Genomic DNA, 72,089 nt, shown 5'->3' with positions numbered 1-72,089 from the left:
TGCCTGAGGGTATAGACGACGTCCTTCTGGGTCTCCCATGGCTTCGGACTCATGCTCCTCACATTGACTGGGAGTCTGACAGTATTATTAGTTGGGGTTTGAAATGTCAGTCCCGATGTCTTCCCTTACCACCTAAGGTCATTGTGGTTGCATCTACTGATCTCTCTCCCATACCTACACCCTATCTGGATTTCGCTGACGTGTTCTCCAAACAGGGTGCTGAGGTTCTTCCACCCCATAGGCCGTATGACTGTGCCATAGACCTTATCCCAGGTTCGGTTCCACCTAAAGGCAGGGTTTACCCCCTGTCGATACCTGAGTCGGAGGCCATGTCGACCTATATAAGAGAGAGTTTAGAGAAGGGGTTCATTCGTAAGTCTGTCTCTCCCGCGGGAGCTGGGTTTTTCTTTGTTCGGAAGAAAGAGGGTGATTTGCGTCCCTGCATAGATTACAGGGGTCTCAACGCAATCACAATAAAGAACAAATACCCATTACCTTTAATTTCGGAGCTCTTTGACAGACTGAGAGGAGCTCAAGTTTTTACGAAGTTGGATCTGCGGGGTGCGTATAACTTGGTACGAATTCGAAAGGGTGACGAATGGAAGACCGCTTTTAACACCCGAGACGGTCACTATGAATACCTCGTCATGCCTTTTGGGTTATGTAATGCACCCGCAGTATTTCAGGACTTCGTAAACGATGTGTTCAGGGATTTACTGTTATCCTCAGTAGTGGTGTATCTGGACGACATCCTGATTTTTTCTCCTGATCTGGAGACTCATCGTCAGGATGTCGTTCGTGTCCTTTCCCGTTTAAGGGAGCACTCATTGTTTGCTAAACTCGAGAAATGTGTATTCGAGCAGTCCTCATTGCCTTTTTTGGGTTACATTATCTCACAAGAGGGCCTGGCTATGGATCCTGCGAAGCTCTCTGCTGTCCTGCAATGGTCCGAACCTCAATTTACTTCCCGTTTCTGGCGAGATCTTTGTAGCCTTCTGCAAATTGAGTTGAATCTCTCTTCGGCGTACCATCCGGAGACCAATGGTTTGGTTGAGCGTACCAATCAATCTATGATTATATACCTTCGACACTTTGTTGCTGAGAACCACGATAACTGGTCCTCCCTCCTACCCTGGGCAGAATTTGCCCTTAACAATTCGCTGGCTGAGGCCACTGGGCAGACACCGTTCGTACTCAATAATGGGCAACACCCTAGGGTACCGGTACCGTTTCCCGCTGCTGCACCTCCTCCTCTTGTGGCCGACTGGGCAACTGATGCCAGAGAGGTTTGGGATCGGACTCAAGAGTCGATCCAAGCAGCTAAGGACCGTATGAAGACGGTGTCCGATCGGTTTCGTCGCCCGGCTCCTGTCTTTTCTCCAGGGGACTTTGTGTGGCTCTCTGCAAAACACGTGAGACTTAAAGTGAGCTCTGTCAAATTTGCTCCTCGCTTCCTGGGTCCTTATGAGGTTCTTCGACAGGTAAATCATGTAGTCTACCAATTGAAGTTACCCGTCCATCTTAGGATTCATGACAAATTCCATGTCTCACTGCTAAAGCCGGCTATTTTACCTCACGCTCGTGAAGTGCACTCTCCTGCCTCTGATTCCTCTCGCTCTAGCTATGAGGTACGAGCCATAGTTGGTTCTAAGATGGTTAGAGGGCGCAGGTTCTTCTTGATAGATTGGGAGGGTTACGGCCCGGAACATCGCTCTTGGGAGCCTGAGGAGGCTGTCCATGCTCCCGACTTAGTTGCAGATTACCTGCGTCGCCGGGAGGGGGGCCCTTGAGGGGGAGGTACTGTTACGGTTGCTGCGAACACTGGAGACTATGTCCAGATTTCTTGCTACTGCACATGTGCGAGCGCTGGAGACTAAGTCCAGATTTCTTGCTACTGCACATGTGCGAGCGCTGGAGACTAAGTCCAGATTTGTTGCTACTGCACATGTGCGAGCGCTGGAGACTAAGTCCAGATTTGTTGCTACTGCACATGTGCGAGCGCCAGAGACTAAGTCCTATCTTGGAGCCATTGCACATGTGCGGGTGACATCATCGCTGACACGAGGTCACATGTCTCTGACACCTTCTATGCCGATTGGTCGCTGGTCATGTGCTTGTGATGCCTTGCTCAGTGATAGGCCAGCATGACGTCACTCCTGTCGTTCTGGCAGCGGATTGGCTCTGGTGTCCTCCATCTTGGATGAGGCACAGAGTCTATATAAGACCCTGACACACGCCGCATGGCGCTCAGTCCTCTTGGTTCATGCATAAGAGTAGACGCTCTGTGCGCGTTCCTCTAGGCATTCCTCTGTCTATGCTAGGTGAGCGCTACCGGCAGGGTAGCGTTCTTATACCTTACAGCTTCGGCTGCTGTCCGTATCCTTACCTCTTAGGGGAGCGGACATAGGCAGGTGCCTGAGGCACATGGTCTGGCTGGGCCTTGTGGTTCGACTCGTAGGTGGACGTTGCCGCTAAGGTAACGTTCCTTATACTGCGTCTGGCAGTTGTTCGTATCCTCGCCCACTAGGGGAGCGAACAGAGGTAGGAGCTTTGTGCGGCTTACGCTGCTGTTCGTCTCTTTTGCACCACTAGAAGAGCGGACCTAGGCAGGTGCCATATCTAGTGGTTCGTGTCCTCGCACACTAGTGGAGCGAACGCAGGTAGGAGCTTTGTGCGGCTTACGCTGCTGTTCGTCTCTTTTGCACCACTAGAAGAGCGGACCTAGGTAGGTGCCATTTCGCACACATTGCCTTTGTCTCTGTGATTATTAACAGAGATCATTCCACACACCCTCCAAGTAAGGGAGGAATTGCTTTACTTACTTATTATATCCTTCTGTGAGTTAACAGAGGTATTGCACTCTGCCATAGTCTGCAGCAGAGTCTTTGCACGGTGGACCCTGACTGTCTGATACTCCTTTAGGTTATCAGACAGCCCCCCGTAACAGGCGCATAGTATCAGCAAAACTGTTGAGAAAGGTGCAGGAGCCCATGAAGAAATGTAGGACGAACTGGCGATGGGCATGGAAGACTCAGCAGATGAGTGAGAGCTTGCTCACATTTTGGTTGTGTGAGGTTGGGGGGAGAGGGCAGAGGAAGGAGGCATGATTCTCACCTCTCCGCCACCAACACAGCAAGGACTTAGTCCTCCTGGATGCGCAAGACACATGAGTGCCTTCTTGCTGCACTACCTACAACATGACCCTCGGATTGTCCGAATTAGAAGTAATGATGACTACTTGGTTGCCACACTCTTAGATCCCCGGTACAAGACAAAATTTGGCGAAATAAGTCCTGCCATAGAAAGGGACGCATGTATGCAGGATTATCAGCAGAAGCAGGTACGCAATCTTAGATCTGATTTTCCACTAAACACCAGTGCTGCACAGAGTGAATTTCAACAATCTGTCCTGGCTAGGAGGAAATGGTCTTTTACTTGTCCACATCTGAGGGACCGAGGGCTGGCTGCTGTGCTGAGATGGCGTTGACTAAGGTGTCCCTGCAGAGTTGCAAATTTGTAAATATACAAAATGAGTGGCAAAAGGCTATATGCTGGTGGAAAGGGGAACAGGTGTGTTGGAAAGGAGAAAAAAGGTTGTGTCCGTGGGTTTGGTGGATAAGCAACAGTAACATCTGCTAAAGAAGAAACCCCATTTGTTACGGGGGGCTGGCAGATTTGGATAAGATGGTATATATCCCAATTGCCACTCGGGGTCCACAGTGCTCACAGATGGAAAAGGAGATGCCGGCAACAGGAAGGTTAGGCGGAGGATACAGAGCTGGGTGGCTCTGAAACTAATAGTAGCCTGAACCGAGTTAGACGACACTCAGATCTGGAGACTGGGATCCCTGTTAGCGTCACAGGGTCCACACACCCACCCAGCCCAGAAACTCCCTGTTAACAACACAGGGGCCATTAGGTACGCTGTCCGTGTGCATAGGGGCCACACCTGTGGACACCAGGCGCATCAGCAGCAGCAGCCCAGTTAATGCCACTGTGCTGCACTAGCAGGACTGGTAAGACAGGAGCTGGTCTTAACCGTTCTGCGTTACCAAGTGTGGTGGCAGCCTGCCCCGACGCCCTATCCCTGCCTACCTCTGGCCTAAAGCCGCAATGGGTTCAACACATGGAGGTGTGCTCTTTCTGAGCATAATAGAAGAGTGCGCACCTCCTTGTTGGCTCCAGACCCTTTTATAACCTGGGTCCGCCACAACCCAGGGTGGACCACAATGCACCTCCTGGAGACAAAAGCAGAGTGACACGTCATGAGTGGCATAACCAGCAGCCTATTCTGAACCGCCACTTCAATGATGACCTCATGGCAGCTACGACCCAAACACCTCAACAGTCATCGTCTGACCAACAATAATGAGGTGACAAGTCATAGGGGCGGGTCTCTGCAAGCCAGTCCGGAGTGGCCTGGCCACATCGTCAGGACACCTGATGCCCTGTGGTCTATATGGGCCTGCCACATCAGGGGCAGGACCAAACAGTTCATTAGCGGACCTAGCCTCTGATGCAGTAAGTGCCTGAGCATGCGTGTGTCCTGCGTGTGCGCTGTCATCAGCAGCAGTGCAGGGAGATCATGTCTCCTCCTCACTGCCGCAGAGATTAACTATATCGGCGCGCTGTGCACGATGATATAGTTAACGGTATCGCAGCTCCGGGTAGGCCCCCTCTGAGCACGGGGCCCAGGGCGGCCGCACCCTTTGCCCCCCGCTAGCTACGCTTCTAATACAAACACATGCACCACTTCTGCTTCTTTTATTCACACCTGGTTTACAAATACTGAAGTGAAAAACTCACCAATGACTCAATGTGTGTGTGACGCCCTGGCCAGCCAAGTAGTCACAGAAAGAGTTAAACCTCCTTGGTACCACCTGATCCCACACTGGTACAGTGAGGCGGCCGCACCCTCCCCCCAGCGTAACAAAAAGAGCAGGAGGGGAGGAGTTCAGTCAGTCAGTGGAAGGGAAAGGAGAGGAGAGCAGATAAGGGCTGCAGCTCTTGTGCTGCTGGGGAAGTGTAGCAAAGAGAAAGCAGTTTTGGAGCTGAAGTGGAGAGTAGGCTCAGGGGAACCCGTAGTGGACCAGGGCAGGGTAGTGGCCCGCCGGTGGTGTGCCAGGGACCCCGGACTTGTGCAAAGAGAGGACTTCCCCCGTCCGAAACAGAGAAGGTGACTCATAGCTGGAGTGCAGGAGAGAGAGTGCCCTGCTTCTTGTACCGGGTGTGGGATCCGAACACCCCCGTACCAAAGGCCCACGGACACCGGCAAGTTCTGGTTAAGTACTGGACTCTGTGTATTCTTGACCCTCCACATGAGCACAGCCTCATCCAGCACCACAACTACCAACTGTAAGTGTTCTATTTCCTGCCTCCTAAAGACGGCTCCCTGCAACCTCTCACATTACACTGGGCCCCAGGGCAACCATCCCTACCCACGGAGGGGTTAACATCCAGCTGCCAGTACACCGCCCCCGGGTACCCCATAACAGCAGTGGTGGTGTCCCACTTCACCACACACTGTGGGTGGCGTCACAGACATTTTATCATTAACCCCGTACAAATATGTCCCCCCTTTTAATCGGAGTGACTGCGAGACCCCCGGTTTCGGAGACCCTCAAGCCACCCACAGAAGGTCCGGATCCGAGCAGCACCGGCTTCTGGCACGGGGGCGGCACACCCCGAAACTTGGCATCACGAACAGGATTGTAACCCATCCACCTACCTGGTGGAAGTGCGCCTAGAATTGGACAGTCAGCGGTGATCCCTTGACAAATTTTTCAAAATCGCCATCTTGCGCGCCATTTTGGGGGCGAAAATCAACAGCCCAGCGTCTTCTTCCCCAAGAAAGTGTTACGTCACCGCCGGAGTCTGGTCCAGCGACTTCTGCTCCGATCGCCAGGCGACGCCGTGTTCCTGCCATGGATGGTGCTGGTGATGGGAGAGGAGTCGATGCCAGCGGTACCGGTGGGCGCAGGCTCCGATTATCCATTGGGCTGGATTATCTTGGGATCTGCAGTACCGCTGGCTGACTGTGGGTGGCGTGTGTCTTCCAGCTGAAGTTGCCAGTGTTCAGCTACAGCCAATGGGAAGATACCACACCCTTCTTATTCCCTCTCCTGTCACATGACCACTGCCAGAGATAGTTCTGATTTCCTGGCTCCTGGTCCACCCTATTCTGTTTTGTGATTCCTGTGTGCTGACATCTGCGTGTTTTCTGACTACCCTTCTGCCTGCTGTTTTTGTACCTCGCTGCCCGATCCGGATCTGACCTCTGCTACGTTTTCTGATTACGTCCTTGTCTGCCGATTCTGTCCCTGTTCTGCTATTCCTGGTTTGACCCTGCCTGATGACTACTCTCATCGGACTGTAGCCTTCCACAGGTAGTGATCTCCAGAGCCCTGTGTAATTCCAAATCTCTGTATAGGGGTTAAAGGGTTTCAGGGTTTCTGGGGTCCTGGTTGGTGAGTGGCTTCCCTCTGTCGGTCCATTACATCCCCCCTGAGTCTGTTGATCCAGGCAGGCATTACAGAAAGGGCGCAAAGCTGAAGCCCCGTCCCCTGGGAACGCGGCCGGAAGGTAAACCCCGAGGTCATAAAACGAAACTACAAGCAGCAGAAGAAAGTGCCTGGAAAAGACCAAGGGGGGGCGGGTGAAGAGTCTGCAGCATGTAACAAGGACTGTAAAATGCAGGGACGCCAGAACTCTGCAAAATTCCGTTCCTGGACAGAAGAGCGGCAAGATGTCACAGCAGGCTGCAACCCTGACGACATCATCCCCAGCTCCGGCAGTCCGCCCGGCCGCAACATAGATGACGTCGGCTCCGGCAGTCCGCCCAGCCACAACAGAGATGACGTCAGCCCCGGCAGTCCGCCCGGCCGCAATTATGGCAGCACCCGTCCCGAAATCTCCCCCAGCTGCAGCGCCAGCCGCTCCCAAATACCCCGTCCTGGCTGTGGAATAGCGGGAGTGCACCTGCCGAGAGGAGGAGCAGGCCACTGAGCATTGGGGCTCTAGGCAGTTAGCAAGGATGGTTGTAGCCGGTGCCGAGGGCATCCGAGTGGGCCTGGCTTCTGAGCAGGAGTCGGAGCATGGAACCTCTGCCCCGTATTGGGAGCGGCAGCAGTTGTAAAAATGTTGTTTTATGGACTGGTGGGAAGGACAGTTTAGCAACATTGTAAACAAAAATGCCTCCTCTTAGGGGGATGAAATGTTAATGTTTTACCCGTTTTTTTCATTGCACTTTTTCCTGAAAAATAAAAAAAACGTCGGTGTCCGGACAGCCCACGGACGGTCTGTGCTTTACCAAGGGGGTATGTGACGCCCTGGCCAGCCAGGTAGTCACAGAAAGAGTTAAACCTCCTTTGTACCACCTGATCCCACACTGGTACAATGAGGCAGCCGCACCCTCCCCCAAGGGTAACAAAAAGAGCAGGAGGGGAGGAGTTGAGTCAGTCGGTGGAAGGGGAAGGAGAGGAGAGCAGATAAGGGCTGCAGCTCTTGTGCTGCTGGGGAAGTGGAGCAAAGAGAAAGCAGAGTCTTGGAGCTGAAGTGGAGAGTAGGCTCAGTGGAACCCGTAGTGGACCGGGGCAGGGTAGTGGCCCGCCGGTGGTGTGCCCGGGATCCTTGACTTGCGCAAAAAGAGGACTTCCCCTGTCTGAAACAGAGCAGGTGACTCATAGCTGGAGTGCAGGAGAGAGAGTGCCCTGCTTCTTGTACCGGGTGTGGGATCCGAACACCCCCGTACCAAAGGCCCACGGACACCGGCAAGTTCTGATTAAGTACTGGACTCTGTGTATTCTTGACCCTCCACATGAGCACATCCTCATCCAGCACCACGACTACCAACTGTAAGTGTTCTATTTCCTGCCTCCTAAAGACGGCTCCCTGCAACCTCTCACATTACACTGGGCCCCGGGGAAACCATCCCTACCCACGGAGGGGTTAACATCCAGCTGCCAGAACACCGCCCCGGGGTACCCCATAACAGCAGCGGTGGTGTAACACTTCACCACACACCGTGGGTAGCGTCACAGACATTTTATCATTAACCCTGTACAAATATGTCCCCCCTTTTATTCTGAGTGACCACAAGACCCCCGGGTCCGGAGACCCTCGAGCCACCCACAGAAGGTCCGGATCCGAGCAGCGCCGGCTGCTGGCATGGGGGCGGCACATGTGCATGTATCATTAAGTTCACAAAAATAAATAATAAAAAGTATCACAGCTGGTTTGATCTAACTCTGGTAACCTACATGTATTATAGTGATGGCCAAACCCAAACTGTAAAGTTCGAGTTCCGTACCGGATACCTAGTGTCCGTGCACGAACACGAACAAAGACTTATCAGGGAAATCCGTGTAACTGTTCTGGTCTGGCCACCCGGATGACAGAAATTTAAACAAAAAGGAAAAAGAAAGAAAATAAAGAATAAAGCAGGAGCGTTATACTTAGCAACATTCCCCGCAGCTGTAACACTAATTCTAGGTGCGCTCATTACCTCTCATAAATATTCACTGCTTCCCCCGTCCACTGTCAGTCCTGGCATCTGTGATTGGCTGTAGTCGGACGGCACACCCACCCTGAGTGACAGCATCTGTGATTGGTTGGAATCGCACGTGCAGTCTTCATCGCTATAGTGATGTAAAAATAAATACATTATATAAAATAAATACAAGGTTAAAAATTGAAGTAGGGTAATACCAAGCACAGATAAAGCATACGGCTGCCGGCTGCAGCCCCCAGCCATGTGCTTGTCTTGGCTGTGTCTGTGTATCAAGATAAGAGGGACCCTATGCAGCTTCTTTTTTTTTTTTAAATGATTTAAATAATTTAGAAAATCGATGTACTGTCCCCCTCCCAATTTTGATACCCAGCCAAGATAAAGCCTACAGCTGGGGGCTGGTATTCTCAGGCTCATCCCGATTACCCTGGTGAAGTGGCAATCAGGATAATATAAGGGGTTACTGACAGCTCACAGCTACCACTTAGCCCTAAATTAGTAATGAGAGGTGTTTATGAGGCCTCCCATTACTAATCTGTAATAAGTGAAAAGAAAAAGAAATGAACACAAACACTGAAAAATTCCTTTATTTGAAATAAAATACAAAAAACACCCTCTTTCTCCAAATAATTAAAGTGAACCTGTCATGTGCATTATGTACCCAGGACCATGAGCAGTTCTGGGTGCATATTGCTAATCCCTGCCTAACCGTCCCTGTATACACTAGCATAGATAAAGAGATCTTTAGAAAAAGTATTTCTAAAGATCTTTTGTCTTATGCTAATGAGCACGGGGACTAGTTCCAACGGCGTTATATCCCCTGACTAGCTGCCCTCTTAGCATGTTAGCATGCCCACAGGGGTGTACTGACATACTATTCAATGCAGCGTCACCTGCGGTGCAGCGCGTACCTGTGTTTACTGTGACCGTGCTTCTGAATTCCAGGCACTTTTGGTCATGCGCAGTATGAAGCCGGGTGTACATGTCCCGGCTTTAGAGAGGTCTACTGTGCATGACTGGAAGTGCACCGCTGGTGAGGCTGCAGTAAATCCCATGTTTGTACGTCCCTGTGGGCATATGGCCATGCAAAGAGGGCGGACTAGTTGGGGGATATAATATCCTTGGGACTAGTCCCCGCGCTCATTAGCATAAGATAAAAGATCTTTAGAAATATTTTTCTAAAGATCCCTTTATCTATGCTAGTGTATACAGGGACAGTCAGGCAGAGATTAGCAATATGCACCCAGAACTGCTCGTGCTTCTGGGTGCATGTTGCACCTGACAGGTTACCTTTAACCCCACAAACACCCAGGTCCGACGTAATCCACACAAGGTCCCACGATGATCAGATACATACTGAAGTCACACACGGGCACAGAACATGAGCACCCGCTGCGGCTTCAGGCAGACCCTGACTGAGCTGCAGCTGTGACATCACTGAGTTTATGTGCGGCACAGCTGGAAGTTCCCATGGTACCCCACCTATGACCACAGGTAAACTCATCTCAGGGGAACTGATTGAACTCAGTGACCTCAACTCAGGTGAACTGAGTTCAATCAGACCTGCATCTCCTGACAGAAAAAGATGGCATGCTGCAAAGACTAAAGTAGAAACCTTAGCGCACAGTGACATGGAGCCTCACATGTCAGACTGACTCAGGGTCACAGATAGTCCCACGCACTACACCTTCCCCTAAAAAGGGTCACAGCAGCCACCCTTAAAACCCTGATTCACCCCCCTCAGGTTCAGATGTCCCCACCAGGTAGAGGCAGAGCCAGGCAGTTGGCCCCGCCCACCGAGGAGTTCGGATGGCCTGAGGCGAGAAAACACGTCAGATGAGTCTAGAGAGTGAAAGGGAGAGGAAGCGGAGGAGTAGGGAGAGTGTCAGAGGAGGAGTGACAGAACTGACAAGGGTTCGGGTTGGAGCCCGGACACCCTTTTGGCCAGGAGGCAGACGGTGGTGGCCGCCTGCAGGAGCAAGGATTACGGCCGGCGGAACCGTAAGGACCGGGGTCGGGCGTTGGCCCGCCGGTACCGAACCGGGGAGTCGATTGGAAACCGGAGCACCAGGAGGGGTACTCAGACCCAGACGAAGTCCAGAAGCCACTGGACCGAGTCAAATCTACTGATTGCGGCCTGTACCTAAGGTCCTTTCCCACACAAGGCCTGACTGAAGACAACAGCCCCACGATTCGGGATAGAGAGCTACCTCCACAGCTAGAGATCCAAAGGGCCAGCGTCTGCGGCAAACGGGTTCCTCAGCACACACACCGCTGGGGAGCGAACTACCGTTGCTGAAGCGTAGGCAGTTATACACACACACACAACACAGGTGCAGGAGAAAGGCGGAAACCACCAACCCGGAGTAAGGGAAACAACGCAGCCGGCTGCGGGCACTGTCCACCATCTTGTTTGGTTTACCAGAGACTTCCATGTATTTGTCAGAGTGAGTACACCAGTGCCCTCGGGCCGAGCGCCGCACCGCACCGCACCTGCACTGCCCTGCACCAGCTCCATAGCCAACTCAGCGACCCCTCAGGCCCCGGGACCAACACCCCCTACCCACGGAGGGGTTAACACCAAAGCTGCGCAACACCGTCCCCGGGAGCCTAGTTAACGGCAGAGGTGGTGTCCATCTAATTCACCACCGCCCCGTGGGTGGTGTCACGAACTGTAAACCCAAAACACCCAAACCACCCGTTCAACAAACACCCCCCTCCCTTTTTCAGGGAGGCGACGGGATTTCCCCGGGTCTGTGTGAGGCTCGAGCCACCGCACCCCGACGAGCACGGATCCGAGCGGCTCGGCGGTCGCAGCCGAGCCCCGGAGCGGTACATCCCCAACCTTTCTTCTGGCGTCACGAACAGGATTGAACCCCTCCACTTACCTGTGGAAGTGCGCCTTGAGTGCCGTCAGCGGAGCTCCGCTGTGAAAATGTCAGAAGTCGCCATCTTGTCACTATCCCCTTGGCGCGAAGTTTCCCACCAGTCCTGTCTTCACCGCGAGAGTTGAAGCCCCACCCCCTGGGAACAGAGCGGTGCCGAGAAATGCAAACGAGGTGTTGGCGAAAAACCAAGGGTGGGCGGGCGAAGATCTGCCTCATGTGACCGAGAGGATAAAGGGCAGGGACTCCAGGACTCTGCCACCCGTCTGGTTCCTGGACATCCACCGAGCAGCATGTCCATCCCGTCCGGCAAACACGACATCCCGCGCCAGGAACAGCGGCGTGGGTAGAAGCCCGGACGGCGCAGATGTGTTCCTGTCTACAGGCCCAAGTCTGGTTCCTCATGGAAAGGTGGGTGGCCGAAATGGAGGAAGTAGCTGCAGCCATACGGAAACGCGAGATGGAGGCAGTGTATCCCTGAGGGACCGGCCGTCGCGGCTGAGGGGCCTGGTCTGCTCCCACTCACCCTGCTGCTTCTCCCGCCGCCCATATCAGTTGCCGCCGCCCCGCCAATCGGTCCGCCGCCTCCGACACCGGCCGCGGAGTTCATCCCATCCGCCCATGAGGACGAGCCTGTGGACGCCGCCCGTGGACGGCCCTACGTGCAGCCCGCACCGATCCCGTTGCCGTGGAAGATTCCCCAGGAGGTGCCCATCCACGAGGTGAAGCCGCCGGTCCCGGAAGTGACCGCGCCCAAAGAGGTCCCGGCCCCGGCAGTCCGCCCGGCCACAGAGAAGGTGGAAGCTGCCAGGAAGAAGGCCTATTCAGGTGAGGCTCGTCGCTCCCGAACCCCAGGCCTCGGCTGAGACAGCACAGGGTTGCCGCTGCAGAGCAGCAACACAGGCCACGTCACTGCAGGTCTCCCCAGCCTCAAAAGTACCGGTCGTAGCTGGTACGGGGGAACTCCGGCAGGGCCCGACCCTCGCGCAGCAAGAGCATGCGGATGCTCCGTATTGGGAGCGGCAGCCGACCCAGCTGGGCCGGGAAATCGCAGCCCCGGAACGGCAGAGAGCAGAGGTGCTGGCCCGCACCATCTGCGAGAAGGATAACTTTCGGAGTGCTACCTTCCGGGTGCGGGGCCCAACCTATGAAGGCCAAGTCCGGCGGTTTGACCCCTAGCGTGGATGGGGGTTTATCTTTGAACCGAGCCTGGAGGCCGAAATCTTTGTATCCTGTCGGGACGTCAACTCCCACCTCCCGACGGGTCACCCAGACCGTGACTTGTTGCCCGGCGATTTGGTGACGTACACACGCCACTGCGAGGAGAGGGGCTGTTTTGTCCTCAACGTGAGGAGGAGGGAGAGCCGTGATGTTCCTAGGCGGCCCCAGTCCCCTCCCCCACCGTACACCACCGAAGTTACCGTTGAGGAGGAGTACAGGGAGGATGAGTAAAGGCAGCGGTTCCCGGCTGCCCACAGTTTAAAAAGTGTTGTCCCCGCTGGGACCCTACTGAACCGGTCTCTGTTGGGACTTTATGTGTTTTGCCCTTTTACCAGACATGGCTGAGAACTTGCAGGCCACCCAAAAACTTTTGGGCTTGTAAATAATTCCGGACCGGCCTTTCCGTTTCACCGCCTCCGGAGAGGCAGATTGGAGGATGGGCCTGCGGTAAGCAGATGGCTGGAGCCCGCCACAACTACAACCGGTGGCGATCCTCCGGACTGGGGGTCTCCTGGACGTGGGGCCTCTGGAAAACTGTCAGGTGGGTAACCTGCACCCATCCCGTTAACAAACCTGGGCCCGTTCCTGAACTGGGGGAAAAGAGGTGCTGCCCGTTTCTTAGGGGCAGCATCAAGGCTAGGTTTGTTTGGGTGGGTGACCGAAGGACCCGGTCCCGTTCCGTTTAATAAAAATGTTCCGTTGTAACAGTTTAAGAATGTGCCTCCCGTATGGGAAGATTTGAAAAATGCTTGCTTAATGTACATAAATGTTTTACGAAAGTTTTATGTTTTTAAGTTTTCAAAATAAACCGGTGGTGGATAGGCAGCCCACGGACGGTCTGCATTAAACCAAGGGGGAATGTGATGCCCTGGACTAGCCAGGGGTCACAGATAGTCCCACGCACTACACCTTCCCCTAAAAAGGGTCACAGCAGCCACCCTTAAAACCCTGAGTCACCCCCCTCAGAATCAGATGTCCCCACCAGGTAGAGGCGGAGCCAGGCAGTTGGCCCCGCCCACTGAGGAGTTCGGATGGCCTGAGCCGAGAAAACACATCAGATGAGTCTAGAGAGTGAAAGGGAGAGGAAGCGGAGGAGTAGGGAGAGTGTGAGAGGAGGAGTGACAGAACTGACAGGGGTTCGGGTTGGAGCCCGGACACCCTTTTGTCCAGGAGGCAGACGGTGGTGGCCGCCTGCAGAAGCAAGGATTACGGCCGGCGGAACCGTAAGGACCGGGGTCGGGCGGTGGCCCGCCGGTACCGAACCGGGGAGTCGATTGGAAACCGGAGCACCAGGAGGGGTACTCAGACCCAGACGAAGTCCAGAAGCCACTGGACCGAGTCAAATCTACTGATTGCGGCCTGGACCTAAGGTCCTTTCCCACACAAGGCCTGACTGAAGACAACAGCCCCACGATTCGGGATAGAGAGCTACCGCCACAGCTAGAGATCCAAAGGGCCAGCGTCTGCAGGCAAATGGGTTCCTCAGCACACACACCGCTGGGGAGCGAACTACCATCGCTGAAGCGTAGGCAGTTATACACACACACAACACAGGTGCAGGAGAAAGGCGGAAACCACCAACCCGGAGTAAGGGGAACAACGCTGCCGGCTGCGGGCACCGTCCACCATCTTGTTTGGTTTACCAGAGACTTCCGTGTATTTGTCAGAGTGAGTACACCAGTGCCCTCAGGCCGAGCGCCGCACCGCACCGCACCTGCACTGCCTTGCGCCAGCTCCATAGCCAACCCAGCGACCCCTAGGGCCCCGGGACCAACACCCGCTACCCACGGAGGGGTTAACACCAAAGCTGCGCAACACCGTCCCCGGGAGCCTAGTTAACGGCAGCGGTGGTGTCCATCTAATTCACCACCGCCCCGTGGGTGGCGTCACGAACTCTAAAACCAAAACACCCAAACCACCCGTTCAACAAACACCCCCCTCCCTTTTTTAGGGAGGCGACGGGATTTCCCCGGGTCTGTACGAGGCTCGAGCCACTGCACCCCGACGAGCACGGATCCGAGCGGCTCGGCAGTCGCAGCCGAGCCCCGGGGCGGTTCACAGCGCGTACCTGTGTTTACTGTGATCGCGCTTCTGAATGCCAGGCACTTCTGGTCATGCGCAGTATGAAGCCGGGTGTACGTGTCCCGGCTTTAGAGAGGTCTACTGTGCATGACTGGAAGTGCACCGCTGGTGAGGCTGCAGTAAATCCCATGTTTGTACATCCCTGTGGGCATATGGCCATGCAAAGAGGGCGGACTAGTTGGGGGATAGAATATCCTTGGGACTAGTCCCCGCGCTCATTAGCATAAGATAAAAGATCTTTAGAAATATTTTTCTAAAGATCCCTTTATCTATGCTAGTGTATACAGGGACGGTCAGGCAGGGATTAGCAATATGCACCCAGAACTGCTCGTGCTTCTGGGTGCATATTGCACCTGACAGGTTACCTTTAACCCCACAAACACCCAGGTCCGACGTCATCCACACAAGGTCCCACGACGATCAGATACATACTGAAGTCACACAGGGGCACAGAACATGAGCACCCGCTGCGGCTTCAGGCAGACCCTGACTGAGCTGCAGCTGTGACATCACTGAGTTTATGTGCGGCACAGCTGGAGGTTCCCATAGTACCCCACCTGTGACTGCAGGTAAACTCACCTCAGGGGAACTGATTGAACTCAGTGACCTCACCTCAGCTGAGGTGAATCAGACCTGCATCACCTAACAGAAAAAGATGGGGGGTTTTGCCAGGAGATACAGATTTGTTGCAGAAATCTGGTGCAAATATGGTTGCTATTGGCAAATACTCCATTTTTCATTTGCATACTCCCCCAATCATAATTACAATACTATGGTGATGTAACACAAACAATAAGTACTTTGCAGGCTACTTTTTGATGTTTGACATGCTGCAAAGACTAAAAGCAGAGTAAGCTAAAAGGTGGATGGCACATATTTATACTTTTAGAAACCTTAGCGCACAGGGACATGGAGCCTCACATGTCAGACTGAGTCAGACGTCCTTGTCACTGTCTACAAGGTCTTCAACAAAATGGCGCCGGCTGCAGACCAGACTGCAGAATAGTGGTTGTCCCCTGCCGGCCGTAGCACTATGGGCTGCTCCGGGCTCAGGCTGATAGCGCAGCTTCCTCTTCCACTGTGCTCTGTGGCGGGTGAGGATGCAGTGCGTAGAAGAAGATGGAGACAGCGCCTGCCAGAGGGCAGGAGCGCCGGATGAGGGGGACGCGCAGTACAAGGAGTACCCTCAGGAGACAGACGGAGCCGGCGACTGTGACCCGGATTACGAGCGGATGTTTGAGCGCTACATTCCCTACAGGTATGTGCCATGCACCACACGGACTGGTTTCTTCTATAGGCTCTTCATGCTCTCTAGGCTTGTAGGACAGTCTGCAACCATGGTGGAGCCTCTACTGTCACTATATAACATGTACTTGTACCTGCTGTCTCTGTAGAGATCGGAAGGAATGGGCTGATGTCACACCGGTTCCTCAGGACGATGGACCGAACCCGGTAGTTCAGATCGTGTATAGTGAGAAGTGTGAGTATATATTAGGAACATATTCTGCCATTCTGGGGATATGGAAGGGGCATATAGGAAGCCTCTGTTTTGCCGCTGCAGGCAGAGCATTGGTCTGAAGGCAAAAGGAAATTTCATTTAAATTCTTATCTATTTGATGCTTATTTCAAATCTATTTGTATTACTAAATTCCCTACAGTTCCCTAACTATTGTTCTATTTTTTCCCCTTACATCCTGTCTGTTAACGCTTTGTTTGAGAATCCCAGTACATGCTGCTATATTCAAACAAAGTGTCATCAGCAGTGACTGCAACCTCTGTACCCTCTCTGAAACTAAGCGTCATCAGGGGGCAGAAACTGTGACAGAAACTGCAGCTATTGTCCCCTCCCTGAAATGAAGCGTGATCAGGGGGCAGAATCTGTGGCGGCAGTGACTGCAGCCTTTGTCCTCTCCCTGAAATGAATCGTTATCAGGGGGCAGAGTCTGTGGCAGTGACCACAGCTTTTGTCCTCTCCCTGAAACGAAGAGTCATCAGGGGGCAGAGACCGTAGCCTCTGTCACCCTCCCTAAAAAGAAGCGCCATCAAGGGGCAGAATCTGTGGCAACAGTGATTGCAGCCTTTGTCCTCTCCCTGAAATGAAGCATCATCAGGGGGTTGAGTCAGTGGCAGTGACCTCAGCTTCTGTCCTCTCCATAAAACAAAGCATCATCAGGGTGCAGAGTCTGTGGCAGTGACTCATCTGTTCACTTTCTGAGATGAAGCGTCATCAGGGGGCATAGTCTGTGCTGGCCGTGACTGCACCATCTGTCCCCTTCCTGGTGCGAAACGTCATCAGGGGGAAAAGTCTGTGGCAGTGAGCTCAGCCTCTGTCCCCTTCCTGAGATGAAGCGTCATCATGACGCTCGTTTCAAGTGCTCTGTCTGTCCCTCCTTGAGCAATTGCATGTTCGTTCTGTTATCGGGTCAGATCTGTAATGATCAGCCGGTAATAAAGCAGTGTTGTGCTGATTTTGTGTTAGGTTTTGTGATAAAATTCTTCAGACCTATGGACATTGATAAGTTTTAGAATGAATGAAGGCTTGCAGAATCTCTCAGGAATATGTCATTTCTATAAGTGGTTAAAGGGATGATCACTTATCTTCTGGACAGATAGGCCACGTGCACACGTTGAGTAGTGTTTTGATCGACTTTTATTTCAATGTTGTGGCAGCCAAAAAAAGCTGACCCCCGGCTCTCATGACAAACCATCTATGCCCTGCGACCACATTATGGGGCCGCTGATGGGAGCGGGGAATGATGATGGAGCGCTTTATATTAGGCAGTAGAATTTAACTAGTTTACAGTGGTGGGCACATCTCTGATCTGCCTGCCGTTGTAACGCGCCGCTCACATCAGCGGTATTTTCCTGAAAAGCCGGATCCGGCACAAATGCATTTCAGTTCCATTCATTTACAAAGCAAGTGCGTCAAGATGCGGTCACATGCCGTTGTGTGCGGCGTACACAACCGCATGTGACCGTGCTTCCATTGTAAATGAATGGAACTGAAATGCATTTGTGCCGGATCCTGATTTCTGGCTAAATACCGCTGATGTTAGTGGTGCCGTAGAGGCACCTGTTAACTGATCAAATCAGCCGACGTACAGGGAAAGGTGGGGGTTCGGCTGGTGAGACCGCACCAAAGGGGAGGACGTGACCTATGACGTACCTCTGACTCCTCTGGATGAAGCAGTAAATGAGTGTGCACCACTGCTCCATTAATCCTCTATAGGACTGAGAGAGCTGAGCTCTTTACTTGCCTGTCTACAGAAAAGCTTTTTTCCCTGGCAGCCGGTTTAAAAAAAAAAAAACTAAATAAAAATTCCTTCTCAGGTCCAGCAATGAGCCTTCACTGTTCCCCGTGTCTGTTACTGCTATCTATTCACACCATTAATATAGGCAACGCCGCTATCCGCAGTTGTTGGTTACGCAGTTGACAATAACAGACACTGGGAGCAGCAGATACTCTACATTTGATGGGGGAAGGGTGAGTAAAGCACAGTTGTTGTTTGTTTTTTTTTTTGTTTTGTTTTGTTTTGTTTTGTTTTTTATTATAATCAAATTGCAACCAGAAAAACCCTTTCGGGCTATGTACCCTTTTTTTTTATTTTACTCTGTTTAAATGCTGAGTTTTCCATGCAGATTTTCCCCATAGACTTCCATAAGTTGCAGAAAATCCACAGGTAAAAAATGTGCATGTGTTTTTAGTGTGTTTCATTATTAGAAACGCCTCAAAAATGCAAGTAATCCGCACATCATTCTATCAGTAAAGCTTCCTGTGCCTCGTTGCAGTGCAGGGCTGATAATCTGACGCTTGCCTTTCAGTCCGCGATGTTTATGACTACTTCCGGGCTGTTCTTCAGCAAGATGAGAGGAGTGAAAGAGCTTTTAAGCTGACGGGTGATGCCATCGAACTGAATGCTGCTAACTACACAGTGTGGTGAGTAACAGAGGGTTATTTGTCAGCATGATCTGCTTCCAGGCCACGTAAAAATGTATTTGCGCACCCATAGACTTGAATAGGCGCGTCTCATCTGACACACAGAAGAAAATGGTGAATGTTGATACTTATATTGTTCATGCACAGATTTGCTTTGTTTAATAAAAAATAATAATGCTCATCTGCACTGTCCTATTGAATAACATTCATCTAGGTTCTGTCTATTTTTTCACAAGTCTACGCTTCAACCAAAAATATGGTTGTGAACTTGGCCTAAGGGTGATGGATAGATTTGTTCACTGCGATGCTGAATATTTCAGTATTCATTTTATTAATTCTTGTCAGCGGTTGAGTAACTATCTATATTGTCCCAACTAATGTCACGGGTGTGACACAGTAATGTGGTTTCTGGCCATAGAAGGTCACAGCGTTTGGCTGCTCAAAACGCTCTTTGACTTTCCATTGTTCCTGCTGTTAGAATTCCTTGGTACAGGTAGCTTTCCTGCTGGGTTTTCATCCATTCCCCTTTAGGACCCAGGGAAGCTTTCCTTCCGTCCAACTGCTGATTATCAGTATTTCCCTTGTGCGTAAATATTCCCATCTTCCCTGGACTTGTGCTGGAGATATCCAGTTCATTCAAGCTCTGGTTGCAAACAGGTGGCTTGTACTCATCTGTAGTATCGTGGCTGAACTTTGTCATCTGTGGTTAAGTAGTTCATGCATTTTACCCCTGTATGTTCCTCCTTGTGTCTTCTATAGTGTTTAGTGGGGTTGACGAAGAGCTCATCCCACCCCTATTTATGATCCAGTACTAGGGATATCTAGTTTCTGGTATGCGCCTTGGCGCATAGGTACTGTACCTATTTAGGGTGGTGAGGGACCCCAGGTACCAGCGGTAGGTTTGGCCAGGGGTCACAATCACTTCCCTGTACCTGGCATGACACTAATGATAGTAAGTCCCTCTTCTGTAATCTCTACTTGTCACCTATATATCTTGGCAGCTACTGCTGGAGGAATATGATGTGACGTTGGCTCCCATGCTAATGTATCGGCTAACATGTAGTACATATTCGCGTCAGATCCACCAGGGCAGGAGCAGCTTCACACCTCCGCTTTCTGCAATGCGGCACAATCCGGCCCTTTGCAGGAAAATCGCAACGGTTTTTTTTTGCTGCCGGTTGCGTTTTTCCTGCATAGACTTTAATTAGTGCCGCATTGTGCCGCATGGCCTTGCGTTCCATCCGGTTTGTGCCGCATGCGGCAGATTTAGCCGATGCGGCGGCCGGATGGAATGTTGCCTGGCACGTTTTTTCATGCGGCAAAAAAAAAAACCGCATCGCGCCACATTCGGCCGACACGGCGCATTTTTGTCAATACATGCCTATGGCAGCCGGATGCGGCAAAAACCGCATCTGGCCGCCGCATGCGGTTTTTGCCACTGCGCATGCTCAGTAGCATGCCACAAGCGGCAAAAACCGGATGGGCCGCATGGGAAAAACTTATGCAGAGGATGCGGTGTTTTCACCGCATCTGTTGCATAGCTTGCACAGCTGGATTGAGCCGCACTGCTCAAGCCGGATGTGCAGCCTTAGACTAGTGGCTCTCTTCCTACTCTTAGTTTATATGGAAAAGGGGCTTTTGGAAACAGGCTTCTCTTTATTAATGAAACGTAAATCCAAAGCCAGCAGTTGGACCATATACACTCTGCCTCTTCATATTGTGGGAGACAGTGGGAAAGATGGAGAACAAGCCTTGCTGCTTCTGCTTTCTTTCTGTAGAAAGGACTATTTGAAAAAATAGGTTATGGGTTGGATATTCTTCTGCACATATCCCAGACATGTCATCCAGGTAGCGGTTAAGGTGTATTCATTTATCTCAGTTCTGCTACCTTTACCCCCAAATCCTGTAGTTGGTGCAGAATGCGGTATCCAGATATTTGTGGGGGAGCTTATATGATGGTGTTTGGCCCCATATAACCGTTCTAATTTTCATAAATGGCTGATGACACGTGACAACTGCACAACATGATTATGTGCGAATTTATTAATTTAACGCATCTAAGCAGGCAGTCCTATGGAAATTTGTGACAAAATAAATGAGTAATTTTTGTGGTATTCTTTTCTATTCTTCTGTAGAAATGAATGCCAATTGTTTTGTGTATGTGTGTATGTATATGTATCTATATATATATATATATATATATATATATATATATATATATATATATATATATATATATATATATATATATATATATATATATATATATATATATATATATATATATATATATATATATACCATATTGTGTATTAATAGGTGAATCTATTTGTATCTTAGGCATTATAGAAGAGTACTGTTGCAGTCTCTAAAGAAAGACTTACAAGAGGAAATGAACTATATAACAGCAATAATTGAGGACCAGCCAAAAAATTACCAAGTCTGGTAAGGGTAGTTTTTTTTTATTTATTACCGTGTTTACAGTCACTGAGTATGGCCAATCGATTAAAGGGAACCTGTCAGCAGTTTTGGGGCCTATAGGCTGCATTCTAACATGCTGTGTATAAGAGCCCAGGCCGCTGTGTAGAACGTAAAAAACACTTTATAATACTTACCTAAGGGGCAGTGCGGTGGATGTTGCTCAAATGGGCATCTTCGTCCTCCAGCGCCTACTCTTTCGGCCATCTTCGTCCTTCGTCTTCTGAAGCCGCAGTGCATGACGCATCCAACGTCATCAACACTCGCCGGCATTCAGGTCCTGAGCAGGCGCACTTTGATCTGACCTGAGCAGGGCAGATCAAAGTATTGTAGTGCGCATGCGCGGGATCGGCGAGTGTGTATGACGTAGACACGTCATGCACACAGGCTTCAGAAGGAGAACGAAGATGGCCGAAAGAGGAGGCACCGGAGAAGGGAGACGCCCATATGAGCCACATCCACCGCAGCAACCGGTTTAGGTAAGAATTATAAAGTGTTTTTTACCTTTTACTCAGCAGCCTGCCCTCTTATATATACACCATGTTAGAATGCTATATATAAGAGCCCCACTGGTGGTGGCCGCAGCTTATAGGGCAAAAACTGGTGACAGGTTCCCTTTAAATACTATCTTACACACAGTGATCTCGATTCATCAATTGTGACTGTCAATTTTTATAAAATAAGACTTCTAAACGAGAGGAATTAAAAGGTGGCACAAAACATGGAATAAGGCGCAAATACTAAAGCGCTAAAAAGGAAAAAATTACTCAAAGTGCTGATTTATTCAAATTATCTCTTCAGGGAGGAAGGAGACAGTATGAATATTTCCCAGAGGAGCATTGTAGCTATAGGACTCCTCACTGGCAGCCGGACTGGATTGTCAGGTCTCCGCAAGGAGAAACGTTTTCCCCTTAGACCTCAAAGTGCTGAATAACATTATAATGTCTATATGAATGGTTACATTGATAATCATTGGACATAGCTTGTGTTCCAAAATTACATATATATTCTGTAACCAGAAAACAAGAAATGAACACAGAAAAACATTTCTGTAAGAAAGGACGAAGGCTAATGACGAAGTTAAACAAGCATCGTGAGTATTTTAGCATAAATGTACAACATTCTTTATCATAGCCTTCCTGCAACTGCTTTTATATTGATTGACATCAAAATAGAATATATGAAAAGTATAAGTGGTGGAAAAAGAAGCCTGTGCCTGCTTGGGCATGTGTTCTCATCTCAGCGCCAAGATCCCTCTGCCTCTTATGGGTCATCACTGCTTCTCCAGACCCCAAAAGACCAGTTCCTGGTTTGCCAGGGCTGTTTACACGGCCGTCCTCCTTCCACTTTGCGAAGGGTATTGTGGGGTGTACGCAGGATAAATTACCAGGTTCTCGGCGGGAGCTCGCTATGTTGCATCCAGTCACGTTGTGCCACACCCCATTGGATTAATATTTGTAGCAAAAGGAACTCAATCACTCCCCATGAATTAAATGAGCTATGGTGTCACGCCCCAGTCCCACCTCACTTTCATGATGGCTTGCACACAGTCAAGGCACCAAGTGCCAGAGTCAACAAAACAACCCCAAAACATCTTAAACCCCCACCATATTTGACTGTGGGTACTGTGTTCTTTTCTTTGTAGGCTTTATTCCATTTTCAGTTAAGAGTAGAATGATGTGCTTTTCCAAAAAGCTCTATCTTGGTCTCATCTGTCCACAAGACTCTTTCCCAGAGGGATTTTGGCTTACTCGCATACATTTTTGCAAACTGTAGTGTAGCTTTAGGTCTGTATCAGCAGTGGGGTCCTACTGGGTCTCTTGCCATAGCATTTCATTGAAATGTCAACAGCTTGTTTGTGCTGATACTGGTGTGCCTTGAGCCTACAGGACAGTTTGAATTTCTCTGAAACTTGATTAGGGCTGCTTATCCACCATCTGAACTATGCGTTGCAATTATTCTCTGTCGTCCACATCCAGGAAGATTACCTATAGTGCCATGGGTTGTAAACTTCTTAATTACATTGCACACCGAGGACAAAGGAACATTAAGATTTCTGGAGATTGTTTGTTTGTATATTTTTCACCAATTTTGGTTCTCCAGTCCTCAGACAGTTGTAATCTTCTCTCTGTTCTCCATGCTTAGTATGGCACACGCAGACAAACAATGCAAATATTGTCAGCTTCTTCCCTTTTTATCTGGTTTCAGGTGTGATTTTCATATTGCCCACATCTTGAAACAGAGTTGTTTACCCACAATTTTAGAAAGGTGCGAACATTTTTGACTGGCCCATTGTTGTTGTTAATTTTTTGTGAAATTATGTCCAACTTGCCTTTTTTTCTGTTGTTGTTCCAATACGCACAAGAAAAACGTGTATGACAAAGCCATGTGCAATTGCAATAATTTTCTGTGAGTTCATTTTCTGGAACAATTTCAGGGTGCCAACACTTTCGGCCATGACTATGTGTATGGGGAACCTCTCAAATGCTATTTTTCTGTTTTTATTTTAAATGTCCATGCCATTTATTTTACTTGTCTGAGTAACTAATAGTGCTATACATCATCACATTCCCCATTGGGGCTCACAATCTAAATTCCCTACCAGAAACTTTGTGAGCAAACCAGAATACAAGGAGGAAACCCAGATAGAGGGAGCACATACAAACTCCTCGCAGATGGTGTGATTGGTGGGAATTCAACCCAGGACCCCAGCGCTATAAAGCAACAGTGCTAACCACTGAGCAACCATGTTGCCTTGGAATAACATTACTTTGGAGTCAGTAGTGGACATGGTGCTGCCTCATCTACAGTATGGCAGTCTATCTCGCCCAGTAAACCTATTCAGACATACTAAATATATTCCTTAGCCTGAAGGGCTCTGTGATGAACATTAAAGTGAACCTGTCAGGTGCAATATGCACCCAGAGCCACGAGCAGTTCTGGGTGCATATTGCTAATCCCTGCCAGTCCCTGTATACACTAGCATAGATAAAGAGGTCTATAGAAAAAGTATTTCTAAAGATCTTTTATCTTCTGCTAATGAGCGCAGGGACTAGTCCCCTGGTTGTTATATCCCCCGACTAGCTGCTCTTAGTACACCCCTGTGGGCGTGCTAACATGCTATTCACTGCAGCGTCACCAGCGGAGACGCGCGTACCTGTGTCCGCGGTGAACGCTGAGCTGAATGTCCCCGCACTTCTCTTCATGTGCACTAGACCTATCTGAAGCTGGGACGCGTACACCTGGCTTCATACTGCACATGACCGGAAATGCCTGGCATTCAGAATTCAGAGCGAGCACAGGTACGCGCTGCACCGCCGGTGACGCTGCATTGATTAGTATGTCAGTACACCCCTGTGGGCATGCTACCACACTAAGAGAGCAGCTAGTCGGGGGAAATAACGCCCTAGGGACTAGTCTCTGCACTCATTAGCATAAGATAAGAGCTTTAAAAATACTTTTTCTAAAGATCCCTTTATCTATACTAGTGTATACAGGGATGGTCAGGCAGGGATTAGTAATATGTACCCAGAACTGCTCATGCTCCTGGGTGCATAGTGCACCCGACAGGTTCATGTTAAAGGGGTTGTCCACTACTTTGACATTAATGGCTTATATTTTATAATAGGTCATTAATGCCTGATCAGCCCGGGTCCGACTCCCCGCACCCCGGCCGATCAGTTGTTTTTGGTCCCGGCAGCAGGGAGCCAGAAATGCTCAGTCCCAGCGCTGCTCTGTCTTCTGATAGTGTCCGCGGCTGCGAACTACACATCCGCCTCCCATTCTAATCAATAGGAGGCAGATGTGCAGTACCCGGCTTCAGCTGCTATTAGAAGACAGAGCAGCGCTAGAACTGAGCATTTCCGGTCCCCTGCTGCCGCCGCCGGGACCGAGAACAGCTGATCGGAGGTGCGGGGCGTTGAAACCCCGGCAGATCAGACAGTGATGACCTATCCTAAGGATAGGCCATCAGTGCCAAAGTAGTGGACAACCCCTTTAAGACAAGGAACTGTTGGTCATCCTAACTAATAATTTACAAAATCAAGAAAATAACCTAAAAATCCTTTTATTTGATTCATATGCAGAGTATTTTTATTTATATTTTTTTTTTTTGCAATTATTCTTTCCTTTAGGCACCACAGAAGAGTCCTGGTCGAATTGTTAAAAGATCCATCAGAAGAACTGGAATTTATTGCAGATATTTTAAACCAGGACTCCAAAAACTATCATGCATGGCAGCACAGGCAGTGGGTCATTCAGGTACTGCATTGCTGAACAATACGTTTGTTGCTCATTTGGGCCAGCGATCACTACTTGTGGCTCTACACACTTTTGTTAAGTATGTCTACTAGGCATGATTAGCAATAAATGTCTTTAAACTTTAATTTTTTTTTTATAATTTATTTTAACACTTCAAATATTTAATTTTCTAGGAGTTCAATTTATGGGATCATGAGTTACAGTACGTTGACCTGTTGTTAGCAAGAGATCTCCGGAACAATTCTGCATGGAACCAAAGATACTTTATTATTTCTAATACGTCTGGGTATAGCAATCCCCAGATCCTAGAAAGAGAGGTCCAGTAAGTGATATAGTTTATCGTTTTGTATTTATAACCGCTATCTAATACATGCTATTCTCTTATCATTAGGAGCATTTCTGCTAATAAGTAATAACAAGCACAACTACATTTTGTGGATGTTGGTACTGTAACAAATTCACAGCATAGTGGCGTTCTGCAAGAGATGCCAACATTAAAGGGGTACAATTTTTGTTTTTTTACTATGGACCAAAGAGCGACTTCCTTGTTAACTACCTGCCTGTTCTGCCCAGCAGAGAACTCAGCCAGGACAGAGCAGTCAGACCGTTCGTGCCAGTGATTCTGCGACGTCTGCTGATGTCATGTCGACAGAGCAGTAGCTTCACTTACCCTCTTGCGCTGTTGATGTGAGGTGATTGCCAATGTCATTCTGATTGAAATCCAGCTCTCCACTGCCTAACTGCGGGGAGTCAGCTGTCAATCAACACAACATCGGCCGATACGCCCTGTCAACAGAGCAGAAGAGCAGCTGCTGCTCTGTTTATGTCCTCCGTAAAATCACCAGCAGGAGTGGTCCATGACCATTCTGAGCCAGGTAGAACAAGGCAAGTACCTACCTTGTTTGGAACGGTCTGTCTGTTTTTAGGCCCACAGTGGAAAAAATGTACCGTATTTTTCGGATTGAGATGCACTTTTCTTCCCAAAGATTTGGGAGGAAAGTGAGGGGTGCGTCTTAAAATTCAAATATAGCTTTTTCTAGGGGGCCTGTCTGTGCGGCGATCGGGTGCGTTCGGGTGGCCAGGTGCCTGTGCTTGTGTGCGGGTGGCCTGCTGGCTGCCACTCTGTGCATGCGGGCAGCTGTGTGGCAGGCTTCCCAGTGTGTCCACGGTTTCAAATGATGGCGCCGGGAGCGGGCACATGCGCAGATGGAGCTTTTGGATGAGAGCTCCATTTGCGCACACGCCGCTCCGGGAGTCAGCGCGTGCCCAGATGGAGCCCTTGAATAAGGTCACCATCATTTGAACCGGGACCATGGACACTGGGACACTCACCGCACCAGCCTGCTGCACCTGCCGCTACGGACACGCCGCACCTGCCGCCATGGATGCCACAGCGCCTGCCGCCACTGACTCGCCGCGCCTGCCAGCACAACCGCTACCCCCTGTGACACTGCTTAACCACCACTGCTGCCCCCCTCCGGTAAGACAACACCAAAGTATAAGACAGACCCCATTTTATTTATTTTTTTTAAGTGTTGGTTTTTTTTTTTTGTTTTTTTTTTATCTCTAAATTTGGGATGCGTCTTATAATCCGGTGAGTCTTATAAAGCAAAAAATACAGTAATTAATCCTGGATAACCCTCTTTTTTTAAGGCTTCTAGTGGAATCCATCCATCAGCAGCTACATCCCCAAAGAGCACTGTCAGGGAAAAATACAGACTAGAGGTAGACTATACTGTTTACCACACCATCATAGCCCCTGCTGTATACCGTTAACAGTATTATGAAGGACACAAATATTATTTGTTTACTATTCTGTGGGCATTATTATAAAATATTCATTCGGACCGTTATTGAGCACCATTATTGTACTATGTTTGTCTATTTTCTTCCATTGTGCGGTTATTTGTAGAGCTTGGAGAGTTCTGATTTTCCTCTAAGGCTTAGTTCACATTTCCGTTGTTTTGCATCAGTCACATGCGTTGCTTGACGCATGTGACTGATACGTTGTACAACGGATGACAACGGTGACAAAGAAAAGAATCATTGTCGGACTCCGTTGCGTGCTGGGGGCGGAGTTGGGGGGGCGGAGTTCTGAGGACGTCAGTGCCGCGGTCTGCATGGCTGGGCACAGGTGTGTGTGTGTGTGTGTGTGTGTGTGTGTGTGTGTGTCTACATGCTTGTGTACATGCGGAGTGCGGGAGGGGGCGGAGCCGAGCGGGGCCATGGAGCTGTGGACTTCAGTGCTGCGGGGACTGCAGGGCTGAGGACAAGTGAGTGTGAGCGTGTGTGTGTGTGTACACACGTGCAGGAGGGGGCGGAGCCGAGTAGTGGAGTGTCGGCCTCCTTGCACACTGTATCCAGGGTAAATATCGGGTAACTAAAAGCAAAGCACTTTGCTTGGTTACCCGATATTTATCTTGGATACCAGCGTACACCGTTTAGCGCGGGCTCCTTGCACCCGTAACCACTGTAAATATCGGGTAACTAACCAAAGTGCATTGCTTGGTTATCCGATGTTTGTTTATCCTGGTTACGGGGGCAGGGAGCCAGAGAGCGCATGCGCAGCAAAATCCTACGGATTGCGCTGCTCAAAAAACGTTACAGGCTGCGTTGCTCCCGCCCGGCGGTCAGTTAAAAAACGACTGACCGCGACGCAGCGGATGCAACGCAGCATCATCATCAGTCACAATCCGTCACTAATAGAAGTCTATGGGGAAAAAACAGGATTCCTGCAAAATATTTTGCAGGATACTGTAATTCCTCAAGGCTACGGATTGTGACTGATGCAAAACAACGGAAGTGTGAACTTAGCCTTAAATGTAAAGAAATGTGGCCACTATGTGCCTCTTGTTTGTGCAGCCTCTATTTGTTAAAATGGCTGATAAAGGAGCATATGACCAGACCTGTCGATCAATCTACTACAATGCCATAAGAAAGCTGTTTTTCAATTGGAAGACTGATTTGTCACATGCTCCTCCATCAGCAGCCACTTTGAGAAATGGAGAGATGCTTAGTCCGTCAGGAAAGTTACATGAACAAGCAGGTTGTGCCTCATGAAGGAGGAGAACCTGCAATACCTATATTTTAATAAGCACCTATCAGACACCCCCATTAGTAACCCGGTAAGTGTACAGTTCACACACACACTTTATTTGATTAAACTGAACCTGTCAGGTCCAATATGCACCCAGAATCCTGAGCAGTTCCCGTCCCTGTATACACTAGCATAGATAGAGATCTTAAGAAAAAGTATTTCTAAAGATCTTTTACCGTATGCAAATGAGCAAGGGGACTAGTTCCTCGGCCAGTCACCCCTCATTAGCATGTTAGTACGCCCCTGTGGGTGTGCTATCATGCTAATGAATGTGCAGCGTCACAGAATGATATCACTCACCTCTCCAGCTGCCATCGTGTCCGACCGGGGATTTTGGCTCAGTGCGCATGATCCCGGAGTTTGGGTCATGCACACTGAGGCTGGGTGTACGCGTCCTGGCTTCAAACTGAAGTAGTGCGCATGATTCAAAATCCTGGGTCATGCGCACTGAGCCGAAATCCAGCGATGGCGGCGGAGAGGTGAGTGAGATCATCCTCTGATGCTGCATATTCATTAGCATGATAGCACACCCACGGGGCGTACTAACATGCTAATGAGGGGCAATTGGCCGGAGAACTAACGCCCAGCGGACTACTGCCCTCGCTCATTAGCATACAATAAAAGATCTTTAGAAATACTTTTTCGCAGGGATTAGCGATATGCACCCAGAAATGTTCGTGGTTCTGGGTGCATATTGCACCTGACAGGTTCCCTTTAAAGACCTGCCCCCCCCACACACACTCCAGTCTTTCACTAGTTTAATTCTCAGAACAAGGCTTCATAGGATTTGCTGGATGTTGTGGGACATTACACCATTGGATTAAGTCAGAACTTCGAATATTTTTTAATTAAATTTGTGAATGAAGGAGTATGGCGGAGTCTATTTGAATAATCTGTACAGTTGCCGGGTTAGTAATAAGAATGTCTAATAGACGCCTCTCCATTACTAAACTCTGGGCTTTATGCCAGCTGTCAATTCACAGCTGACATCAACCCCAAAAATATTACCGCACTAGGGCAATTGGGAAGAGCTGGGTAAAGCGCCAGAATTGGTGCATCTAATGAATGCACTACTTCTGGTGCGGCTGTGTGCTGTTATTTTTAGGCTGAAAACTGCCAAATAACCTTCCCAGCTTTATAACCAGCCAAAGTAAAGCAGACAGCTTGGGGTTCCCTATCCACATTTGATTGCAGAGCAATTGATTGTCCTGCTTTTAGCCTCTTTTGCAGCCCTTTAGCCCTTGCTACAACCATTTTACAGCACCAAAGTTCAGGTCCCCATTGACTGACTTATGAGGTCCGTGTGCCAAACCAGACTTTAACTAAAGTTCTGGCGAACACGAACATCCGCGGATCCTCTCATCCCTAATAAATAAAATATAATCTCAGATATGGTTTTTATTAGTTTTAACGATGTTTATTATATAATATATATTAGTTTTATTATACAAAGTCTATCTGAAGATTACCTCCTTTTATCCCACAGATATGCTCTAGAGATGATCAAGGTTGCTCCTCATAATGAGAGTGCTTGGAACTATTTGCGAGGGTAAGATATTGGATTAGTTCTCTAAGTAGTGTAATTGCAGTTGTTGGCACTAAGCAATTCGTATGTGTGTATTAGAATTGCAGCTATCTTGCCTCTCCTCTTTCAAGAGCTTCAGCAGTTCTGTATAATAATAATAATTTTATTCATTTATATAGCGCTATTAATTCCACAGCGCTTTACATACACTGGTAACACTGTCCCCATTGGGGCTCACAATCTAGAGTCCATATCTGTATGTCTTTGGAGTGTGGGAGGAAACCGGAGTACCCGGAGGAAACCCACGCAAACACGGGGAGAACATACAAACTCCTTGCAGATATTGTCCTTGGTGGCATTTGAGCCCAGGACCTCAGCGCTGCAAGACTGCAGTGCTAACCACTGAGCCACCACAAGACTGCAGTGCTAACAACTGAGCCACCGTGCCGCCCGTATATAGTGAAAATTAATGCAAATAGTTTTTTCTGCTAGTTAGTGTTGGTAATTCTATAATGCATTTAGCAGTGTATAAGATTTCTAAAGGCAATTATCAATCTAAATATTGATTCATTTTTTTTTTCTTTTTCATTACTTTTTCCCTCCTTTTTTTTGTGTTTTTTTATTTATATATTTTAGTCCTGTCCAACAGGTTCAAGGTTTTTTTTCAGGTATAATAGTATGTAAAACAGTCGATAAAGTGCATGGAAAAGATGAGGAATAATCACAGTTCTGGGGTCTCAGGTAACCTGGGCAAAGGATAGGGGAATGAAAAGTATTCTTACTATAAAAGGGTATTCTCATACTTGTCATGTAAAAGCATGGAACCCGCAGTGATGCCTATACACTGTAGACTTCAAGATCCTAAAGATAAGAGGTTTGTTGGGCAGGAGTTTAGCTGATATGTAAAAGCAATTTATATATAAACCCTTAAAACATCATTTTATTGGTAAGCTTAAAACATCCAAAAAAATACACACAATATAGAACCTAAAGTGCACAGGTGGAGAAGGGAGGAGGGTAAAGAATAAAAACCCTAAATGTAAGCCTCCCTCCTATCCACTACCTCACGCGGGGGTTGGCACCCTAAAAAACGATATGGCGCCCCCACTCACCGATGGCTATCCTTGACCTGCCCTAAAATCACCCTAACGGCAGGTATGAAAAGGTGCTCAAAACTGATAAAGTGCAAGAGTGCGGATAGCCAGTGAGGTATAAAAAGAGGATCATGTATGTCCAATTGCCTTGTGCCCGAATTTCCTCACATTGATAGAAGTCCTTATCTTGACATCTGTCTATCACGCTGATTATCAGGCCTCCTGATGACCCTGGAGGGAGAAACGCGTTGAGGCAACCAGAGGCGACAATCGGATCGTGTATTAGTGATGAGTACACCCTATTTTTAGTACCCTGCACTCTGATTAAGCACAGGCACTTTCTGATCTGGATGCTGCTATAAACTATTACTGCATTTCAGTATAAGTGCCCTCTGTTCTTATTGCTATATATGTACCACTATGCACTTTAGGTTCACAGCACAGGCACTATATATATATATATATATATATTATATATATATATATATATATATATATATATATATATATATATATATATATATATATATATATATATATATATATATATATATATATATATATATATTATTGTATGTATATATAGATATATATATATATATTATATTATTGTATGTATATGTATATATATATATATATAATATATATATATATATATATATAATATATATATATATTATTGTGTATGTATGTATTATCTGACAGGGTGCAATAGGGACTCACTTAGCGGTAGCCATCGTGGTGTGGGGGTGCCATACTGTATCGCTTTGTTTAGGGTGCCGACCCCCGCTTGAGGTAGGGAGCAATCAGGTGACAGGTACTAGGGTCCCCCCCTTTTTTTGACCTTCTCCCGCCTAACCTCTGTCAAGAGCCATACCCACCTCACCGATCTATCAATGTGAGGAAATTCGGGCACAAGGCAATTGGACATACACGATCCTCTTTTTATACCTCACTGGCTATCCGCACTCTTGCACTTTATCAGTTTTGAGCACCTTTTCATACCTGCCGTTAGGGTTATTTTAGGGCAGGTCAAGGATAGCCGTCGGTGAGTGGGGGCGCCATATCGTTTTTTAGGGTGCCAACCCCCGCGTGAGGTAGTGGATAGGAGAGAGGCTTACATTTAGGGTTTTTATTCTTTACCCTCTCCTTCTCCACCTGTGCACTTTAGATTCTAGATTGTGTGTATTTTTTGGATGTTTTAAGCTTACCAATAAAATGATGTTTTAAGGGTTTATATATAAATTGTTTCTTCAAACCTTCCCTTCACTTTAATATACTGATATGTAAAAGGTCATTTCCCATGTTTTTGGAAGTTAAGGAGTAGTGGCATTAGTTTGATAGGTATCAAAGAAAAATGAGGTCGCCTTGGTGCTGGCTGTTGGGTTCACGTAAAATCTGGCCAATTTTGTGTGCTGTCTCACTTTTCATGTTTTTCATAGCAGTAATGCATGTCTATAGTCCCACATTCATTGTTCCATCGCAGTGACATGTCAATTGTTTTTGCCATTTGGCTTTTGCACTGCAAAGCTGAGTTTTTGACCAAAGTTCTGCAACAAAAAGGCTGCAGTTTGAACTGCATAGTGCGGACAAGAAACCCAAATTCCCATAGACTTTGCTTGAAAAGCAGAACACAACCATTTTGGCATTAAACGCTGCAGTTGAAAAAGCAGCAAAAAAGCAGGTAAAAAGCAACGTGCGGACATAGCCTAAGGATCCTTGTAGAGGTCTGCGTGATATGGATAGGATGTACAGAAGTAATTTTAGCTGTTGTTTGAGGCTTTTTTTTTTTTTTTTTTTTTTTTTTTTAATTACAAAAGGCTTACTTGCAACCAATGTTTGTTTTTTTTAGAATCTTACAAGATCGAGGCATGTCAGATTATCCAAGACTGTTGGAGCAGATTCAGACTTTGCAGCAAACGCACAGCTCTCCATTACTCTTGGCCTTTCTAATAGATTTATATGATGACATGTTAGAGAAAAAATGTGACAACACAGAAGAAATTTTGAAACAAGCGCTAGAGGTTTGTACTATTTTGTATTTGTTTAATTTTGGGAAAATGTTAAACCCTAACACTAGCTTGACTTTAGTTTATGGTATTATATACAGAGGTACCTCGCTTAACGAGTAACCCACTTAACGAGAATTTCGCTATACAAGCAAAGCTTTCTGTAAATTTGTAACCCGCTTTACGAGAAAGCTTTGCTGTGCGAGCGAAATCCTCACCGCACACACTTCCGGTTCCATACATCCACCGCGCTCTGACCCGCACTTGCAGTTCACACAAACACACACATGTACGCACAAACACGCACGCACGCACATACAGTATTATGCTCACCTTACCTTCCGTTCTACCACCGGGCTCATGGTTCTTGTCGTTCCCGGGTACATCACGGCGAACTAAAAGTACCATGAGGCCGGCGGTGGAACAGAAGGTAAGGTGAGCATATAATATGTGTACCTTCCGTTTCATCGCCGGTCTCCTGGGTCCTGTAGTGCAGTGCGCCGCTCCACTCCAGGCATCGGCATCCATAGCGACGAAGGAGGAACTTCCTGGTTCCTGTCACCGCTACTCAAAGGCAGCGCGCTGGCCAATCAGAGGCAAGAGGCTCTGCCTTTGACGTCAGCGCTCTGGCAGGAAGCTCCGCCCTCGTCGTTATGGTTACCCGATACACGGCCTGCACCGGAGAACAGCAAGTCCCAGGAGACCGGCGATGGAATGGAAGGTAAGGTGAGCATATAATATGTGCGTGTGCATGCGTGCTTGTGTGTTTGTGTGTGTTTGTGTGTGTTTGTACATGTTTGTGTGCCTCTGTGCATGTGTGGAATGATAGAATAGGGGACCAGGATGGGACATTTAACACCTTGTGGAACGAATTGTCAGCATTGCAATTATTTCCTATGGGAAATCTTGCTCTGCTGAACGAGTAACTTGATTAACAACCACACTCCCAGAACGGATTGTTCTCGTTAAGCAAGGTTCCACTGTAGTTGTATTGAAGGAAGTAGGAAACATGGACATTGATAGATCCCAGGCATGGTGATTTATCTACTTTATGCTCACAGTTTTCAATAGACAGATACAGTCCAGTTTGCAGGCTTGTTCAGTTAGACCTGGGGTGTGCAGCATATTGGATCTGAAGGCTACACTGTCAGGTTGAACTAACCCCATGGGATACATTACTAAAGTACTAACTTCTGAGACATTTACTGCATATTGATAGTATAAGCCATACATATCTAATAGGTACTGGCTCCATTTATAGGGCTCTCATATGTCAGTAAGGTAGCAGTACCCTTCTCTTAGGTTTGCAGTCCCGCAAGGTAGATACAATGCATTCAGTGCTCTATGTTGTATTGTACACCAGACGCTGAAATTCTCCACAGTTCCCCTTCTCCCATACACTAAAATGAATATAACTGCACTTAAGCATGGCCATTTCTTCACTTCATCTACTCCTTTCTCTGCTATAGGTTTGAGGACTTACATTCTGCCTAAATATGGCTGATCCAGAAAATGACCATGTTAGATGGGCGGCGGGGTGCGGTGGTAGTCGTGACAGATGCTGCCGGTTTGCTGCAGCACAGCCCTGGGACATTTCTCTGCACCGCGTCTCCCCTCTAGTACAGGGCAAGGGTTGCTGGGACTTGTGGTGCGGGACACTTTCGGGCCGAAGGCCAGGACCAGTTTTCGTTTCTTCTGGGCCACTTCCCAGCTGCCGACTGCAGCAGGCCCCAGTGTCCCCAAACACCACACATGGACACTGTTTCTCCAACATCAACTTCTCTATACTGAACAGTTTATCACGCCATGGGCGGGCACGCTTCTTAAATGTTACAGGGGACATCAATCTTAAATACTGTACTTTTGACATATGCTCCTTCTTTACTCTTCGATCGTGACCTTAGCAACCGGAGCTGCTCTTAATTTGTACATTTTTCCGATCCGCCGTTTCCCTAGTACTCGAGCTCCCGTTGGTGTTCCTAAGCTTCTCCTCCTCTCCTTCAGCTTCACTATCCACGGCAGAATCAAAGGTCTTTCCGGTTAGTCAGGACCTGCTTCTCTCTCAAGGGCCCACTGACCTTTCGCTGATTGAGGGGATTTGTTAGGTCTCCGCCAGGCAATGGCCACCACCCGGGCCACACTGCGTGTCCGGCACCCAGATTCGACCCACAAGGTCATGTCAAATTAGAGTTTTTCGGATGTTCCTCCACCACCCCTCTTACAAACGCAGCCTCTCCCTCAGGGACTCTCCTCACACCAACTGACTTATTAACCGCTCTTTTTCAAACTAAGCCCCTCCCATTCACTAACTCCCTCCAGGCGGGGAGCACCAGGAAAGCCGCTTACACACTGTGGCCACCTAGTGGCCGTTTACTAATACACACACTATACAGGAACAACATCCAGTATATTGCCGGTTTGCAGGTCTGGTGTGGGCTGAGCTCTGCACCCCCCTTACAACAACACCATTCATAATTAGGGTATGTGCGCACGTTGCTTTTTACCTGCTTTTTACCTGCTTTTTTGCTGCTTTTTCTTCTGCGCTGTTTAATGCCAAAATGGATGTGTTCTTCTATTCAAGCAAAGTCTATGGGAATTTGGGTTTCTTGTTCACACTATGTTGTTCAAAATGCTGCCTTTTTGTGGCAGAACTTTGGTCAAAAACTCAGCTTTTCAAAGAAGCAACATGTCAATTGTTTTTGCCATTTGGGTTTTGCACTGCAAAGCTGAGTTTCTTTTTCGCTCTATTGGGAGACCCAGACAATTGGTGCATAGGCTATGCCTCCGGAGGCCGCACAAAGTACTACACTTAAAAGTGTTAGGCCCCTCCCCTTCTGCCTATACACCCCCCGTGCTCCCACGGGCTGCTCAGTTTTTTGCTTTGTGCGAAGGAGGTCAGACACGCACAGCACAGCTCCACAGATTGGTCAGCAGCAGCTGCTGACTATGTCGGATGGAAGAAAAGTGGGCCCATATAGGGCCCCCAGCATGCTCCCTTCTCACCCCACTCTTGTCGGCGGTGTTGTTAAGGTTGAGGTATCCATTGCGGGTACGGAGGCTGGAGCCCACATGCTGCTTTCCTTCCCCATCCCCCTCTGGGCTCTGGGTGAAGTGGGATCTTACCGGTCTCCAGGCACTGAGACCGCGCTTCATCCACAACTCCTGTGGAGCCTGATGGATAGGAGCCGAGTATCGTTCAGGGACATGGCCCTGCATCTTGGAGGTACTCTGTATCCCTGTGGGGACCGCGCACGGCATCACCTCAGCTTTGCTGGGTGTGCTAGTGCACCGGGGACCGCGGCGCTGACCGGGTCTATATGTGCCATTACACACTCAGCGTCGCTGAGTGTGTTTATATGTAAGGGCTACCGCACTAACCGCCGCTGCCATGGGACACTGCGGCGCGGCTGGGACTTGTAGTTCGCCGGGGACTTTCACACCGGCCGCGCTTTTACGGCGGCCGCGTTTATTACTAGAGTCCCCGGCTTCCTTGCGGCCTAGTTTACTTTTCTCCCGCCCTCAGCCCTGACAGGCAGGGGGAAGGGCGGGACGCTGCACGGAGCGAGCAGCTCTGAGGGCTGGAGTATGATTTACATACTCCACCCCCCTCACTGTGCACGGTGTGAGCACCAGTTCGCGCTCTCTCGGCCACGCCCACAGCTCCCTCATCTCGTCAGGACGCCGCAGCCATTCCTGTCAGCTCCACCGACGCTGCAGAAGAGGGACAAGTCCTGGGAGACCCAGACACGGTCTCTGGTGGCCTCACAACCGCTTTAGGCGGCTGGTAAGCAGCACCTGTTGGTGCTAGCCCCATGGTGCTGTAGTGTATTGGTACATTATTTGTGTATCATATATACTTTACACTGTATGAGCACAGTGCATTCTGGCTATATACCCTTTTGTGTAACTCAAGGAAAACTATAGCATGGCGCCCACAAAAGGCAGGGGTGCCAAAACACAGGCTTATTATGCTGCCTGCGCCGCTTGTAAGACCCCACTACCGGCAGGTTCCACTGACCCTCATTGTGTGCAGTGTTCGACCCCTGTGCCACTTCTTCAGCCGGAGCCTATGCTAAGAGGGGCCCAGGGGGAGACACCTGTTGACACTGTCCAGGTGACGGGGACTGAGTTTGCTAAACTCTCTGAGACTATGGCTAAGATACTAGAAGCCTTGCAGTCCAGGCCGGTATCTCAGCAACGGGACCCTGTTGAATCGTTGTTCCCGGGCCCCCCTCAGTTGGACCAACAATGTCCTCCCGGGGTATCTCCTACATCCCAGTCTGAGGGTTCTGACTTAGACCCCAGCCCCAGATTGACTACGCGGGCTCGCTTAGAATTTCCCTCGACATCATATTGTTTAGGGTCTCAGCGGGGGGAATCTTTGGTTGATGATGCGGAGACAGCTGATCAGGATTCTGATCCTGAGAGCGCTCTCAATCTTAATACTCCAGACGGGGACGCCATAGTAAACGATCTTATTGCGTCCATCCATCAGTTGCTGGATATTTCTCCCTCAGCCCCTCCGGCGGAGGAGTCAGCTTCTCAGCAGGAGAAATTTCGTTTCAGGTTTCCCAAGCGGACACAGAGTATGTTTCTAGACCACTCTGATTTCAGAGAGGCAATCCAGAATCACCATGCTTGTCCAGATAAGCGTTTTTTCTAAGCGCCTTAAGGATACACGTTATCCTTTCCCCCCGGACGTGGTTAAAGGTTGGACTCAATGTCCCAAAGTGGATCCTCCAATCTCCAGACTGGCGGCTAGATCCATACTTGCAGTGGAAGATGGGGCCTCGCTCAAAGATGCCACTGACAGGCAGATGGAGCTCTGGTGGAAATCCATCTATGAAGCTATCGGAGCTTCTTTTGCCCCAGCATTCGCAGCCGTATGGGCGCTGCAAGCTATCTCAGCAGGTCAAGCGCAAATTGAAGTAGCCACTTGCACGGCCGCGCCACAAGTGGCATCCATTACCACCCAGACCTCGGCAATTGCGTCTTACGCTATTAATGCTGTCCTGGACTTTGTGAGCCGTACGGCGGTGGCGACCGCCAATTCGGTGGTACTCCGCAGGGCCTTGTGGCTACGGGAATGGAAGGCAGATTCTGCTTCCAAAAAGCGCTTAACCAGTTTGCCAATTTCTGGCGACAGGCTGTTTGGCGAGCGTCTGGATGAAATCATCAAACAATCCAAGGGAAAGGATACATCCTTACCCCAGCCCAAACAGAACATTCCCCAACAGAGGAGAGGGCAGGCGAGGTTTCGGTCCTTTCGGGGCGCGGGCAGGTCCCAATTCTCCTCGTCCAAAAGGTCTCAGAAAGAACAAAGGAACTCTGATGCATGGCGGTCTAAGTCACGTCCTAAAAAGAACATTGGAGGCACCGCTAACAAGGCGGCTTCCTCATGACTTTCGACCTCCTCTAGTAGCATCCTCGGTCGGTGGCAGGCTCTCCCGCTTTTGCGACGCCTGGCTGCCACAAATAAAAGACCGCTGGGTGAGAGACATTCTGTCTCACGGTTACAAGATTGAGTTCACCTCTCGTCCCACGACTCGATTCTTCAGGTCTTCTCCGCCTCCCGAGAGAGCCGAGGCTCTTCTGCAGGCGCTGGGCACTCTGAAGGCAGAAGGAGTGGTGGTCCCTGTTCCTCTTCATCAACAGGGCCACGGTTTTTACTCCAACTTGTTTGTGGTCCCAAAGAAGGACGGGTCTTTCCGTCCTGTCCTAGACCTGAAACTTCTCAACAAACACGTAAAGACCAGACGGTTCCGGATGGAATCCCTTCGCTCCGTCATCGCCTCAATGTCCCAAGGAGATTTCCTTGCATCGATCGATATCAAAGATGCTTATCTCCACGTACCGATTGCTCCAGAGCACCAGCGCTTCTTGCGCTTCGCCATAGGAAACGAACACCTGCAGTTCGTGGCACTGCCATTCGGCCTGGCAACAGCCCCACGGGTTTTCACCAAGGTTATGGCTACTGTAGTAGCGGTCCTCCATTCTCAGGGTCACTCGGTGATCCCGTACTTGGACGATCTGTTGATCAAGGCACCCTCTCAAGAGGCATGCCAACACAGCCTCGACGCTACCCTGGAGACTCTCCAGAGTTTCGGGTGGATCATCAATTTTCCAAAGTCAAATCTGACACCGGCCCAATCGCTCACATACCTTGGCATGGAGTTTCATACCCTCTCAGCGATAGTGAAGCTTCCGCTGATCAAGCAGCGGTCACTACAGACAGGGGTACAATCTCTCCTTCAAGGCCAGTCACACCCCTTGAGGCGCCTCATGCACTTCCTGGGGAAGATGGTGGCAGCAATGGAAGCAGTCCCTTTCGCGCAGTTTCACCTGCGTCCTCTTCAATGGGACATCCTACGCAAATGGGACAGGAAGCCGACGTCCCTCGACAGGACCGTCTCCCTCTCTCAGGCGACCAAAGCTTCCCTTCGGTGGTGGCTTCTTCCCACTTCATTATCGAAGGGGAAATCCTTCCTACCCCCATCCTGGGAAGTAGTCACGACGGACGCAAGTCTGTCAGGGTGGGGAGCGGTTTTTCTCCACCACAGGACTCAGGGTACGTGGTCCCGGCAAGAGTCCTCGCTTCAGATCAATGTTCTGGAAATTCGGGCAGTGTATCTTGCCCTGAAAGCGTTCCAGCAGTGGCTGGAAGGCAAGCAGATCCGAATTCAGTCGGACAATTCCACAGCGGTGGCATACATCAACCACCAAGGCGGCACACGCAGTCGACAAGCCTTCCAGGAAGTCCGGCGGATTTTGATGTGGGTGGAAGCCACGGCCTCCACCATATCCGCAGTTCACATCCCAGGCGTGGAAAACTGGGAAGCAGATTATCTCAGTCGCCAGGGCATGGACGCAGGGGAATGGTCCCTTCACCCGGACGTGTTTCAGGAGATCTGTTGCCGCTGGGGGGTGCCGGACGTCGACCTCATGGCGTCCCGGCACAACAACAAGGTACCAACGTTCATGGCACGGTCTCAAGATCCCAGAGCTCTGGCGGCAGACGCCTTAGTTCAGGATTGGTCGCAGTTTCAGCTCCCTTATGTGTTTCCTCCGCTGGCACTGTTGCCCAGAGTGTTACGCAAGATCAGGGCCGACTGCCGCCGCGCCATCCTCGTCGCTCCAGACTGGCCGAGGAGGTCGTGGTACCCGGATCTGTGGCATCTCACGGTCGGCCAACCGTGGGCACTACCAGACCGACCAGACTTGCTGTCTCAAGGGCCGTTTTTCCATCTGAATTCTGCGGCCCTCAACCTGACTGTGTGGCCATTGAGTCCTGGATCCTAGCGTCTTCAGGGTTATCTCAAGAAGTCATTGCCACTATGAGACAGGCTAGGAAACCAACGTCCGCCAAGATCTACCACAGGACGTGGAAAATTTTCCTGTCGTGGTGCTCTGCTCAGGGTTTTTCTCCCTGGCCATTTGCATTACCTACTTTTCTGTCCTTCCTTCAATCTGGACTGGAAAAGGGTTTGTCGCTCGGTTCCCTTAAGGGACAAGTTTCAGCGCTCTCTGTGTTTTTCCAGAAGCGCCTAGCTAGACTTCCACAGGTACGCACGTTCCTGCAGGGAGTTTGTCACATCGTTCCACCTTACAAGCGGCCGTTAGAACCCTGGGATCTAAACAGGGTGCTGATGGTTCTTCAGAAACCACCATTCGAGCCAATGAGAGATATCTCCCTCTCACGACTTTCGCAGAAAGTGGTTTTTCTAGTAGCAGTCACTTCTCTTCGGAGAGTGTCTGAGCTAGCAGCGTTGTCGTGCAAAGCCCCTTTTCTGGTTTTTCACCAGGACAAGGTGGTTCTACGTCCGGTTCCGGAATTTCTCCCTAAGGTGGTATCCCCCTTTCATCTCAATCAGGATATTTCCTTACCCTCTTTTTATCCTCATCCAGTTCACCAATGTGAAAAGGATTTGCACTTGTTAGATCTGGTGAGAGCACTCAGACTCTACATTTCTCGTACGGCGCCCCTGCGCCGCTCGGATGCACTCTTTGTCCTTGTCGCTGGCCAGCGTAAAGGGTCACAGGCTTCCAAATCAACCCTGGCTCGGTGGATCAAGGAGCCAATTATCGAAGCTTACCGTTCGGCTGGGCTTCCGGTTCCCTCAGGGCTGAAGGCCCATTCTACCAGAGCCGTGGGAGCATCCTGGGCTTTGAGGCACCAGGCTGCGGCTCAACAGGTGTGTCAGGCGGCTACCTGGTCGAGCCTGCACACTTTCACGAAGCACTATCAGGTGCATACCTATGCTGCGGCGGATGCCAGCCTAGGTAGACGAGTCCTTCAGGCGGCGGTTGCCCACCTGTAGGAAAGGGCCGTTTTACGGCTCTCTTACGAGGTATTATTTTACCCACCCAGGGACTGCTTTTGGACGTCCCAATTGTCTGGGTCTCCCAATAGAGCGAAAAAGAAGGGAATTTTGTTTACTTACCGTAAATTCCTTTTCTTCTAGCTCTAATTGAGAGACCCAGCACCCGCCCCTGTTTTTTTGTGTACACATGTTGTTCATGTTGAATGGTTTCAGTTCTCCGAGTTTCCTTCGGATTGAAGTTACTTTAAACCAGTTTATAATTATTTTTCCTCCTTCTTGCTTTTGCACCAAAACTGAGCAGCCCGTGGGAGCACGGGGGGTGTATAGGCAGAAGGGGAGGGGCCTAACACTTTTAAGTGTAGTACTTTGTGCGGCCTCCGGAGGCATAGCCTATACACAAATTGTCTGGGTCTCCCAATTAGAGCTAGAAGAAAAGGAATTTACGGTAAGTAAACAAAATTCCCTTCTTTTGACCAAAGTTCTGCCACAAAAAGGCAGCATTTTGAACAACATAGTGTGAACAAGAAACCCAAATTCCCATAGACTTTGCTTGAATAGAAGAACACATCCATTTTGGCATTAAACAGCGCAGAAGAAAAAGCAGCAAAAAAGCAGGTAAAGAGCAGGTAAAAAGCAACGTGCGCACATACCCTTAGTCATCATCACGATGTTACACCACACAATGCAGATGGTTGAGGGTCACACAGAAGGGTATTGCTGGCCACAGGTTGTGCACCCCTGAGTTACATTTCTTTTGTAATGCCATTTAGAACAGTGAAAGCACATCAATAAAGTCAGATAATAAAAATAAGAAAACTATCATTAATATCTAATAGGAATATAGCTATAACTTTATTGAGAGTGAGCGAGAATGCTAAAATTTTAATGTATTATATTACAATTTGACTCTTTAAATCTGTGATCACTTGATCTCTGGTACAATACACTCCAATACTGGTAGAACGTGGTAGGAGTACAAACATGGCAAACTTCATTAAGCCGCCAGCTGCCATGACAATCAATCAGCATCCCATAATGCCATCTCTTGGGGTTCGCTCACATGATTGTATAACATATGAGGGATATCCAATATTTTATCTGATAGCCCTTGGACTATTTTACTATGGGGCAGTGCTGATCAGCGTTTCATTGTTTGTTTTTTTTTTTTGTTTTTTTTTCTTGTGCCGATTCAGCCTGATCATGCTGTGTCGGTGCATCTTGGACTTTGGGCACCCATTCAAGACAGATGCGTAGAAGTCATTGGACTGTACACAGATGACCTCCGAGGGCAGTACAATTTCTGTAGACTCGTAGAATTTAGAAGATTGGAGAACTTTTCATCTCCTCCTCCGAGCACTGTGCTCTTAATCTGCACCACATGGCAGAAAAACGCAGTGAAAACCCCCATAAAGAATGCACCAAAAAACGAAGAGTGCGGGCAAGGCGTTACTTTGATTTTCCGGTGTAAACAAGTATTTATACGACCGCCAATCAGTAAAAGTTTACAGATCAGCGGATGTATCTTGTGGCTGGCCGATCCATCTAACTGACCTTAAGTGCATCGTCAATATGGCCAAGTACTGACATTTAAATAAACAAATTCTAAATTTTAGTATACAAAACATACTTTTTTTTTCTTTTTACATAAGTGAATACATGACTTTCCTAAACTATACATTTACGTCACTTGACTATTTATTTCGTAACTCAGCTAGTTTAACCTTTTATAAACAATTCTTTACATTGCACAACTAATTTATAGCAAAATGAAGTCAATACATCCATGTTAATACAATATGCCATTTTCTTTTTAGCTCTGTGAGATCCTGGCCAAAGAGAAGGACACCATTAGAACAGAATACTGGCGATACATCGGGCGGTCTCTTCAGGCAAAATATGACACAAACCCATCACAGAAAGAAGAATTTAATTTGGTGGAAAATGAAGTGCAATGAAAGGAAATAGACAATTTAACATATTTTCATATTTTTACAAGTACATCTAACTAAATGTGTCACTGATTAATCTTACTAATTCTCTTACAGGAAGGCTAACAAGTTCTGTATCACTGCTCCGGCAGCACACGCTGCTGCTTGTGAGAATTGCATAGCTTTGCAGTGCACGGTGGCTTCAAGCTTCTCTAGAAGTGAACGTTTGTCATTAGAAAATCTGCCACTTTAAAGCCTGTACTGGTATCTAGTCGTATTAATGGTTAAACTAGTGCATGCAAATAACAGGTTTGCAATATTAAAGGAGAACTTCGAAAATGGAGCATATGAAGGTCTTTGGGGTGTGCCATAGACATGCAATAGAATTATTAAAAGTATATATGTTTTATAGAGTAAACTTTCAGTAATTTTTTTGTTTTAGGAGCTTTATATCTGGGCAGATCTGTGGGAGGTCTGGGTCCTAGGGCCCCATTCACGCCTCAGTTTTTTTTGCCGTCAGTCACAATCCGTTTTCTCGACGGATCCGTCGCAGATTGTGGCAAAACTGATGCGACGGATCCGTTTTTCGACTGATCAGACTAGCTGGGGGCTAAATAATAAATGGAGCATACTCAGTTCAAAAAAACTGATCCTGTGCCCCATAGGCTTCCATTCTACCAAACAATGGAGGGCTACTGATCCGTCACTGTCCATTTTTTCGACAGACAAAAAATGTTACTTTCTCCGGTGTCTCCATCCAACGGACAAACAATTTTTGACGGATCCGTCAAGCGACTGATGAAACGTGAGGCCATCCTTCGATAATACAAGTCGACGAGAAAAAAACTGATCCAGCGACATTAGTCGCTGGATCCGTTTTTTTTTGGTTTTTTTTTTTAAATTCGACAGATTGTGACTGACAGCAAAAAAACGATGTGTGTAAGGGGCCTAAGACTGCCCTCCGATCACTCAAAAGATGTCCGAGATGTGTGCGCTCCTGTCTCCTGCCCTGCAAAGATGCCTGAGTTCCCTGCATCCAAACCCCTAATGATCTGCTTAGAATTAGACAGTATTAAATTAGAAAAAATATCCAAAACATAACGTAATCACCTCTGGATCCTGAATAGTAATAAGTGCTGTGGTTATAGGGGAACATTCTGTGACTCACTGTCCATAACTTGCCTATTAATGCACAGTGATATAGATTTACATGGATCTTGAGCTACACAATGACAGCACTCTTACAAAGACCACAGTGCCCTCGGAAACTGATATTTGGCCCACCATTACATATCACATCTACAATAAAAAAAAAATTGTGGATCACTGTCCATAAAAATTTTTTATTTGCAAATGGATTTTAAAAATATCTACAGTAATAATGTTATCCCATGTACTGTGGTGCCAACTAGTGATGAATGTGTATATAGCAACGTGAAGGTCCATCTTCTGTACTGAATGCTGCATACTGATTGCTCAGCCAATAGAAATAAGTTTGTGTCCGACAAGCTGTTCCTATTGGCTGCTCTGCAGTGATCAGAGAATACGTATATGGAGAGTGTGTATATCAGCAATAGGGATGATCGCATACCTCAAATATTCGGCTTCGTGAATATTTGCCGAATAACTCGCTGCTATTCGCAAATATTTGATGCGCAATGTAAGTCTATGGGAAACCCGAATAACAACTATTCGAGCTTGCTATAGACTTACATTGCGCATCGAATATTCGCATAGCGGCGACCTATTCATCGGATATTCGCAAAGCCGAATATTTGAGGTATTCAATCATCCCTAATCAGCAACTCTAGCTGGACCCGCACATTTCTGTATACTATGAACACCAGGTCATAAATTATTCACTGAAGACGTATGAACGTTTCTTTACAAATGATTCATTTATTATGAGCTATACACTGGATGTAATGGTGAACCAACCCTTTATGGCTAGGGCTACCCTACAACTTGGCTTGTTGAAGTGGATTGTTTTTTTACCCACACAGTTACTTATAACGGCACTGACATACGCACGGTCATAATGATCAGAAAATCACAAAGTGCTGAATTCACCTGACAGCCAGAAGAATCACACCTAATGAAGTCCCACATGCTCTTCTTTTGTAGAAGTTTTACTTTTAACCAGGACTTTCCTTTGGAAAAACAAGACTTAAAAGTGGATCTGTAACCAGATTTTACAGTACACTATGAATTCTATAAATCTAGATCTGATGAGGCTGGTGTAATTATTTTGAAAATGCATGTCAGAAAGGATTATATAACCATTTTATGATTTTATTTTTCCTCAACCTTAAATAAAGTTAATATGCATCTTCTATTGTAAAATTTGGTGGCAGATCCGCTTCCTTGTTTCTAACCTTTTTTTCTTGGAATAAATTAAGAGAAATGTGTAATGTGCGTGTGCTTTATATACATATCCTTTCATTGTTATGGCACCTTGATTTGATAGCAAGTCAGAGCAGATGACGAGAAGAGAGCCAAATATATTTAATAAATATACATAGATATTTACCGTACATACTATATCAATTTGTGTTGCTAAGTTCTGTATAGAGCATTGTAGAGTGATGGTTTACAGTGACATTTTGATAATTATCAAACACATTAATGGGAAGATCTCATCAGAAAATGACCTATCATTTACATTTAGGTAAATTTTATTTTCTTTATCGTTCCTTTGGGAGACCCAAACCATGGGTGTTTAGCTTCTGCCTCCTAGGACACACAAAGTACTACACTTAAAAGTGCAGCTCCTCCCTCTGAGCTTATACACCCCCTGGTAGCCAGTCCTAGCCAGTTTATTGCTTTGTGTCAGGAGGCATACATCCACACATGCATTCTCATCTGATTTGTTTGACTTTTGGAAAGAGTTTGAGGAAAAGCGGGTCCATGTCTGGACCCCCGGCATGTCCCTTCTCACCCCACTGTGTCGGCGGTGTTGTTAAGGTTGATTTACAAGGCTGCAGCCTTACATGCCGCGCTCCTTCACCATCCCTTCTGGGCTCTGGCTTGAAGTGGGAGCCAGCACGGTCTCCATGCCTGGCAGGAGTCCGGTCTCCATCCACAGCCCCTTGAGGATTCTGTTGGACCGGAGCACTCATCCCCAGGGACATGGCCCTGCGTCTCAGCAGCTAAGTACCTGAGACGTTTATGTTGGGGGTCCCGGTTCTTTATTGTAAGGGGAGAGTATGCTGGATGTGATTGTTTTAACTTTTCCGGCGGATTCTCTAGCTTTTGCCTGAGAACCGTGCCGATGGTGCCTGCTTGTCGGCCTCGCCGCTTAAATTTAGGCCCCGGCTTCGCCGGAGGCCTAGTTTCATTTTCCTGCCCTCGCATGTCACTCATGCAGAGGGACAGGTTCGGCTCCTCCCGGCGGCCGTTCTACACAGGGGAGGGACACTCCCCACTGCTGGGGTGTCCCTCCTTCCCTGCAGGACTCTCTAGCCCTCCAGTTTCCGCTCTTTTATAGGAACGCCCCCTAGTCATTTCTCAGGCAGAGTTCACTCTGCTCTGGGACATCCTGCATTCTGCATCTCTGCTGAGGTGCTGCGACTGGGGGACCGGGCTTCGGGATCTGGAGGGCACACAACACCGCGCTCAGCGGTCTAGTAAGCCACAGCTGGTCTCCGGTTGTGGACCTCTGTATATTCTCCCTGGGGTTCATTCTTTGCAAAGCCCCCACTCCAGCAGCATGTCTCACACAAGGAGCAAGGCTCCAAAGCTTTATTCTGCATGTAAGCTCCTGCTGCCTGAGCCGAGCATTTATCCACACTGTGATGGTTGCTCTAACTTAGCGGTGCCACAGCCTGGAGTCTCACCCCCAGTGGTCTCTCAGGCTGCTGCTGCACCTGTGACTGAACCCCCGGCCTGGGTAGAGTCCTTTTCTAGGTCCATATCCCAGTCATTTGCTGAGTCCATGGGACTTTTGACCAGGACTTTGATGAATATGCATCAGCCTCCCTCACAGGGTGCCTCTAATACTCTTGACAGAGGACTCCTATCCTCTGACCTCCGTCCATCGGAGCTCACGGAGGATTCATCATCTGATCCCAGACCCCGTCCTTCTAAGAGAAGGCGCAGGGTTTCCTCCCCCTCCCCATCCCACGGCTCTGTCTCAAGAGCTGACTCTCAAGATGAGGAGGATGCCCTCACTGGGGGCTCGGAGGCTATGTATCCCATCGATTTCTCTGAGGGTGACTCAGATCTTAGTGATTTGATTGCTTCTATAATTCTGTGCTGGATCTCAATCCGCCAGTATCAGAGGAGCAACTCTCTTTGGCAGAAAAACATCAGTTTACCTCGCCTAAGAGAGTGAAGAGTGTGTTCTTTAACCACTCCAGTTTTCAGACCGCTGTGACCAAACCCAGGGCCTGCCCTGATAAACGCTTTCCAAAGCGTGGTTCTGATGACCGGTTTCCATTTCCACCTGAGGTGGTCAAGGAGTGGTCTCACTCCCCAAAGGTAGACCCTCCGGTGTCTAGGCTATCAGCCCGGACCGTTGTGTCGGTGGCTGACGGCACCTCACTTAAGGATTCCACTGACCGTCAGATTGACCTTCTGGCCAAATCTGTGGATGAAGCTGCGAGGGCCGCGTTTTCCCCGACTTTTGCAGCAGTGTGGGCTCTCAAAGCCATCTCTGCTTCTCTAGAGGAGATGCATTCCCTCACCAAGGAATCTATGCCTGAGATGGTTACCTTAACTGCTCAGGCTTCAGCTTTCTCATCTTATGCCATGTCTGCCATGCTAGAGGCTGCTCACCGCACTGCGGTGGCTTCAGCTAATTCTCTTGTTATCCGCAGGATTTTGTGGCTTCGAGAGTGGAAGGCAGATGCTTCTTCCAAGAAGTTTCTTGCTGGGCTCCCTTTTGCTGGTTCACGGCTGTTTGGTGAACAGCTGGATGAAATCATTAAAGAAGCTACTGGCGGGAAGAGTACTTCCATGCCACAAACCAAGACCAGGAAACCCGCCCAGGGTAGGAATCAATCGAGGTTTCGTTCCTTTCGTTCCTCCAACTGGTCATCCTCTAAGCCTTCCGCCTCGTCCGCTAACTCAGCCAAGGATCAGAAATCCAACTGGCGCCCAAAAGCGCGTCCGCAGAAGACCGCAGGAGGTTCTGCCACTAAGGCAGCTTCCTCATGACTCTCGGCCCGCTCCAGCCACGTCCTTAGTCGGTGGCAGGCTCTCCCACTTTGGCGACGCTTGGTTAAAGCAAGTCTCCGATCAGTGGGTGAGAGACATCATATCTCACGGCTACAGGATAGAATTCTCTTCCAGCCCTCCAAACAGATTTTTTCTCTCAACTTCCCCCTGCTCCAAGGCCGCCGCCTTCTCGCAGGCCGTGGCGTCCTTGCAGGCAAACGGAGTGATTGTCCCAGTTCCCGCTCAGGAACGGTTCAGAGGTTTTTACTCAAATCTCTTCCTAGTTCCAAAAAAGGACGGTACCTTCCGGCCCATCCTGGATCTCAAGCTTCTCAACAAGCATGTCCGGGTGCGGCGTTTTCGCATGGAGTCTCTGCGATCAGTCATTGCCTCTATGACCCAAGGGGAGTTCCTGGCGTCCATCGACATCAGAGATGCCTATCTACATGTGCCAATCGCAGTGTCACATCAGCGTTGGTTACGTTTTGCGATAGGAGAGGATCATTTCCAATTCGTGGCTCTCCCCTTCGGGTTAGCCACGGCCCCTCGGGTATTCACCAAGGTCATGGCGGCAGTGATTGCGGTCCTGCACCTCCAGGGGTTAGCAGTGCTTCCTTATCTGGACGACCTTCTGGTCAAGGGTCCATCCAGCGCAGACTGTCAGCGGAGTGTTTCGCTCACTCTCGCCACCCTAGCCCAATTCGGGTGGATTGTCAATCTTCCCAAATCCACTCTGACTCCGACCCAGAGTCTCACGTACCTAGGGATGCAGTTCGATACTTTGCCGGCACTTGTGAAGTTGCCCTTAATCAAACAGCAGTCTCTCTGGCTAGCGGTGCGCTCTCTCCTGCGGCCCCGCCGTTATTCCCTCAGGCGCCTGATGTAGGTTCTGGGTCAAATGGTGGCCTCCATGGAGGCGGTTCCCTTTGCCCAGTTCCATCTGCGTCCTCTGCAGCTGGACATTCTCCGCTGTTGGGACAAGCGGCCTTCCTCCTTACAGAGGTTAATGGCTCTGTCGCCACGGACCAGGAGCTCTCTTCAGTGGTGGCTTCGACCCCTCTCCCTGTCCCAAGGGCGCTCCTTCCTGACTCCGTCCTGGGTGATTCTCAACACGGATGCCAGCCTTTCCGGCTGGGGAGCGGTACATCTCCACCACAGAGCACAGGGCACTTGGACTCCGTCCGAGTCAGCCCTTTCAATCAATGTGCTGGAAACCAGAGCTGTGCTTCTAGCTCTCCTAGCCTTTCACCACCTGTTGGCGGGCAGGCACATTCGAGTCCAGTCAGACAACGCGACAGCGGTTGCCTACATCAATCACCAAGGCGGGACACGCAGCCGCCTGGCAATGTTGGAGGTCCAACGCATTCTTCAATGGGCGGAGGACTCCAAGTCCACCATATCCGCAGTCCACATCCCTGGCGTAGAAAACTGGGAGGCAGATTATCTCAGCCGTCAATCCGTGGACGGTGGCGAGTGGTCCCTGCACCCGGCAGTGTTTCAGTCAATCTGCCGCAAGTGGGGCACTCCGGACGTGGACCTAATGGCATCCCATCACAACAACAAGGTTCCGGTTTATGTGGCTCGCTCCCACGATCCTCAGGCCTTTGCCGCGGACGCTCTGGTTCAAGACTGGTCCCAGTTTCGTCTGTCCTACGTGTTTCCCCCTCTAACTCTCTTGCCCAGAGTCCTTTGCAAGATCAGAATGGAGGGCCGTCGAGTCATCCTCATTGCACCGGACTGGCCCAGGCGAGCTTGGTATCCGGACCTGCTCCAACTGTCCGTGGAGATGCCGTGGCATCTTCCGGACCGTCCAGACCTGCTCTCGCAAGGTCCGTTTTTCCGCGCGAATTCTGTGGCACTCAAATTGACGGCGTGGCTTTGAGTCCTGGATTTTGACGGCTTCTGGTATTCCTCCTGATGTCATCTCCACTATGACTCAGGCCCGTAAGTCTTCCTCCGTCAAGATCTATCACAGGACTTGGAAAATTTTCCTGTCCTGGTGTCGCTCTTCCGGCCATTCTCCTTGGCCATTCTCGTTGCCGACCCTTCTGTCTTTTTTACAGTCCGGTGTGCAGCTAGGACTGTCCCTCAACTCTCTCAAGGGACAAGTCTCAGCTCTATCAGTGCTGTTCCAGCGGCGTCTCGCCCGGCTGGCTCAGGTCCGCACGTTCATGCAAGGTGCGTCTCATCATTCCGCCTTATCGGCGGCCCTTGGATCCCTGGGACCTTAACTTGGTCCTCACGGTATTGCAGAAACCCCCTTTCGAGCCCCTTAGGGGGGTTTCTTTGTATCGTCTTTCTCAAAAGGTGGCCTTTCTAGTAGCCATAACGTCTCTCAGGAGAGTCTCTGATTTGGCTGCGCTCTCCTCGGAGTCACCTTTTTTGTTTTTTCACCAAGACAAGGTAGTTCTCCGTCCGACCCCGGACTTTCTTCCTAAGGTGATCTCTCCCTTCCACCTTCCACCTTAACCAGGATATTTCCTTGCCTTCCTTCTGTCCGGCCCCTGTTCATCGCTTTGAGAAAGCGCTGCATACTCTAGATCTGGTGCGTGCTCTCCGGATTTATGTGTCTCGCACCGCTGCGCTTAGGCGGTGCACCTCTCTTTTTGTGCTAACCACAGGGCGGCGCATGGGTCTCTCTGCTTCTAAGCCGACCTTGGCCCGTTGGATTAGATCGACCATTTCGGACGCCTACCAGAGTACTCAGGTGCCTCCCCCGCCGGGGATCAAAGCACACTCGACCAGAGCTGTCGGTGCCTCTTGGGCTTTTAGGCACCAGGCTACGGCTCAACAAGTCTGTCAGGCTGCCACTTGGACTAGCCTGCATACCTCTTCGAAGCACTACCAAGTGCATGCTCATGCTTCGTCAGATGCGAGCTTGGGCAGATGCATCCTTCAGGCGGCTGTTGCCCACTTGTGAAGTTAGGCTCCGCCTACTTCTTAGTTTTTTCTGTTTATTCCCACCCAGGGACAGCTTTGGAACGTCCCATGGTCTGGGTCTCCCAAAGGAACGATAAAGAAGAAGAGAATTTTGTTACTTACCGGAAATTCTTTTTCTTATAGTTCTGTATTGGGAGACCCAGCACCCTCCCTGTTGCCTGTTGGCAATTTTCTTGTTCCGTGTGTTATCACCGGCTGTTGTCGTGGACAGAGTCTCCGGTTGTTCCGGTTCTTACTCGGTTCTACTTGTGGGTGGCTATTCTCCTTCAGCTTTTGCACTAAACTGGCTAGGACTGGCTACCAGGGGGTGTATAAGCTCAGAGGGAGGAGCTACACTTTTAAGTGTAGTACTTTGTGTCTCCTCCGGAGGCAGAAGCTAAACACCCATGGTCTGGGTCTCCCAATACGGAACTATAAGAAAAAGAATTTACGGTAAGTAACAAAATTCTCTTTTTTACTATTTTTGACTTAATATCACAATCTGTATGAACAATAACAAATCTTGCAATTTTCCCGCTGGCCACTGGGGTTTCTTTAGACTTTCTCTTAAAATCAAAAAATCAAATCTTTATATTTATATAGCGCTATTAATTCTGCGCCATTGGGGCTCACAATCTAAAGTCCCTATCTGTATGTCTTTCAAGTGTGGGAGAAAACCGGAGGAAACCCACGCAAACATGGGGAGAACATACAAACTTGCAGAGGGTGTCCTTGGTGGGATTTGAACCCAGGACCCCAGCACTGCAAGACTGCAGTGCTAACCACTGAGCCACCGTGCTGACCTCATACATAGCGTTTGAAGTACATGGAGACCAAAAATAAATCCTCACCGCATCTTTTGCATTGAAGCATTTAATGGGGGGGGGGGGGTGCTCAGTTAATTGTGAAGGAAGGGGGATCATAGTGAGGACAGAAATTACCTATTGTGATTTGTGGATTTTTTATTAGCTGTGTACAGATCTGTTATCTGTCATTATAATCCTTCCTGTGATGAGGAGCATTGCTGAAAACTCTTCCAGAAAGGACAGGGAGTCTGAAAAGTTCCAGAGGCAAGTGTGAAAATTGCAAGACTATTTGTATTGATCAACAGTGGTATCGAGATATATATAGATATATAGATAGATAGATATAGATATATCTCTATATATATCTATCTATCTATATCTTGGTTTAACAAAAAAATAAAAAAACACATGTAACAAAACCCGGATTTAAACAATAGGTCATTTTCATATGATGTCTTCCCTTCTCAGAACCTCATTTATTAAAAGAAGGTTTATAGATTTCCTTAATATTTCCCAGGTGAAGAGAACTGTTGGCATTTTCTGATGATTTAATAATTCAATCACCTATGCAGTACTAAAGGAACCCCAAAATTGTGATCTGTTGGGGGGGCCATGAAACCTGAAGTTAGTAAAATACTGTCATAGCAATCCTTCACCCGTCAGTGATTCTGGTATGTATGTTGCAGTTTTAATACTTACCAGAATCATGGACATACACAGACCCATTATAATCAGTGGTTCTGTGCATACATCTGACATGTTTCCTTGCGGCGCACATGCATGTCTGTGTGTTCCGCATTGAGACAAGTCCGTTTTTTTTCTGGTATCACTGATGTCCCAAAGACCACACTATGGTGTGATCCGTGAAACACTTCCAAGAAAAATCACGTACATTTAAAATAATACGTTTTTTAAACTCACCCGTCTCCAGAAATGCTGTCTTCATCCACGTTGGCTAATTATGCTCACAAATATGCACTGCACCATGACCCTGAAGTAGCTGCAGCAGGGAGACAGCAGCGACAGCCGGACATAGCATCGCGGGAGACTTCAGCAGCGGCATGGACAGGTGAGTGTAAGTGCCTGATCTCCATGTATTAATCAGGATGGCACATGGAGATCACATGTGTGCCAAAACCATGGCACACAGAGGGACATACGCAACTTTATCATGTCGGTGAAAAATTTGTGTGTTTTCACTGACGTGTGAAAGGGGCCATAGAGAAATACAGTGCTAATCAGGTGTAGTGAGAGACAGAATTATCACTTAAAAGGGCTGTCTGCTGCTTGTTGCATCATGCCCACAACACTCTTAAGGTCCAGTCACACACAACGACTTACCAGCGATCCCGACAACGATACATCCTGATAAGGATCGCTGGTAAGTCGCTGGGAGGTCGCTGGTGAGATGTCACACAGTCAGGCCTTACCAACGACACAGTAACGATACAGGTCACAGTAGCGACCTGTATAACTATCTCGGCGGTACTTGGGACTCTGTCACACAGCGTCAAACACAGCGATGCGTCCTGCCCAGCAGGACATCGCCTTTGAAGACAATGTTCTGGACCATCCTGCAACGACTAGAGATCTCACAGCAGGGGCCTGATCGCTGGTAGGTGTCACACATAACAAGATCGCTGGTGAGATCGTTGCTGCGTCACAGAAACTGTGACTCAGCAATGATCTCGTTAGCGATCTCGTTGTGTGTGACGGGGCCTTTAAAAGATAGAAGTGACTTGCAGTAGATTTCTTCAACATTAGTTCAGCCTCTTTCGGAGTAAGAGTTGCCTTTGTAGATTTTACAATGTGACAACTTCTTTTCTCTTCCAGCTCATTCCCTATTCTTTGGTAGCACATTAGCAAGCAAATGCTTTTCATTCTACAGTAATGCTAAAATATCATATGCATTGCTCGATAAGCGACACTATCCACACTGAAGCGGTCTGCCGGCTGTGCCCATTGACATTGCATTCCATGGTTTCTTTAACCTTTTCACCCCTGGGCTATTTTCTGTTTTTCATTTTCGTTTGTTCCTCCCCTTCCTAGAGCCATAACTTTTTTTTGTCCGACAATATAGCCATGTGAGGGCTTATTTTTTACTAGACAAGTTGTACTTTTGAATGTCATTATTGATTTTACAATATAGTGTACTGGAAAACAGGAACAAAAATCCAAATGTGTAAAGTGAAATTCCACAATTTTTTTTTTCTTTATTCACCATGTTCACTATATGATAAAACTGATGTCAGTATGATTCCACATGTCATTCTGAGTTCGTAGATACCCATCATGCATATAGTTAATTTAATCTAAATGGTGAAAAAAAAAAATTCAGAAGTTTGTCCAAAAAAAATTGTGCTTTTGTTGCCATTTTCCGAGACCCGTTGTGTTCTCAATTTTCGGGATCTGGAGCTCAGTGATGGCTTATTTTTTTGCATCTTGAGCTTGAGTTTTTAATTTATTTTTGTATAGATGCAATGTGTTTGCCTGCCATTGCATTTTAATGCAATGTTGTGGCGACCAAAAAAAAACGTAATTTTGGCATTTGGTACACTGCGTAGCGAGAAAATTACAATCAGATGTAATTGATTTTATATTTTGAGTGGTCATTTCTGGATGCGGCAATACCAAATGTATGTTTTATAATTTTTATTTTCAACGAGGCAAAAGGGGATTGATTTGAACTTTTCAGTCTTTATTTTTTCAATTTTTTTTTTGTTTTTACATTTTTTTTTTTTTTCTTAACTATTCCCCCCAGGGGACTTTGTGACTGCACACTGCAATCACTTCTTCTAATCACAGGAATGCTGCAACATCGCTCTGATAAGGAGAAATGCAGTACCTATCCATTTAGCTACATACGTAGACTAGGTAAGTGTCTGTGTTTCACGCACAACATGCCTTTTTAATCATGACAATTTGTAAAGACATAAACTGAAGGTATATATACACCCAACAAAGAAAGGAGGGTGGTGCAGAAACAACCACACAGCAACCTCAGATAACGTCACATGTGAGAGAAGAAAAACACAGAACAAAAATGTACTGTATACATTAGCAAATATCAATACAAAAATAGACAAACAATAATGATAAATATTGAATAATAAATACGTCAGACGAAAACAAAGAGAAGGAAAAGAGATGGATTTATTTGCACAATGAATATAAATGGAGATGCATCCGCAAAATACCAGGAAAAGGATTTATTACAAATATATGGAATCAAAGTATAATAATCTGAAACACCAGAAATATAATTACATATATGAACATGAAAAAAATTATTATATAAACAGACGTGTATATGTAACGACACATAAACGAAAAAAATTTTCAAGCTTTCCCCACATTTCAAGCTTCAAACATAAAGATAAAAATTTTAATGTTAGGGTATGTGCACACGTTGCTTTTTTTTCCGCGCGGAAAAAAACGCACCCTCTGGCAGAGGGGAGAATTGTAAACAATGCTTTTTGAGAAACAACGCATCGAAAACGCATGCGTTTTTCATGCGTTTTTCATGCGTTTTTCATGCGTTTTTCATGCGTTTTTCATGCGTTTTTTTAGGTGCGTTTTTTAGACTAGTCAGTGTTAATAAAGTTGGTTGAACACAGACCTTTGGGAAAAAAAACCTGTGATGTCATTTCCTTCTTCTCCACATTCTCTACATTCTCCATTGTGGAAACAGAGTGATCTTGGCTGTTATAAAAAATGCCACAAACCACAGGACAGATACGTCTACGCAGGGCCCAACGAAGTCGGCTGCTTATTCTACTGTTATTACTTTGTCGTCGTAGACGCCAGGTAATTTTTTGCCCAAAATTGTATAACGTTTCTGTTTTCTTTATTGTTCTCTATTAACCAATACGATATGTTGCAGGCAATGACCAAAAGGATGTGGGTGCATCCTCTCGTTATGGCACGTGAGGAGAAAGGCCATTTCACCTTACTTTACAGCGATTTAAGGCGGTGAGCAAAACCTAGTCTTTTTATTTTGCTACATATGTATATCTTTATGTAATACCATATTTCTATATGGGTCTCTATAGGTTATTTTCCTTTTTTTGTTGACATATACTATCTGGATCTAAGGGCCTGTGCGCACTTAACGGTTTTTGCCGCGGATTTCCTGCGGTTTTGCTGCATGTTTCGCTGCGTGTTATGTTCATAACATCTCTGCAGTGAATCACCAGCAAAACCTATGTGAAAAAAAAAATGCTGTGCGCCCTATGCAGAATTTGATAGCTGCATGTTTTGCAACGGGATTCCCGCTACTAAAACAATTGCATGTCACTTCTTTTACGCATGTCGCTGTGTGATTTCACTCCATTGACTGCAATGTAATCGTGAAATCCCGCAGGGAATAATGCAGGCAGCAAATTCTGTTCAGTTCATTGCATTTTCATGCGTAATTCACTACGGTATTTCGCGGTTTACCTGCGGTAATGTACATTGCTGCCCTACGATTTGCAGGGAAGTGATGTTATTATGACAGGAAGAGGAAGCGGAGCAGGGAGTAAACACACAGATCACAGACCCAGGCATAGAACACACACACACCATTCACAAACAGACATATAGAATACACATACAAATCAAACGGACAAATTTAATAAAAAAAAAAAAACGTGTGCTCCGCCTTTTTTTACCGTACAGCCAGGTAAACACACAGCGGTGGCCCGGTATTCTCAGGCTGTGGAGGGCGGGGGGCAAGGTTAATGCCCCCCCTCCTCCTGCAGCCAAGAATATCAGCCGCAGCTGCCCCGGGACTGTCGCATCCATTATGCAGCAGTACCGGAGTGTCCCCGGCTCTTCCTGTTGCCGTGATGCAGTGGCAATCAGGGTAATATAAGTAGTTAATGGCTGCGCATCGCCGCAACCAAGTCCAGGCTTGAACATGGCAGCGTCTATGTGACAGCTGACATGATCAACCCGAAAGTAAAGTGAATAAACACACACACCGAAAAATACTTTATTTTAAATAACACACAAAAAAGTGTTTGTTTGAGCTCTGTAATCTCTGCTTCTGGTTGTTACTGCCCAGGTTTTTTTTCTAATTATTATTATTTTATTTTTTTTAAAAAAGCTATCCAGACAAATTCATTTCTTTTTGTCGGCTACCCATCCACGCTTTTGATCGGCTACTATCAATGGTCAAAACTGAGCTAACATATAAGGACAGTGTGATGCGACAATCTATCTCTGCTGAGGAAAGGCTGCTCATCACCTTGCGGTAAGTTGTAATGTACTATATACAAAACACTGTTTTTTGTTGATTGTGTGTCTGCTACAGGAATCTGCACCCTTGCATGTTTATTCTCGACATTTTGGCCACACTCATGTGACACAGGGAATGACGTAGACTATGCTTTGATTGTAAAAATGTTAACGTCGCACTTAAATTAATTTCACAAAAAACCTGGCTCCATTAAAGTCAATATAGCTGTTACACAATGCAGCCTGCACTTGAGGAGAATGCGCAGCCACCACCTTTTGTATGTAATGTTTTCTTGTCACAACACAGCCAACAATAAAAGACACAAAGAAATACACACAGAGATAGAAAGAGAGAGGGAGACATCGAAATAGTGGGAGTGAAAACAAAAGAAATGTCACGTTCAACACAGTGTAGTGAACCTACTTGACATGTCTAAACAAAATGGGTGAATTCAATTGCAAAGTATGTAATTTTTGAAAAATGTGAAAAACTGGTTTTAATTTCATTTTCTTTTCTTTTCCAGATTTCTGGCCACTGGAGAGAGTTTTGCATCCCTGCATCTTCAATTTCGGGTTGGTAAATCTACCATTTCCAAAATTGTGAGGTGCACATGCAACGTGATCTGGCAGAAGTTGCAGCCCATAGTGATGCCTTCCCCAACCGAGGAAACTTGGCTACAGGTTGCGGCAGGCTTTCAGACTGTGGCCAACTTCCCCAACTGCATAGGTGCAGTTGATGGCAAACATGTTAGGGTTCAGAAGCCACCGCGATCAGGATCACATTTTTTTAATTACAAAAAATATTTTTCTGTGGTCCTCATGGCGGTGGCTGATGCCCATTACAACTTTGTGGCCATTGATGTTGGTGCTTATGGCAGTACGGGAGATTCTCGGGTGTTGAGAACATCACAGATTGGACTGCAAATTCTTCGAGATTGCGGAACACTCCCAGCCCCTCAACCTTTGCCGGGCTCCACAGATCCAGTCCCCTTTGTGATGGTATCGGATGAGGCCTTCCCTTTACTAACAAACCTGCTGCGCCCATACCCACGGAGAGGACTGGATGACCGGCGGAGGATTTTTAACTATCGGCTGAGTCGTGCACGTAGATATGTGGAGTGCACCTTTGGAATCATGAGTAGTCAGTGGAGGATCTTTCACACAGCCATCCAGTTACAACCAAGCACGGTTGATGCTGTCATAAAAGCGTGCTGTGTGCTCCACAATTTTGGTCGTCAGTACACCAGTGATGTATTTGAAGAAGCACAGGCACGAAGCTTTATGCCAGTATTAACCGTTTCTGGTCGGCCAAGTAACTCTGGTGTCTCTGTGCGAGATACCTTCACTGACTACTTTATGAGTCCGGAAGGTGCCGTGCACTGGCAATACTCCAGTGTCGGTGTTGTGCAGCCTGATCAGCAGAGAAGACAGGAACCCGCTTGAAAGACAAGATGTTACAAATTTTTTTCACCAGTCATTAGCATGCTACACTGTGGTCTGACATGTTTGTGTTTTTTGAATTAAAAATGTGTTTTTAAAGAATGTTGTTTTTATATTTAAAACCTTGAATGTTTTCAAAACCTTGCATTTAAATAACACACAGACAGCAAATAGTGTATAACAATATATTTATTAAACTTTTTATTACTAAACAAATAAGTTTGTTATTTAATGAAATAATTAATTTAAAGATTAAAAAAATCTCGAGAGAAATACCCGCCCATGGCTTCCGAGCCTTGGGATGGCCCTGAAATCGGGTGGTCAGTAGGGTCAACTGTTGATTGGCTGACATGTTGCAAATATGTGTTGCTAGGTCTCACATGTGAAGCAGGATACTGTTGGAAGGGTGTGGTACAGGTAGCATGTGTGACAGCTGATCGTTGCGGGATAGTGACATTTTGTGGTGGCTGTCGTTTCAAGGTAAACATTTTTTCGACACCACACACTAATTCACCCGCAGTGGGGAACGGCCCTTCTTCCTCAAACCCAGCAAGCAAGCCACAAAAGGCCGTCATACAGGCCGATTGTTTGGCTTTGTTGTTCAGTTGCCTCAAACGCTTGGCCATGCTTGAAGCAAAAGTATCAAACTCATCCTCCGTGGATGTGTTTTTAAGGAATTCCAATGTTTGGGTGGTCAGGGGGTCATTTGGTTTGGTACTAGCCAGTGTTGTGGGGTTTTTTCTTTTTTTGGCTCTCTGGATCTCATGACCACCAGTGCCAGAAATGGGCGCAACTGTAGAAGACCCACTTGTGGTGGGACAGAGAGGGTCTACAATTATTGGCGGCGGCACCACCAATTCTTCTGAGGCATGGCTTGACTGGTCTTCATTGTTGATGGTGCTCTCAAGCGCAGGCTCCTCTGGCTCACCAATATTTCCTTCTGTCCTGTGAATACATAACAAAATGGATGTAATCATGAATTTACCAACTTTTTTTTTTTTTTTTTTTTTTAAACTTACTGGCGTAACACTCTTCCGCTGCACAAGAACTGCAACTCCTCCTGGTATGCAATATGTGTTTTGGAAGGCGAAGCACCACTTTTGTTGCATTCGGAGAGACACTTGAAGAAGCGGTCCTTCACCGATCTCCATCTTTTGCGGATGTCACTTTCTTTAAAAAAAAAATAAAATAAAAATATATATATAAATACATACAACACATTTGTTACAAATATAGTTTCCCATGGTAGGAAGCATCATTGCACATTACCAATGTTATTCTGAAGATTGGCATCGGCCTCATGCCAACGTGGGTACAGCTCCCGGCAGACCGTAATCCAGCTATTTTCCCTCAGCTGCTTCTTGCTGTAGTCTGGTGAAGCCATATCCCATAAGCATGGCATAGACTCCACCTAATAAACAGAAAATAGTGACTGACATGAAATCATAACATCCATGTGCTTGAAAATAAAAAAAAAAGAAGGGGATACTATTATAAAAAGGATGGATAAATAGAAAAGCATAGAAGGATGGATGGATAAACAGAAAGAAAAGCATAGAAGGATGGATGGATAAACAGAAAGAAAAGCATAGAAGGATGGATGGATAAACTGAAAGAAAAGAACAGCCTAGAAGGATTGATAAATAGAGAGATGGAAATAAAAGATAGATAAGAACTGAGAGGCAACAACAAAATGTGGACCCCACAGGTTGTTTTCCAATTTCTTGTGAGCGCAGGGATACCCCACATGTGGCCAAAAAACTGTTTGGATAAATGGGAGGGCTTGGAATGGAAGGAGCACCATTTTAATTTTGGAAAAGTTGAAATAAACTTTGCGCACCATGTCACATTAGCAGGGCCTCTTGGGTACCTATACGTCAGAAAACCCCCACAAGTGACCCCATTTTGGAATCAGCACCCCTCAAGGATTTTATTCAGTATATTAAGCATTTTGAATCCACAGCTACTTCACCCAAAATGTAGCTGTAGCAACAATATTCTCACTGTTGGGCTATGTGGCCATGATCCAGCGACACGGCGTCTAGTACCTAGTGTCAGCCTTCATGCAGAGATGTGAGTGTTGCAAACGGGAGAACGCAGCTGGCCATGCCCACGATTTGGGTTCAGGCTGCTGTGGACTTTAGCTCTATTCTACCTGCAGAGAACACTCATCTACGCAGCATAAATTGACATGCTGAGGGCTCAGGAAGCTGCGCCACCGGTCAGTTTATGCTGCGGAGAAAAGAAGCACAGTGGGCATGAGAGTTCTAAAACTCCTTCCACTGTGCTTCTACTGCACAACGCAGCGTCATGGACGCAGGGAAAACACTCTGCGCCCAAAACGCTGCAAACCCCGATTGTGGGCATCCAGCCTAAAAAGCGTCAATGGAGGTCAAATATATATACAACGTCCCACCCCCCCCCCCCCCTGCATATTCTACGCTGGCACCTTTAGTACCTTTCATGTGGCACTAAAGGGTGCCTAACCTAGTTTTTATCACATAAACAAAAAAAAAATGGCGTGGGGTCCCCCCTATTTTTGATAGCCAGTCAGGGTAAAGCAGACAGCTGTAGCCTGCAAACCACAGCTGGCAGCTTCATCTTGTCTGGTGATCAATTTGGAGGGCTCCCCAGGTTTTTTTTTTTATTTATAAATAAAAATAATAAAAAAAAAAAATAACGTGGGGTCCCCCCAAATTAGATCACCAGCCAAGGTGAAGCTGACAGCTGAGGTCTGGTATTCTCAGGGTGGGAAGAGCCATGGTTATTGGACTCTTCCCAGCCTAAAAATAGCAGGCCACAGCTGCCCCAGAAGTGGCGCATCCATTAGATGCGCCAATCCTGGCGCTTCGCCCCAACTCATCCCGCGCCCTGGTGCGTTGGCTAACGGGGTAATAAATGGGGTTGATACCAGATGTGTAATGTCACCTGGCATCAAGCCCAGCAATTAGTGATGTCACGGCGTCTATCAGATACCAGACATAACTAATTGACAGTAAACAAAAGCAAAAAAAGACAACAAAAAATTTTTTATTAGAAAAAACACTCCCCAAATCATTCCCTTGTTCTCCAATTTAATCAAAAAAATGGGTCCGCAGAAATCCATATGGATGTCCCACGTCGCCTCTGGACCTTCTAGAATATGGGGGCACGTTCAGGAAACGTATCCCCCATTTTCTAGGAGGGCAGACCCTCCATTTGAGGAGAGTGGGTGCAAAAATCTGCACCCACTCTCCCCGGGTCACAGCTGCAGACTGCCGAGCAGCAGCACAGCTCACACTGAACACAGTGCTGGCTGTCACCTGCTCTGCTCATGTGACCGGCCAGCGTGCACTGAAGGAGGAGGGGGCCGCGGGGGATCAGCGCTGCGACCGGACAGGTATGTATGACACCGGGGGGAATTGGGGTGACCGGGCAGGGCCTGGGTGCATTTTTCTGTCGCATGTCTCTCAAGGCACATGCGACAGAAAACATAGGAGTATGGCGGCCGGTGCGCTACTGTGCGCGCGGCCATGTTGGACTTTCGGGAGGGGGTTGGGGGTCGTAGGTGAGGGGGTTGCGGGACACCGGGGGACCGGAGGAAACCGGGGAGGAGATTTATCTCCCATCTGGCATGTTTGATAATGCCAGATGGGAGATAAATCATTTTTTTTACCGGCGCTGTCATTGATCATCCGTATACGGTGTATACTGGAGATCTGGTGAGCGGGGACCGGGAATCATAATCTCCAGGGTCTCAGCTACCCCCGGTAGCTGAAATCCCGGTGATTTTCTAAATCTTGGGGGCGCTCTACCATTTTTCCCGACCGCCGTAAAAAAGCGGCGGATCGGAAAAAGTACCTTACCGCCGTTCAAAGGCAGATCGGCGGTAGTTAAGGGGTTAAAAGAAAACAAAAAACACTATATACTCACCAGACTAATGAGCTTAGGGACATCCATCTTCTTTCTGTTGTACCACGCCATGGCCCACAGATTACTCAGGAATGGCGATTCCTCGGGAGTCGGGACAACAGCTAACCGGCTTTCCAGGACTTTTGCCAGGAAGTGAGGTCAACAGGAAGCCTCTTGACCTCACTTCCAGGTAAATGCCTGCGTTCTGGCGTGCCGACAAAGGCCGCGGACCGCAACAAAAAAGCAGGTCCATGCGTTGTGGCTGCGTTCTGACCCGCATCATTGATTTCAATGGGGGAGAGAACGCAGCCACAACGCACAAAAGAAGTGACATGCTGCTTTTCTTTCCGCACCGATTTTTGGCATCCAAAACGCTGCGGAAAGAAACGCAGCGTGTGCACTGATTTTTCAGCTTTCCCATACACTTTGCTGGGAAAGCTGAACGCATGCAATTTGCCACTGAAACGCTGCGGTTCAAAACGCAGCGTTTCCGCGGTAAAAAACGCAACGTGTGCACACAGCCTTATGGTGAAGAATCAACAACAAGTGGGATACAATTGTGAAGTTGAACGAAATGTATTTCTTATTTTACTTTTTATTTAAAAAATAAAAAACTGAAAAGTGGGGCGTGCAATATTATTCATTCCCTTTACTTTCAGTGGAGCAAACTCACTCCAGAAGTTCATTGAGGATCTCTGAATGATCCAATGTTGTCCTAAATGACTGATGATGATAAATATAAGCCCCTGTGTGTAATCAAGTCTCTGTATAAATGCACCTGCTCTGTGATAGTCTCAGTGTTCTGTTTAAAGCTCAGATAGCATCATGAAGACCAAGGAACACAAAAAGCAGGTTGCAAAAAGATTTCCAAAACTTAACACTAGAACTACTGGACTCGTGCAACCAATATAGAAATACATGGTGCAAAGTAGTCAAAAAGACTACCTCAGTAGTTCTAGTGTTAAAACATCCCAAGGAGCACTGTGCAAGCGATCATATTGACATGGAAGGAGTATCATACCACTGCAAATCTACAAAGACCCGACCGTCCATCCAAACTGTCATCTCAAACAAGGAGAAGACTGATCAGAGATGAAGCCAAGAGGCCCATGATCACTCTGGATGAACTGCAGAGATCTACAGCTGAGGTGGGAGAGTCTGTCAAAGATATCCATAAAAAGTGTTATTTAACATTTGGCACAAGCCACCTGGGAGACACACCAAACATGTGGAAGAAGGTGCTCTGGTCAGATGAAACCAAAAATCGAACTTTTTGGGCTCAATGCCAAACGATGTTTGGCGTAAAAGCAACACAGTTCATCACCCTGAACATACCATCCCCAATGTCAAACATGGTGGTGGCAGCATCATGGTTTGGGCCTGCTTTTCTTCAGCAGAGATAGGGAAGATGGTTAAAATTGAAGGGAAGATGGATGGAGCCAAATACAAGACCATTCTTGAAGAAAATCTGTTGGAGTCTTCAAAAGACCTGATACTGGGACGGAGATTTGTCTTCCAACAAGACAATGATCCCAAACATAAAGCAAAATCTACAATGGAATGGTTCACAAATAAACGTATCCAGGTGTTAGAATGGCCAAGTCAAAGCCCAGACCTGAATCCAATCGAGAATCTGTGGAAAGAGCTGAAAACTGTTGTTCACAAACGCTCTCCATCCAACCTCACTCAGCTCCAGCTATTTACAAAGGAAGAATGGGCAAGAATTTCAGTCTCTCGATGTGCAAAACTGATAGACATATACCCCAAGCGACTGCAGCTGTAATCGCAGCAAAAGGTGGCGCTACAAAGTATTAACTTAAAGGGGACGAATAATATTGTACGCCCCAATTTTCATTCATTTATTTTTAAGCAATAAATTTTGTTCACCTTCACAATTGTGTCCCACTTGTTGTTGATTCTTCACCATGACATTACATTTTTTATCTTTATATTTGAAGCCTGAAATGTGGAAAAGATTGAGAAATTCAAGGGGGCTGAATACTTTCGCAAGGCACTGTATGTTCAGTTTGTGTCTTTTCAAATTGTCATGATTAAAGGCATATTGTGCCTGAAACACGTAGACGCAGAGACTGACCTGGTCTACTTTTGTAGCTAAATGGATATTTTTTCCATGGTTTTTAATTCTTAATAAAGTGATGTTTTAAATTTTACTGAGCAGTGCTGGAATTTCCAAATTCCATACTTCATTATATGCACCTGGATACCGGTCCAGGATTTCTTGGCACTGCTACCATCTATTCATGGTCTGGTGAGCTGTTTATCATTTGTCACTTTAAAATGACCTTACATATAATATATATCTCTAGGTACTCAGACCCAATGTTCATATATACTCGCGTGTAAAATTAATCATTACTCCCTAGGTGCTGTTCAGGTTCTATTCTATTTAGTAGCATGCATATCGGCCACAGGCAATGCAGACACCGCTTGCGTATCGGCCACAGGAAGGACACACTAGGGCTTGTGTGACATTATGACACATGAGCCTTGCACCCAATCGGCAACCACTTAATTTGTGCTTCTGTTGTACGAAGGTGACATCCAGAGGAATTCAGAGTGGTAGCAGTTATCACTTCTTCTGGATGTTAGTTTTGTCCAAAGGAAGTGAGAGTGAAGTGGCCGTTTATTGGCTGCATGGTTCACATTGTCATGTGAGTACCAGGAGATCTGGCCCTGATATCGTTGGAATGGCGCGAGCATCAGGAGTGAATGAATATAGGCTGTTTTGATTTTACATTGGTCATTGTCTTCTCAATTGCTATATTCTCCAAACAGTGGACAACCCCTTTAAGGCTTTTTTTTTTACACTATGTGATAATCAGGAATTTTTGACTGCTTGCTTTCTATGGCCAGCCTAAATAGGTTGTCCTGTGTAAGCAGTTGATGTCCTGCCAATAATATGATAGCCTATGTACACAGAGCAATCAGTTCTTTGCTCATGGATCAGCAGTTGACTTTTTTAAATGGGCCAATAAATGAAAACCCATTATCTTACACATAGCTAATTAGTGGTCATATAACAGCCTTGCTTGATAAAGTAAATGGCCTCTTGTCCCCCAGTGTAAGGGGTACATCTCACATAGCGAGATCGCTGCTGAGTCACAGGTTTTGTGACGCACCAGTGACCTCATCAGCGATTTCGCGGTGTATGACACTAAGCAGCGATCTGGCCCCTGCTGTGAGATCGCTGATTGTTACACACAGTGCTGGTTCATTTTTTGCTCGTTGCTCTCCCGCTGTGAAGCACACATCGCTGTGTTTGACAGCGAGAGAGCAACGATCTGAATGTGCAGGGAGCCGGCGTCGGGAAGCTGCAGACACTGGTAACCAAGATACACATCGGGTAACCAAGCGAAGTGCTTTGCTTGGTTACCTGATATTTACCTTGGTTACTAGCGTACGCCGCTCTCAGGCTGCCAGTGCTGGCTCTCTGCACACGTAGCCAGAGTACACATCGGGTAATGAAGCAAAGCGGTTTGCTTAGTAACCCGATGTGTACCCTGGCTACGAGTGCAGGGAGCCAGTTCTAAGCGGTGTGCGCTGGTAACCATGGTAAATATCGGGTAACAAAGCAAAGCATTTTGCTTAGTTACCCGATATTTACCTTGGTTACCAAGCGCAGCATCGTTTCCACGAGTCGCTGGTGGCTGGTCACTGGTGAGATCTGCCTGATTGACAGCGCACCAGCGATCATGTAGCGACGCACCATCGATCCTGACCAGGTCATATCGTGGTCGGAATCGCTGTTACGTCGTTTAGTGAGACGGTACTAACACCTGCTATCTTTTGCAGTTGGTACATGCATGTTCAGAGGATCCCCAAGTCCCACCCCTGGTGCATCTTAAGCTGAGAGGAAGGAACAACTGTCATTGTATCCAATATGATAAACCGGACCGTATACAAGTAGCTGAGGAACATCCCTTCTCTACAGCAGCTGAACGTTCCTTCCCTGCAGGATCTCCTCGCTGACAGTGCAGGTATATGACTGTGATAGGTGCCTCTCAGTAACCAATCGGCACTTTGTGTTACTACCAGGGAGAGTGCTCATTGGTTAAAGCACCACTCCAGTGGGTTTGTTTTTTTTTCTTCCACTGCTGGAGTTGTACTTTAAACCTAAGTCCTCTTCCCCCAGACTTATACTCACCCTCCGGTATTGTCATCTTATTTCAGCATTACTACAGTCCTAATTTGTGCCTGTATCTTCGGAGTAGCCGGAGGTCAGAGGTTACAGTAGATCACAAGCTCTCAGTGCCAGTCTATGAGACCCAGGACACGGCTCTCACAGACTTAGATTCAGTTGTTACCTTCAGCATGTTCCACTGGAGCTGCTGGCATTTTACAAACTGACACTGATGGGAGGGTTGGTAAAAACAGATAAAGATGCTGGAAAGTGAGTATAATTGAGAAGGCTGGGCACTTGGATTTACAGCACCACTACAGCAGTGAGAAACAAAACACTGGAATAGTGCTGTAATGCAGGCTCCTGTCACACAGTCTCTACTACTGATAGGATGCTGTAATAACCAATGAGCGCTGTCTGCAGTGAAGGAAGGCACTGGTTACTGAGCAGCACTGTAGCTGCACGGATTTGCAATCAGCTCTTTTTGCTCTGCACTGTGCAGGATGCAACCAGGAGCAAGGTGGACTGCATGTGGCCCGCAGGTTGTACATCTGTGGCGCCCCTGAGGCTTCAGTCGCCACAGAGTATTGCACCCAAATTTGGGTCTAATGCAAAACCCGGATCCTGAGGAGGTCAGTCCCGGTTTCACCACTCACACACTCAAATACACACCAAGTTGCCCCTGTTCCCACTGGGGACTGGGCTAGGGTAGGGTAATAAAGGGGTCGCCTACAGAGTGGCATTTACAGGATGCCCTCAACAGGGACCACAGTCCCACTAGCTTAGGACCTGGGAGGGAGGAGGAGCAGTCAGCGGGGGTTGTCGGGAGCCAACACAACAGTTAGGAGTTCTCCAGCAGGAGAGCAACGGAGCAACACAGCGCCGGGCAAAATCTCGCGCCTGTGCAGAGAATTGGTGGGTTCGCGCACCTATGTTTTCGGCTCTGCGCACAATAGGTTCAGAGGAAAGTGCACCTGCGCGAGCCGGGAATATGTCTGCGCAGGCGCGATATTTTGCCTGCCTACGTGGATGGCGTCCGAGGCATCCTCGTCAATCAGCACAAGAGGACGGCGAAAGGAGGGACCGGAGGCGCAGATTAAGACGCCAATCGGACCAGACTGGACAATTTACATACATGACGGGAGATTTTTATAAATATATTTGTGGGCTCTACGGGGTGGGGGTCAAGGGGGTAACGTACACCTTTATATAATGCAACACAGGCGCTGCTTAAGGTGCTAATTTTAGTTTAAAACGACAAAATCTGGTGACAGCTTCCCTTTAATCTTCTCCAATAGTTTTTCTTCTGTCTCTCTGTTCTAAAGTTATGTCACTGAGTAATAAAGAAGCAACATTTCCCTTCATCCATTTGGGTATGTACCACTGAGCTCTATGGGCATTTGCTTTTTTTCCTCTGTTTGTGGCCAATCAAAACTTAACCATGTTCACAGACCACTCCTGTAGTATACGCCTGGTTTGCATCTTTATTAACAGGGGACATAACTTTAGAACAGAAGGGCACAAAAGAAAAACTGTTCCAGAATCAGTGGAGCATCGGAGGAGGAACTATGATTAAAGTGAAATTTCTTATTTTTTAATTTGCTGCATCTTTAGACCGTCTTGCCTATGTTTCCACCAGTGCCTGGAGATGATCAAGAATATTTGCCATACTAAGTTCCAACCTCTGGTTCGGTTCTTTGTTGCAGCCGGCCTTCACTTCTGCAGCCGCCATGCTAGACCTAGCATCTCCTGCGCATCTAGGGTCCAAGACATTGCATGAATCACTAGACCTCATGTGAAATCTACTGTAGATGTTACAATGCCAAGTAAGTGACAGATGCTCAGGAGATGCAACAGAGGGCGGGACCAATCAGGACTGGGTGCTGCAAATCTTTTTGCTCATCTCGCTGTGCCGGTTCTCCGCATGTCAGCACTTCTGAGAACTGAGACAGTTTTTTGTGCTACTTTCGTTCTCCTCACTCCCACTATACATAAGCAGCAACACTTAAATGTATATTTACATTGGCAAACCCCACCTCCCGCCTGCCAACCTCCGAGGACCAGATAAATCCCACAGAGGGTCACTAACGCTAAAGGCGTCCTTTCTTTCGACAGTGCCCCCGGCATGGATAGTATCCCCTCCCCTGCTGTGTTGTACACTATGTGCTGTGGGGGCTCAGTGAAAAGCCAAAATGCACATCACAACTTAAAGGCGTCCCATTGAGGCATTCTATCACTTGATTACTTACTGATTGGTGGATGTCAGCTGCTCGTACCCAAACACATAATCAAAAAGAATGGAGTCATATTCCAAATAGTAGATTTAAAAGTACAGCTTTATTAGATACAATATATAATAAAAACCACACACAGTGTAAAAAAAAAGGAGAGATAAAGTGCAAATAAGTAGGGCAGCAAAATTGCCGTGGATAGAGTGACTTGGGAGCACAAATAGTGTAGTGGCACACAATGCAGCGTGTACCAGAATTGCAGCTGACAAGCACACAGTGCACCTCAAGTAAATGGTAAAGATCTTTGGTACTACCAATGCCAAAGGCTGGAAACATATCTATGCAAGTAAAATCGGTCCGACTGGGCTGAAAAAAACTCGGCTGATTTTAGTTCACGTTAGGGCCGAGTGCAACGCAAGTGCAATGCTTTTTCTGAATAAATTAATGATTTTACTAGTGTGTGTAATGCGTGTGTAATGCGTATTTTTTACTATGTCATCTGCCCTTCAGCTCTGCTACATGGCCGTTGACAGCAGACACAGACAGCCATGTAGCAGAGCTGAATGGCAGATGACAGCAGACACAGACAGAGCCGCACGGTCAGAATGAACTCGGGTGAACTTCACCCGACTTCATGGTCATGCTGCGGCTCTGTCTGTGCCGCGTCCTGATTAGCGGTCACCCGTGAAGGATTCACCGATGACCGCTAATCCCGAGTGACTGAAGTTAGCAGCCCTCTCTCATACTCACCGATCCCCGGCGCGGTGCTGCACGGCATTCACACTGCTCCGGCGGCTTTTACTATTTTGAAAAAGTTGGCCGCTCATTAAGCAATCTCGTATTCCCTGCTTTCCCCGCCCACAGGCGCCTATGATTGGTTGCAGTGAGACACGCCACCACACTGAGTGACAGGTGTCTCACTACAACCAATCACAGAAGCCGGTGGGCATGTCTATACTGTGCAGTGAAATAATTAATTAAATAATTAAAAAAAACGGCGTGCGGTCCCCCCCAATTTTAAAACCAGCCAGATAAAGCCATACGGCTGAAGGCTGGTATTCTCAGGATGGGGAGCTCCACGTTATGGGGAGCCCCCCAGCCTAACAATGTCAGTCAGCAGCCGCCCAGAATTGCCGCATACATTAGATGCGACAGTTCTGGGACTGTACCCGGCTCTTCCCGATTTGCCCTGGTGTGTTGGCAAATCGGGGTAATAAGGAGTTAATGGCAGCCCATAGCTGCCACTAAATCCTAGATTAATCATGTCAGGCGTCTCCACGAGATACCTTCCATGATTAATCTGTAAGTTACAGTAAATAAACACACCTGAAAAAATCATTTATTAGAAATAAAAACACTAACAAATTCCCTGGTTCAACAATTTAATAAGCCCCAAAAAGCCCTCTATGTCCGGCGTAATCCACGGACTTCCAGCGTCGCTTCCAGCTCTGCTGCATGGAGGTGACCGGAGCTGCAGAAGACACCGCCGCTCCTGACAGCTCCACTCAGCAACTGAGGTGAGTAGCGCGATCAGCTGAGCTGTCACTGAGGTTACCCGCGGCCACCGTGACCGACACAGAGAGAGAATAGAGATCGAGAGGGAGAGACCGACTGACAGAGAATAGTGATTGACAGACATTGTGAGACATCACTCGTTTCCAGTGTTTTAGGAAACATGCGAGAAATGTATTTAGAAAATCGCATGTCACTAGGATGGTGTGAGTGCCGTCCCGTGACGTCCGATTTTTTACACGCTCCCATAGACTTGCATTGGAGATACTCGCAGTAGAAACTCGCAAAAAAGCAGCATGCTGCGATTTCTTTCTCAGTCCGATTTGGACTGAGAAAAAAATCGCAGATGAGAGCTGAATCATTCACTAACATGTGTCCGATTCCAATGCGAGATTTTCTGGCATTGCTCTACTGCGAGAAACTCGCAAGTGAGAAGCAGCCCAAAATCAGCCACTCAGTCAATAGGGTAAATTAACCCCTAACAGGTGTGGGAATCCCCATCCGCGCACAGGACACCGATGATGTGCATGTAGTGCGTATCGAGATGCAATATACATCCCCCATGTAACTGAAACTGCCTGTCAAGCTGTCCAACAACGCGGCTAGGGGGGGGACCCACAACCACAATTATGTGAAATAAGTATGGAGAGACTCAGACATGGAGAGCCCAGCATATGCAAGTAAAGATGATTAGCAAGCTGCGGCCACAAAGTCACATAAATATGTAAAGTCAAAAGTGCTCACCCATATTAAACAACCCACGGCAATGCTGTCCAGGGGGCCCCGATGCTGCGTTTCGCATTGGGCTTCCTCGGGGGGCCATGCAGTAAACATGTGTGTCGGGCAATTTATAGCCCTGAAATGACCGTGAGATAGCTACAGCAGTTGCGCATGCGCAGCGCGAGCGGGCGCCACGAACGCATCACTTCCGGCCTCAGAGTGGTGCCGCGGGTCAGGGAAATCCCTGGTGACGTCTCATAATCCCGCCCTCACCACTCACTGAAGCCTTCTGGGATGCGTCCCAGCTGTCCGTCCATGGTGCGCATGCGCAGTAGCCCGTGAGTGAGCGAGAGAGAAAAAAAAATCCCGAATCCGGATCGTGCACCCCGAATCCCGGGTACTGGTTGGACTCGGATCGGACTCTCGAACCGTGCGGATCTGGATTTTGCCGATCCGGGTCCGCTCAACACTAATCTTTACCATTTACTTGAGGTGCACTGTGTGCTTGTCAGCTGCAATTCTGGTACACGCTGCATTGTGTGCCACTACACTACTAGTGCTCCCAAGTCACTCTATGTACGGCAATTTTGCTGCCCTACTTGTTTGCACTTTATCTCTCCCTTTTTTACACTGTGTGTGGTTTTTATCATATATTGTATCTAATAAAGCTCTACTTTTAAATCTACTATTTGGAATATGACTCCATTCT

The 72,089-nt window shown here is 47.7% G+C and overlaps 2 protein-coding genes across 2 annotated transcripts; one reads left to right on the top strand and one right to left on the bottom strand.

Annotated features, from left to right (window-relative positions):
- The first annotated feature begins 15,721 nt into the window (after positions 1-15,721).
- Positions 15,722-45,877, top strand: FNTA (farnesyltransferase, CAAX box, subunit alpha). Its single transcript, XM_075352491.1, has 9 exons — positions 15,722-15,952; positions 16,089-16,174; positions 18,517-18,631; positions 20,972-21,076; positions 25,243-25,369; positions 25,543-25,691; positions 29,953-30,015; positions 32,938-33,109; positions 43,230-45,877. The coding sequence occupies exons 1-9, from the start codon at positions 15,795-15,797 to the stop codon at positions 43,368-43,370; spliced, it is 1,116 nt and encodes a 371-aa protein (XP_075208606.1). The 5' UTR covers positions 15,722-15,794; the 3' UTR covers positions 43,371-45,877.
- A 13,253-nt stretch (positions 45,878-59,130) lies between these two features.
- LOC142301441 (uncharacterized) lies at positions 59,131-62,848 on the bottom strand. The gene is made up of 4 exons (XM_075342475.1): positions 62,798-62,848; positions 60,155-60,296; positions 59,905-60,055; positions 59,131-59,830 (listed from the first exon to the last, which is right to left on the bottom strand). Exons 1-4 carry the CDS (start codon positions 62,846-62,848, stop codon positions 59,131-59,133), a joined length of 1,044 nt encoding a protein of 347 aa, XP_075198590.1.
- Between the last annotated feature and the right edge of the window lie 9,241 nt (positions 62,849-72,089).

The sequence above is a fragment of the Anomaloglossus baeobatrachus genome, chromosome 1 (assembly GCF_048569485.1).
Source record: "Anomaloglossus baeobatrachus isolate aAnoBae1 chromosome 1, aAnoBae1.hap1, whole genome shotgun sequence".
Classification (NCBI taxonomy): Eukaryota; Metazoa; Chordata; class Amphibia; order Anura; family Aromobatidae; genus Anomaloglossus; species Anomaloglossus baeobatrachus.
This window is presented reverse-complemented; position numbering and strand designations above follow the sequence as displayed.

Bases quoted from the DNA above. Each gene is read 5' to 3' on its own strand.
- FNTA (XM_075352491.1), top strand. From the start codon at position 15,795: ATGCAGTGCGTAGAAGAAGATGGAGACAGCGCCTGCCAGAGGGCAGGA. The intron at 18,632-20,971 runs GTGAGTAACAGA...TTTGTATCTTAG, and splicing joins GCTGCTAACTACACAGTGTG to GCATTATAGAAGAGTACTGT. The intron at 33,110-43,229 runs GTTTGTACTATT...TTTTCTTTTTAG, and splicing joins TTTTGAAACAAGCGCTAGAG to CTCTGTGAGATCCTGGCCAA.
- LOC142301441 (XM_075342475.1), bottom strand. From the start codon at position 62,848: ATGGCGTGGTACAACAGAAAGAAGATGGATGTCCCTAAGCTCATTAGT. The intron at 60,297-62,797 runs GTGAGTATATAG...TCTGTTTATTAG, and splicing joins TCCCTAAGCTCATTAGTCTG to GTGGAGTCTATGCCATGCTT. The intron at 60,056-60,154 runs GTAATGTGCAAT...TTTTTTTTAAAG, and splicing joins CAATCTTCAGAATAACATTG to AAAGTGACATCCGCAAAAGA.